Source organism: Opisthocomus hoazin, chromosome 2, assembly GCF_030867145.1.
Source record: "Opisthocomus hoazin isolate bOpiHoa1 chromosome 2, bOpiHoa1.hap1, whole genome shotgun sequence".
NCBI lineage: Eukaryota > Metazoa > Chordata > Aves > Opisthocomiformes > Opisthocomidae > Opisthocomus > Opisthocomus hoazin.
The window spans coordinates 132,287,138-132,357,242 of record NC_134415.1 but is presented as its reverse complement, the minus strand read 5'-3'; the positions used below and the strand labels follow the sequence as shown (position 1 = coordinate 132,357,242).

Genomic DNA, 70,105 nt, shown 5'->3' with positions numbered 1-70,105 from the left:
TGGGGGAGGTTCACGGACAGAGACCAGCATTGAGGGGGTGGTCCCCGCGTGGAGAGTGGTGCCGGGGGGGGGGGGGTCCTGGGCAGAGAGCGGTGCTGCTGGGGGGGTCTTCGGGGCGGAGAGCGGTGCTGGGAGGGGGTCCGCAGGGGGATGGTGGTGCTGGGGGGGGGGGTTGCCCCCAGGGGGAGAGCAGTGCTGAAGGGGGGGGGGGGTCTCCGGGGGGAAAGTGGTGACGCTGGGGGGGGGGGGGTGTGTCTCCGGGGGGGAGAGCGGCGCGCGGTGCGGGGCAGGGCGCATCCCCGGTGCGGGGCCGACCCCCGGGCAAGGCGCGGGGCGGGGGGGGCCCGGCGGGGGGGGGGCCCGGTCCCCAGCCCCCGGCCCCCGGCCCCGCAGACAAAGCCCGGAGCCGCCCCGCACAAAGGATGCTCCGAGCCGGGGCGGGGCCGCCCGGGAGCCCCCGCGAACAATGGGCCGGGACCCCCCGCCCGCCCCCCCCGCACCTGCCGCGCCGCACCCTGTCGCGACACGGCGCCGACGACCGAGCCGGGCCCGGGCGGGCGGGGCGGACCCCGTCGCCACACCCCCGCCGAGGCGAGCCCCCGCGCGCTGCCGCCACGGCATCGCCCTGTCGCGACAGGTGGCTCGCCGTAGGTGGGCGGGGGCCACACACGACCCCCCCGCCTGCCCCGCCGTACCCCGCGGAGCGACCCGGGCGGCAGCGGCGCGGCGCTCCCCCCTCCCTCGCCTGTCGCGAACAACCTCCCCCCCGCCGCCTGTCGCGATACACGCACCTGTCGCGATTGTCCCACCCGTCGCGATACAGCCGTGACAAGTCTGGCCGCGCCGGTGCGGGAACGTGCGGGAACAGCCCGCAACGGCCCGGCCCAGCCCGCCCAGCCCAGCCCCGGTACCTCCCGCTCCGCTCCGGCTGCGCCCGCCGCTCCCCAGCCGCGATCGCCTCTCACCCAAACCTGCGCCTCGGGGGCGGGGCCTTCCCGCCGCTTCGGCCAATCGCCGCCCGCCTTCCCTGCCGGGGGGCGGGGCCGGGCGCCCCCCAGCAGGGTGCGCTGCGCGCGGCCTGACTGACAGGGGAGGGGGCGGGGCCGGATCCCGGGACCCCCGCCCAGCGGCCGCCACCTGCCCCGCGCCGTTGCCGTGGCGACGGGAGCCGGCACAAAGGCGCGCGGGGGCGGCCCCGAGTGACCCCGGGCCCCCCCCGCACCCCCGGGGCCCCCCGACCCCCCCATGGACCCCCGGCTGCCCCCGACCCCCTCCCACGCCTCCACGGCACCCCCCGACCCCCCCCATGGTGCCCCTCATGCCCCCCCATCCCCCTCCCGCGGCCCCACGGCTCCCCCTGACCCCTCCGTAACCCCCCCATGGCCCCACGACACCACCTGACCCCCCCCATCGCCCCCCCGACCCCCCCATGGCCCCACGACACCCCCTGACCCCCCCCATCGCCCCCCCGACCCCCCCCATGGCCCCACGACACCCCCTGACCCCCCCCATCGCCCCCCCGACCCCCCCATGGCCCCACGACACCCCCTGACTCCCCCAGCCCCTCCCAACAGCCCATTTCCCCCCCAGGGTAACCCCCACGGCACCCAATGCCCCCCCCCCCTGCCAGCCCCCGGCACCCGCATCGCATCGCTGCCCCGTGGCCACCCGTGACGTCCCTGTAAGCCCCCCCAGCAGCGCCCAGTACAGCCCAGTAACACCCAGCAGCTCCCAGTACAGCCCAGTAACACCCAGCAGCTCCCAGCACAGCCCAGTAACACCAGCAGCGCCCAGTACAACCCCGTACAGCCCAGTAACACCCACCATAGCCCAGTACAGCCCAGTAACATCCAGCAACACCCAGCACAGCCCAGTAACACCCAGCAGCGCCCAGCAGCGCCCAGCACAGCCCAGTAACATCCAGCAGCGCCCAGTACAGCTCAGTGACATCCTGCACAGCCCAGTACAGCCCAGTAGCATCCAGCAGCTCCCAGCACAGCCCAGTAACGCCCAGCAGTGCCCGATACAGCCCAGTAATACCCAGCAACACCCAGCAGCTCCCAGCACAGCCCAGTAACATCCAGCAGTGCCCAGTACAGCTCAGTAACACCCAGCACAGCCCAGTACAGCCCAGTAACACCCAGCAGCTCCCAGCACAGCCCCGTAACACCCAGTAGCGCCCAGTACAGCTCAGTGACACCCAGCACAGCCCAGTACAGCCCAGTAACATCCAGCAGCTCCCAGCAACACCCAGCAGCAACCAGCACCTCCCAGCACAACCCAGTACAGCCCAGTAACACCCAGCAGCACCCAGCACAGCCCAGTAACACCCAGCAGCACCCAGCATAGCCCAGTAACACCCAGCAGCACCCAGCACAGCCCAGTAACACCCAGCAGCGCCCAGCATAGCCCAGTAACACCCAGCAGTGCCCAATACAGCCCCATACAGCCCAGTAACACCCACCATAGCCCAGTACAGCCCAGTAACATCCAGCAACACCCAGCACAGCCCAGCACAGCCCAGTAACATCCAGCAGTGCCCAGCACAGCCCAGTAACATCCAGCAGTGCCCAGTACAGCCCAGTAACACCCAGCAGCGCCCAGCAGCGCCCAGTACAGCCTAGTGACACCCAGCAGCGCCCAGCAACATCCAGCACAGCCCAGTAACACCCAGCACAGCCGTGTGGTGCCCAGTAACCCCCAGCACAGCCCAGTAACCCCCAGTAGCGTCCAGCGGTGCCAGCCCCAGGTCTGGTGCTGCGCCCTGGGACTGGGCCAGAGCAGCCCAGCGAGGGGTTATCGTTATTATTATTATTATTTTATTGCTATGACTGCTTTTATTGGGTCCTCGTCTCCTCCCCCGCCGCCCGTCCAGCCGCCCGCCTCTCACCCCCGCCGGTTTGACTTTCCCCGTCCCACGCGACGGGTGAGCGAGCGGGCCGCGTGGTGCTTCGCCGCCGGCCGGGGTCAAACCGCAGCGGCCCCCCCCCCCGTCCCAACCCCCTGCCGTGGGCAGGGACATCTCCACCCAGCTCAGGGTGCTCAGAGCCCCGTCCAACCCGGCCTGGAATGGGTCCAGGGATGGGGCATCTCCCACCTCGCTGGGCAACCTGGGCCTCACCACCCTCAGGGTGAAGAATTCCTTCCTTAGGTCTACCCTAAACCCACCCTCTTTCAGTTTGAAGCCATCACCCCTTGCCCCATCACCCCCTGCCCTTGTCCCAGCCCCTCTCCAGCTCTCTTGGAGGCCCCCATGAAGTTTTGGAAGACCTCTCTAAGCTCTCCCCACAGCCTTCTCCTGAGCAGCCCCAGCTCTCCCAGCCTCTCCTCCCAGCAGAGGGGTTCCAGCCCTCGGGTCATTGCTGGGGCCTCCTCTGGCCCCGCTCCCACAGCTCCAGCTCTGTCCTGTGCTGAGGGCTCCAGAGCTGGACGCAGGACTCCTGGGGGGTCTCAGCAGAGCGGGGCAGAGGGGCAGAATCTCCATCCCTGACCTCCCCAGCCCATCCAAGCTGAACAGGAGAGGTGACAAGGACTGGAGAAAGGCCAATGTCCCTCCAGGCTTCAAAAAGGGCAAGAAGGAGGACCCAGGGAACTACAGGCCGGTCAGCCTCACCTCCATCCCGGGAAAGGTGATGGAGCAGCTTATCCTGGAGGCCATCAACAAGCAAGTGGAGGAAAAGAAGGTTCTCAGGAGTAGTCAGCATGGATTCACTAAGGGGAAATCATGCCTGATCAATCTGATAGCGTTCTACGATGGCATGACTGGCTGGGTAGACGAAGGGAGAGCCGTGGATGTTGTCTACCTTGACTTCAGCAAGGCTTTGGACACTGTCACCCGTAACATCCTCCTAGGGAAGCTCAGGAAGGGTGGGCTGGATGAGTGGTCGGTGAGGTGGGTTGAGAACTGGCTGAAGGGCAGAGCTCAGAGGGTTGGCATCAGCGGCGCTGGGTCTGGTTGGAGGCCGGGAACTGGTGATGTCCCTCAGGGGTCAGTACTGGGCCCAGTCTTGTTTAACTTCTTCATCAATGACCTGGATGAAGAGTCAGAGCGTACCCTCAGCCAGTTTGCTGATGACACCAAACTGGGAGGAGTGGTGGGTACCCCGGCAGGCTGTGCTGCCATCCAGCGAGACCTGGACAGGCTGGAGAGCTGGGCAGAGAGGAACCTGATGAGGTTCAACCAGGGCAAGGGCAGGGTGCTGCCCCTGGGGAGGAACAACCCCAGGCACCAGGACAGGCTGGGGCTGAGCTGCTGGAGAGCAGCTCTGCGGAGAGGGACTGGGAGTGCTGGGGGACCACAGGGTGACCATGAGCCAGCAGTGTGCCCTGGCTGCCAAGAAGGCCAATGGCATCCTGGGGTGCGTGAGGAGGAGTGTGGGCAGCAGGGCGAGGGAGGTTCTCCTGCCCCTCTGCTCTGCCCTGGGGAGACCCCATCTGCAGTGCTGTGTCCAGTTCTGGGCTCCCCAGTTCAAGAGAGATGAGGAGCTACTGGAGAGAGTCCAGCAGAGGGCTGCGAGGATGAGGAGGGGACTGGAGCATCTCTGCTACGAGGAGAGGCTGAGGGAGCTGGGCTTGTTCAGCCTGGAGAAGAGAAGGCTGAGAGGGGACCTTCGAAATGCCTCTAAATATCTGCAGGGTGGGGGTCAGGAGGACGGGGCCAGACTCTTTGCAGTGGTGCCCAGCGACAGGACAAGGGGCAACGGGCACAAACTGAAGCCTGGGAAGCTCCAGCTGAACCCGAGGAAGAACTTCTTCCCTCTGAGGGTGCCGGAGCCCTGGCCCAGGCTGCCCAGAGGGGCTGTGGAGTCTCCTTCTCTGGAGATATTCCAGCCCCGCCTGGCCGCGGTGCTGTGCCCCCTGCTCTGGGTGACCCTGCTTGGGCAGGGGGTTGGGTGGGGGGTCCCCAGAGGTCCCTGCCCACCCCGCCACGCTGTGAGGCTGTGATTCTCGCCACCCACCCTGTGCTGCCCAGCTGGAGGGGAAACTGAGGCAGGAGCTGCGCAGGGCAGTTCCCTGACCCACAACACCGAGTCCCGCTTTGCTGGGGGCTCTGCAGGCCCCCCCCCCCCAGTGCTGCACAAGCAGAGTCCCCAGTGCCCTGTCCTGGGAGCTGGGCCCAGCCCACGGCACCAAGGACTGGGACCCCACCATCACCAGGACCCCACGGCCCACTGGGACCCCACTGGGACCCCACTACCCACTGGGACCCCACCATTGCCTGGATCCCACCACCCAGTGGGACCCCACCACCCATGGGGATCCCACCACCTGCACCATGACCCCAGTAGCCACTGGGTCCTCTCCATTGCCTGGACCTCACCACCCGCTGGGACCCCACCATCTCCAGGACCACACCACCTGCTGGGACCCCACTATCCACTGGGACCCCACCATCTCCAGGACCACACCACCCACTGGGACCCCACTATCCACTGGGACCCCACCATCTCCAGGACACCAGTGCCCACATTGACCCCACCATTGCCGGGACCACACTGCCTGCTGGGACCCCATTGCCCATGGGGAACCCACCATTACCAGGACCCCACCACCCACTGGGGTCCCACCAATTGCACCAGGACCCCAGTGCCCGCCAGGACCCCACCACCTGCACCAGGACCCCAGTACCCACTGGGACCTCACCATTGCCTGGACCCCACCACCTGCTGGGACCCCACCATCTCCAGGACCCCATCACCCGTGCTGGGACCCCACCACCCGTGCTGGGACCCCACCATCTCCAGGACCCCACCACCTGTGCTGGGACCCCACCACCTGCACCAGGACCCCCAGTACCCACTGGGACCTCACCATTGCCTGGACCCAAGCACCTGCTGGGATCCCACCACCCACTGAGACCCCATCATCGCTGGGACCCCCCAAACTGCCGGAACCCCACCAGGACCCCACCGTCTGCTGGGACCCCCCCACCCACCGGGACCCCCCCACCCACCGGGACCCCCCCGCCCGGGACGCCGCGCGGACACAGAGCACAGGACCGCGGGGAGGATTATTTTTTTTTTTTCTCTTTTTTTTTTTTCCTCTTTTTTTCTTCTTTTTTTTTTGCACAAAAAACAGGACATTTATTCAAGTGTTCTCCAGCACAAGTACATTAGAAAGGAGCTCGTCTGTATTATACTCTTCTGGGCACCAAAGGAAAAAAAAAATCCAGGAGGATGGGATGGAAGCGGGACGGACAGACTTTCTACATCTGCTGCACGCATTGACCTTTAATTAGTTCAGAACAGCTATGTCACGAGCAATACTTACACAGATACAACAGTGCCGGGCGAGCCCGCGGGCCAGGACCGTACGGTGAAATGCACAGTATTCAGCGGCAATAAATAGAGAAGCGACCCTAAAAAAAACAAACCGACAAAAAAAAAAAAAAACAAAAACCCAAAAAAAAAAAAAAATCCAGAAGGAACGAACCGAGAGAGAAGAGCGGAAAACCAAGGGGGGGGGGGCCGGGGGGCAGAGCGGCGGGGGCCGCGGCGGACGGCGGGCGAGGAGGGGGCCGGGCGGCCGTCCCTCGGCGCGGGCACGCGGCTCCCCGCGGGTAGGTAAGCGCCAGCTACTTCAATGTCTAGGCTAAAACACGTGAAATCTCTCGTTTAGTTTTCAAGTACAAAGTTAAAATGCCTTTTTCTTTTTTTTTTTTTTTTTTTTTTCCTTTTTTAATAATAATATATAAGAGTAAAATAATAGTGCTCTTTGAAACTCCACTACAAGAAAACAAAACAAACAGTCATTGTCCAGACAGCAGACTTAATTTAACAATATATATTTTTAATAAAACGTTTTAGCACCGTGTTTGTCCCCTACTCCCTCGCGGATCTTAAGGAATTCAGGCTGCTTTTTGTATTTTTTTTTTTTGTTTTTTTTTTTTTCCTGTTTCATCTCGGGCTGTGCAACAAAATTTGCCTGTTTGTTTTAAAAAAAGACGTGAGTCGGGTACGTTAAAAAACTGAACTCTTTCCCCGGGCGTCCCCACGGTCCCCAGCGGCCGCCGCGCGGCTGCCAACGCGCCCGCCGGCACCCCCGAGCCGAGCCCTTCCCGTCGTGCTGCGGCGGGAACCCGCTTCCCGCCGGCACCGGCACCGGCACCGGCGTCCCGGCAGCGGGCGCCCGGTGCGGGTGCAGGAGCCGCATGGGACGCACCAACGCCGCGCCGGCACCCGGCCCGTGGAAGGCGCCGCGGGGCCGAGGGTCCCGGGGAAGCGCTGCCGGGCTGTGCCGGGCCGGTGCGGCGTGGTGGGGCGCGCCGGGACCCCCGAGCCCCGCCGCGGGGCCGTGCCGGGCTCGCCGGCCGCGCAGGGCTTGCAAACGGAGCTGCGGGATCGCGCAGCACCAGCACCCAGGGCTGCGGGCCGTGCAGGGCCGGCACCCCGGCGCCGCGCAAGACGCGCCGACGGTGCTGCAGGGCCGCGCAGGAGTCGCATGCGACGCTGCGGGTACCGCGTAGCAGCGGCTCCCGGCCCTGCAGAGCCACGTGGTACCCGCAGAGATTGCTGCAGGGCTGCGCAGGACCTGCGAGCGGGGCTGCAGGGCTGTGCCAGACCCGCATGCAACGCTGCAGGGCCACGTAGCACCGACACCCAGCGCTGCAGCCATGCAGTACCTGCAGAGAGAGCTGCAGGGCTGCGCAGGATCTGTGAGCTGGGCTGCAGGGCTCTGCCAGACCCGCATGCGACGCTGCAGGGCTGTGCAGGATTCGCATGCGACGCTGCAGAGCCATGCGGTACCTGCAGAGAGAGCTGCAGGGCTGCACAGGGTTTGCATGCGACGCTGCAGAGCCATGCAGTAACCGCAGAGAGAGCTGCAGGGCTGCGCAGGACCTGCGAGCGGGGCTGCAGGGCTCTGCCAGACCCGCATGCAACGCTGCAGGGCCACGTAGCACCCGCACCCAGCGCTGCAGAGCCATGCGGTACCCGCAGAGAGAGCTGCAGGGCTCCGCAGGACCTGCACATGACGCTGCAGGGCTGCGCAGGATTCGCATGCAACGCTGCAGACCCATGCAGGACCTGCACACATAGCTGCAGGGCTGCACAGGGTTTGCATGCGACACTGCAGAGCCATGCAGTAACAGCAGAGATTGCTGCAGGGCTGCACAGGACCTGCGAGCAGGGCTGCAGGGCCGTGCCAGACCCGCATGCAACGCTGCAGGGCCACGTAGCACCCGCACCCAGCGCTGCAGAGCCATGCAGCACCCAGAGAGAGCTGCAGGGCTGCGCCGGACTCGCACACGACCCCGCAGGGCTGCGCAGGACCTGCGAGCGGGGCTGCAGGGCCGTGCCAGACCCGCATGCTACGCTGCGGGGCTGCGCAGGACTCGCATGCGACGCTGCAGAGCCATGCAGTACCCGCAGAGATTGCTGCAGGGCTGTGCAAGACCTGTGCACGACACCGCAGGGCCGCGCAGGATTCGCATGCGACGCTGCGGGGCCGCGCAGGATCCGGCCCCGGGGCCAAGCCGGAGCCCACAGCCACGGCTCGGCGCCCGGGGGGGGGCCGCGTCCCGCCTCGCCTCCTTTACCACCCGGCAAAGCTGGGCCCCGCGGTGCCCCCACCGCGGCCGCCCCGGCTCCCCGCACCGCAGAGGGGCCCCCGAGCCCCCCCGGTAGCACCAGGTCCCAGCACCTCTCAGCACCTCTCAGCACCTCTCAGCACCCCGGGGCCGCCGGCGCGGCTCGCTGCCAATTAGCCAGCACCCCGCAGCGAGCGGCCGGCGGCCCCCGCCCGCACGCGGACCCCCCGGCACCTTTCACAGTTAGAGAAGAGACGGCGACGGGGCCGGAGACCCCCCCGTGGGCCTCCCCCGTGCCGTAGCACCAGTCCCTACCACCGCCGGAGCCGCTCCGCTCCAGCACCGGGCACGGGACCCGGCCACCCCGGTGGGCGCCGGGGGACACGGGGCGATGCCCCCCCGCACCGAGCCGGACCCCCGGGCTCCCGCAGCTGCCAGACAAGTAGCACCATCCACCGCAACGCCTGCCCGCGTCCTGCCCCGCACGCACTGCGGCTCCCCTCGGCCAACGCCAACAACGCCAACAACGCCAACAACGCCAACAACGCCAACAACGCCGGCCCCTGCGGCCGCCTGCCCTCGACACCCCGCCGCTCCCACGGCATCCCCGCGCCCGCCGGGCACCTCGCCGGCACCCACCGCCCCCAAAGAGGGGGTACGGGGCCGCCCCCGGCACGCGGCGCCGCGCTCGGGCGGGGGGAGCGATGCCGTGAGGCGACGCCGCGGGCAGCGCCGCGGTCCCGTCGCGGCATCGCCCTCCTGCCCGGCCCCGCGGATGTAGCACCAGGGCGCGGGGGGACCCGCAGCCGGTCCCCGTCCCCGCTCCGTCCCGCGCTCGCTCCCCGCGCGGCGTCCGGCCAGAAGCCCCATTCGCAGCACCGGCCGCCACGTACGCAGAAGAGCACCAGTACGTTTGTGCGCGTGGCGGGCAGGGCGGGCGGCGCGGGCCGGGGGGAGGCTCTCCTTTTGGGACAGAAAAAAGGTTATTGCATGACTCGGGGTGGAGACGCTTCCCGCCCGGCCGCCGCCCCGTCTCGGCCAGGCCCGGCGCGTAAGGCAACGTGGAAGCTGATGTCTCGACTCACCCCGCTGTTTAAAAGCACCATTATGAAGTCAGGTTGTACAGTAGTAACAGTACCTTTTATATATATATATATCTATATCTCATATCTATCATATATATATAAACTGTAAACAAGAGGTAACAGCGGCTTCTAGGATTTGCTTTCTTCAAGGTTTCCCGTGTGTGTAGGCACCCAAAATACTGTAGAAAAGGTGTGTGGTGTGGTGTGGGTCTCGGCTTCCCTGCCACCCGCGAGCGGTGCTGGCTGGCGGAACGGCGCGCGGCGCGGTCACCGCGGAGCCGGCCGGGCGCCTCCCTGCCGCCGCGCGCTCGTCCCCGCGCGCCGGGACGGCGGGCTGGCCGCGCGGGCCGGAGCGGAGCGGAGCGGGGTCTCCTTCGCCCCCGCCGCCTCGCCCGGCTGCGGGGGTCCCGCGGCCGCGTTTCCCCTCCTCCGAGAGCGGAGCCGGCGACGGCCGCCTCTCGTCTCGGTCCCGCTGCTCCGAGAAGCGGAAACCGAGCCAACAGAAAAACCCAGCCGGAAAAGAGCGGAAAATTAAAAAGGTTACCCCAAATTAAAAAAAAAAATTAAAAATAATAATAATAAAAAAAAAAGGTTTTGGTTTTTTTTGTTTTGCTTTTTTTTCGTTTCGCCTTTGTTGGTTTTTTTTTTTTTTTGTTGTTGTCGTTTTCGTTGGTGGTTTTTTTTTTTCTGTGTGTGGTTTTTTTTTTTTGTTTTTTTTTTTTGTTTTGGTTTTTTTTTTTTTTTTAAATAGGCTAAAAGCTGAACATTGGAAATTCAGGAGAGGACACCGAACCCTTTCGCTCGGGGAGACGTCGTGTGCCGGGTTCCTGTCGGGCTGCGAAATCCCGTCTTCTCTGCCGGGTGCTGACTCTTCTCTCGTTCCGTCTTTTCTCTTGGCGTGGATGGTTTCGTTTCCGACTCGCTCCGCGTCACCAGTTCCCGCCTGTCCCTCTTACACGCAGGCAAAGTACTCCTTCAGGGGAGCGAAAGAGGTGGCGGATCACCGGCACGCTCCAGGACCTGCCGAGCAGTCTCTGCCGGGCCAGGCGGCTCATGTTGGACACGTCCGTGTAATGCACCGGGAAGCCGAAGACCCTGCGGGGCGGGGGGACACGGGGAGGGGGAACGAGCGGCGCGTCAGCGGGGTCACCGGGCCCCCCCACCCGGGACGCGGCGCTGCCGGGGCCCGACCGGTACCTCTCCATCTCCGTGCACCACAGGATGTCCTCCTTCTCGTTCATGAAGACGGGGAAGTGCTGGTCCTTGCCCTGCTTGATGGAGTTGGAGCGCGTGGTGATGGTCCGCACTTTGCTGAACTGCGGGAGGCACGGGGGCGCGTCACGCGCCGAATCCGAGGCGCCCACCCCGGGGTGCCACCGCCCTTCCCCACCCTGCGGGGACCCCTCCCCGGCAGCCCCAGGGGGTCTGGGAGCCCCGGGACCCCCGGCCAGGCTGACCTTCGCTATCCGGCCGTGCTCCAGGCACTCCTGCAGCTCCAGTTTGTCGTTGACCGTGGACGCCAGCGGCCTGCGGGACAGGGACAGGGTGGGCACGGGGCAGCGGCGACGCGTCCCCACGTCCCCAGCGCCGGCACACGGCTGCTCTCTGGTCTGTGGGGGGCACCAGGTTCTGGGGGGCTGCAGCAGGCGGTGGCGAGAAGCAGCTCAGCCCCGTGGGAGCCCGCCCGTGGCCACCAGCCACGTGCCACCACGGCCCCCACCCAGGAGGGGACACTGAGAGCGGCTCCGTGTCACCCACCGGCACAAGGCAGCAAGGACAGGACCGGCATCCTCCATGTGGGCCACCACGCCGGGTTTTTGGGGTGTGCCATCACCCAGCGCCACTCTGAGCCCCCCCGCTCTCGCCCAAGCACCGCGAGACCCCCAGAGCCCCGTCTGCGCCCGGGGAGGACCCGGGGCCCAGCTCCTTCGGCAGCCCCCGGCAGTGCCCACCCTCCCGACGCTGGGCCAGGGCTGCCGGCTGCTCCAGCCCCGCCGCGGGCAGTGGGGACAGGCAGGGAGACACCGTGGGCAGGGGGATGGGTGGGCAGCCATGGGGGGCAGGGGGATGGGCAGGGAGACACCGTGGGCAGGGGGACGAGGGGACAGGCAGGCAGGGGGATGGGCAGGGAGCCGCCGTGGGCAGGGGGATGGCGTGGGCAGCCGTGGGGGGCAGGGGGATGGGCAGGGAGCCGCCCTGGGCAGGCAGGCAGGGAGCCATGGTGGACAGGGGAACGGGTTGGGCAGGGAGCTGCCATGGGCAGGGGGGCAGGCAGGCAGGGGGACGGGCAGGGAGCTGCCATGGGCAGGGGGATGGGTGGGGCAGCCATGGTGGGCAGGGGGACAGGCAGGGAGTCGCCATGGGCAGGGGGACGAGGGGACAGGCAGGTAGGGGGATGGGGAGGGAGCTGCCATGGGCAGGGGGACGGAGTGGGCAGGGGGACAGGGGGATGGGGGGACGGACGGGCAGGCAGGGAGCTGCCATGGGCAGGGGGGCAGGCAGGCAGGGGGACGGGCAGGGAGCTGCCATGGGCAGAGGGACAGGCAGGCAGGGGGATAGGCGGGCAGGGGGATGGGGGGACGGGCAGGCAGGCAGGGAGCTGCGATGGGCAGGGGGACAGGCAGGCAGGGGGACGGGGGGACAGGGGGACAGGCAGGCAGGGGAATGGGGGGGACAGGGGGACAGGCAGGCAGGGGGACGGGGGGACAGGGGGACGGGGGGACAGGGGGAACGGGGGGACGGGGGGACAGGGGGACAGGCAGGCGGGGGGACGGGGGGACAGGCAGGGCGGGGGGATCGGGGGGACAGGCGCGGCGGCTGGGCTCCGGGGCGCTGTCACCGACCTGTTCATCCCGGGCAGGTTCCCCCCAGAAGTAGCGCGCCCGGTGCGCCGCAGACACTTCTTTGGCATCGATCATGACGGGGGTTGGACTGCGAGCAGGGCGAGAGGCAGCGGAGGGGGGAGGGTCAGCCCACGGGCGGGGACCCCCGGGCTCCCCACCGGGCCGCGCGCCCCCCCGGCCCTCACCTCCAGGAAGCGCGAGATGTCCCTCTTGTCGCTCACACCCCCATGGCCACCACGTTCTCGAAGAGCCAGAAGAAGGGGCCGGTCGTTCGCCCCTCCTTGGGCCGCGCTTCGTGGAGCAGCCGGTAGAACTCGAAGAAGAGCCGCCCGGTGCCCTCTGCGCCGGAGAGAGCCGGGGGGCCGGCGTCAGCGGCGCGGGCCGGCGGCGGGGGGCCAGCCCCGGCACAGCGGCGAGACACCTACCGTAGAGCCCCTTCCGGGCCGGGTTGACGATGGAGAGGTCGTTGCAGGGGCTGCCACCGATGACCAGGTCGAAGGGACCCCACTCCTGTATCTGCACGGGGGACAGCGGCGCTGAGCCGGGCGCTGCCGGCGGCCCGGACCGACGGCGACGCCGGACCGGGGACCGGAGCCGTGTTTGGGGGGGCCGGCGGGGAGGACGTACGTGTTTCTGGGTGACGTTTCGGACGTCGCCGACGTACATGATCTTGCCCTGGTGCCTCACCATGCCGACGGTGATGGAGTCCTCGCAGACCTCGGAGGCGATGTACCGGTCCACCTGGATGCCCAGGTCCTTCAGCACCAGCAGGCCTGCGGGGAGCGGGGCTGGGGTGGGCCACGTGGACGACGGCCCCCCGACCCGTCCCACCCCCCCACGCCATCCCCATCCCACCCCACGCCATCCCCGTCCCACCCCACGCCATCCCCGTCCCACCTCGTGCCATCCCCGTCCCACCTCGTGCCATCCCCGTCCCACCCCACCCCATCCCCATCCCACCCTGCGCCATCCCCGTCCCACCCCGTGCCATCCCCGTCCCACCCCACCCCCATCCCCTGCCCTGTGCCATCCCCATCCCACCCCACGCCATCCCCATCCCACCCCATGCCATCCCCATCCCACCCCACCCCATCCCCATCCCACCCCGCGCCATCCCTGTCCCCTGCCCCGTGCCAGCGCGGACCCCCACGGCCCCGGGCAGCGGAGATGGCGGGGGCTGCCCACCCCGCCGGGGGTCCCGCAGCCGGCACAGGTCCGTCCCCCCACCGCCGACACCCCGACGGGCGCCGGACCCCCCGCCCCGAGGCCGGGCAGCGGTGGGGTGCCGGCAGGCTGCGCCCCCCGCTCCCTTCCGCCCCCCGCAGCGGTCCCAGCTCTGCCCCAGGGAGGGTCCCCGTGGGGGGCTGCCGGGCCGGGGACCCCCACCCACCTGTGGCGATGCCGTCGAAGAGCGAGAGCACCCGGATGGGCTTCCTCTTCTCGGCCGGCACCGGCGGGTACACCTTCGGCGGGTCCTGAAAGCCAGGCGCGGGCGTCAGCCGGGGCAGGGGGGACGCGGGGCTGGCGGGGAGGGGGACGCGGGGGCACTCACAAACTCCTGGTCGTGGTTGTTGGCGAAGAACATCTGGAGGCGCGAGGGCCAGTCCTCGCGCCGCCAGCAGCAGCCCGTAGACGCCCTTATGGCCGCACATGTAGCAGTTCCAGGGGTCCTCCTTGATGGCCGCCTGCGCCGCGCCCGGCCCCACCAGCAGGTCCACGCACTCCACGCAGAAGCACCTGGCGGAGCCGGGACCTGGCGTTGGCCTCGGCCAGCCGCGGGGCCCGGCGGGACTCGGGGGGCACGGTGGGACCAGCAGCCCCGCGCCGGGAACCGCTGCGCTGCCCAGAGCCCTGCCAGCCCACGGCAAGAGCGGCAGCTGGGACCTGCGGCATCACCGAAACCTCCCTGACCTGCACCAGGATGGTGGCATCACCAAAACCTCCCCCAGATCCACGCCAAGACCACGGCATCACCAAAACCTCCCCGCCCTGCACCAGGACGGTGGCATCACCAAAACCTCCCCCAGATCCACGCCAAGACCACGGCATCACCAAAACCTCCCCCAGATCCACCCAAGACCACGGCATCACCAAAACCTCCCCCAGATCCACGCCAAGACCACAGCATCACCAAAACCTCCCCCAGATCCACGCCAAGACCACGGCATCACCAAAACCTCCCCCAGATCCACCCCAAGACCACGGCATCACCAAAACCTCCCCCAGATCCACGCCAAGACCACGGCATCACCAAAACCTCCCCGCCCTGCACCAGGACGGTGGCATCACCAAAACCTCCCCCAGATCCACACCAAGACCACGGCATCACCGAAACCTCCCCCAGATCCACGCCAAGACCACGGCATCACCAAAACCTCCCTGCCCTGCACCAGGATGGTGGCATCACCAAAACTTCCCCAGCCCCACACCGAGACGGTGGCATCACCAAAACATCCCAGCCCCAAACCAGGACCGGCATCACAGAATTCCCAGAACAGGACGGTGGCATCACCAAAATCTCTCCAGCCCTGTGCTGTGGCTGGGGCATCGCCAAAACCTCCCCCAGACCCACACTTGGACCATGCATCACCAAAACCTCTCCAGACCCACGGCATCACCAAAACCTCCCCAGACCCACGCCAGGACCATGGCATCACCAAAATTTCCCAGACCCACATGTGGACCACGGCATCACCAAAACCTCCCCAGCCCTGTGCCAGCACCACAGCATCACCAAAACGTCCCCCAGACCCATACTTGGACCACGGCATCACCAAAACTTCCCCAGATCCACACTTGGACCACGGCATCACCAAAACCTCTCCCAGACCCACGCCAGACCCATGGCATCACCAAAACGCCCCCAGACCCATGCCAGGACCACGGCATCACCAAAACCTCCCCAGACCCACACCTGGACCACGGCATCACCAAAACCTCTCCCAGACCCACGGCATCACCAAAACGCCCCCAGACCCACACCTGGACCACGGCATCACCAAAACCTCTCCCAGACCCACAGCATCACCAAAACGTCCCCCCAGACCCATACTTGGACCACGGCATCACCAAAACTTCCCCAGACCCACACTTGGACGACGGCATCACCAAAACCTCTCCCAGACCCACGGCATCACCAAAACCTCCCCAGACCCACACCAGGACCTCAGCACCACCAAAACCCCCCCAGACCCATGCCAGGACCATGGCATCACCAAACCCCCCCCCAGACCCACGCCAGGCACCACGGCATCACCAAAACCTCCCCCAGACCCAGGGCATCACCAAAACCTCCCCAGACCCACACCAGGACCTCAGCACCACCAAAACGTCCCCCAGACCCACACTTGGACCACGGCATCACCAAAACCTCCCCAGACCCACACCAGGACCACGGCATCACCAAAACCTCCCCAGACCCACACCAGGACCTCAGCATCACCAAAACCTCCCCAGACCCACACCAGGACCACGGCATCACCAAAACCTCCCCCAGAACCACACCAGGACCTCAGCACCACCAAAACCTCTCCCAGAACCACACCAGGACCTCAGCACCACCAAAACGTCCCCCAGACCCACAGTTGGACCATGGCATCACCAAAACCCCTCCCAGACCCACGCCAGGACCACGACATCACCAAAAACCTCCCCAGACCCATACTTGGACCACGGCATCACCAAAACCTCCCCCAGACCCAGGGCATCACCAAAACCTCTCCCAGAACCACACCAGGACCACGGCACCACCAAAACCTCTCCCAGACCCAGGGCATCACCAAAACCTCCCCAGACCCACGGCATCACCAAAACCTCTCCCAGACCCACACCAGGACCTCAGCACCACCAAAACCCCCCAGACCCACGCCAGGACCACGCCATCACCAGAACACCACGCCGGGACTGTGGCACCACCAAAACCTCCCCATCCCACACGGAGCCTGTGGCACCACGGCGCTGCCCCAGCCGCAGCCCGGGACCGCGGCGTCACCGCAGCCCACCCAGCGCCGCGCCGCGCCGCGGCGGCCGCGGACCTGCAGCAGTTGTTGTTGCCGCACATGAGCACCTCGCGGCCCGCCGCAGCAGATGGTGCAGTAGGACTGGTAGCCGTCGTCGTCGTACTGGTACGCGCACTCCAGGAAGCAGTTCTGGGGGAGAGCCGGGGCGTCAGCGCGGGGACGCCGGGATGCCACCGCGGGGACCTCCGGGACGGGGCGCGTGGGGGTCCCGGCCGTGCCGGCACCCGCGCCGTACCTTGCAGTTTTGGCACATTCCTCCGATGAACAGAGGGTGCTCCAGGGTGACGTTGAGGCTCCCGCAGGAGATGCAGATGTCTGGGGTGGGGGGAGAGGGGAGATGTCACCCCCCTGGCTCTGCCGCGCCCCAGCCCCTCGCAGCCCTGGGCAGTGGCCTGGGGGTCCCCGCCACCGGCCGGGGCAGCCCACCGGGACGGCACGGCTGCCGCCAGCCAGGCTGCGGGATGGGACAAGCCACCCCCTGCCCCCTCCGAGCCCCCCCCTGCCCCTCTGAGCTCTCCCCCTTGCCCCTCCGAGCCCACCCCTGGCCCCTCCGAGCCCACCCCCTGGCCCTCAGAGACCCCCACCCCTCCGAGCCCCCCCCCGCCCCTCCGAGCCACCCCCCTGCCCCTGAGCCCCCCCCCGCTCCTCTGAGACCCCCTCTGCCCCTCCGAGCCACCCCCCTGCCCCTGAGCCCCCCCCGCCCCTCTGAGACCCCCTCTGCCCCTCTGAGACCCCCCCTGTCCCTCCGAGCCCTCCCCTTGCCCCTCCAACCCCCCCGAGCCCCCCCCTTGCCCCTCCGAGCCACCCCCCTGCCCCTGAGCCCCCCCCCGCCCCTCTGAGACCCCCTCTGCCCCTCCGAGACCCCCCCTGTCCCTCCGAGCCCTCCCCTTGCCCCTCCAACCCCCCCGAGCCCCCCCCTTGCCCCTCCAAGCCCTCCCCTTGCCCCTCTGAGCCACCCCCCCCGCCCCTCCGAGCCCCTCTGAGCCCCCCGCCCCTCCGTGCCCCCCTCCGACCCTCCAAGCCCCCCGAGTCCCTCCGAGTCCCCCCTGCCCCTCTAAGCTCTCCCCTGCCCCGCCGAGCCCCCCGAGCCCCCCCCTGCCCCCCGCTCACCTTCGATGTTCCTGCATTTCTGCCGGACCTCATAAACGAGCCGCTCTGGGGGGAGAGAGGGGGGTCAGGGTGGGGGGTCCTGCCCCCGCCGGGCCCCCTCCGCGCAGCCCCCCGCAGCGGGGCGAAAGGAGGGGACCCCCGGGAGGGAGGGAAGGACCCCGAGGGAGAGGGGGGCCTGACCCCCAGCAGCCTTCGCCCCCCAGCCCCCCACGCTGCGCACGGCCCTCCCAGCACCGGGACTGAGCCCCCGGCCCAGCAAACCCCCGTGGGGCGGGCAGGGGGGGTGGGTGGGGGGCACCCCGACCCCCGGGCCGCACCTCGGGTGCGCTCATCGATGATCTCCTTGACCTTGGGCTTCTCCGTTGTGCTTTTCCTGGGTTTTTTGGCGGGCGGGGGCGGTGCGTAGGCGGCCGCTTCGGGCTCTACCCACATCTCCGTGTAAACTTCTTTGTAAGGGTTTCGCTCCTCTGCAAGGGGTTGGGGGGGTTCCCATCAGGGGGGGTCCCACAGCAGGGACCTGCCCCCCCCCAGCCCCCCCCAGCCCCCCCCAGCCCCCCCTCTGCCCAAGCCCCCCGCCACCCCGGCGACCCCGGAGCCGATGCTGGGGGTCCCGGGGGATGCTCGCCGGGGCCACCCTGCCGAGCAGCACCCCATGCCCCCCCCCCGCTCACCTTCGGGGGGCTCCAGGCCCTTGGGGCCGGAGGGCTGGAAGCCGCCCAGCGCCCACTCGATCATCTGCTTGTTCTGGATCTCCACCACCTTGGAGGTGTCCGTCTCGTCGTTCTCGGGGCACGCCGGGAAGATCTTCCCCGCTCTGCTGCTCGCCACCTGCCCGGGGAGCCGCGGGCCCGGCCGTCACCCCCCGCCCACCCAGGGGGTCCCCAGACTCAGCCCACCCAGGGGGTCCCCAGACTCAGCGCCCCCCACCCAGGGGGTCTCCATCCTCAGCCCCCCCCGGCTGCCAGGGGACCCACACAGGCAGACTCCCCCCCATCACCCCACCAGGAACCCCCCAGCACCCCCCAGCTCTGCCAAGGGACCCCCAGCGAGCCAGGACCCCCCCTGTACGACCCCCCAGGGACCCGAACCTGCCCTCAGCAGACCTCCAGACACCCCTGGCTGGGACAAGAGGCTCCCAGACACCCCCAAAACCTCCTGGGGGAGCCCCCTAGGACCCCCCCCCCACTTTTAAGAGACACGCCGTGCCCCCACGGACGCTGCAGGGTGCAGGAGGCGAGGCAGGGCCGGACCCGCTCGGGCTCCGGTGACCCCCCAGCCTCCCGGGGGTGGGGGGCTGGTGCTGCCCCGCAGCCGGTGCCCCCCCCCCCACAACCGGTGCCCCCCGCGCAGCCGGCGCCGCTCACCTGCAGCACCTCGTAGATGGCTTTGCGGTACATGGGCTGCTTGTTGTAGGTGGCCTGGTGGAAGGCGCTGGCGAAGGAGCTGAGCGGCAGCAGCTTCTCCACGCAGACCTGGGGATGGGGACGTGGCCATCAGCCCGGGGGACGCCTCGGGGGGGGCTGCCCGGACCCCCACCCCACGGGTGCCACTCACCACCGAGAACTTGCCGTCCCCGAACCACATCACCCAGCGGGTGCCCTCGGCCGCCCGGCTCCGGCCCGTCATCCACCAGGACACGATGCGCCCGGGCCACCACGAGAAGCCGCGCAGCTTGCCCCACACCAGCTCGCCGATGCCGAAACCCCGGCCGTCCTGCGCCGGGAGGAGACGGGGGGCAGTCAGAGGCCCGGTGGGGAGGGGGTGCCCGCTCCCCCCGGCCTGCCCCTGCCCTCACCTCGTACTCGGGCTCGTCGTCGGCCGACTTGGAGGTGTTCTTGTCGACGGCGTCGGCCACCACTGGCTCAGGTGTGGTGGCCACGTTGGGCGAGGCGGGGTCGGTGGGCTGCTGCGAGGCGGGGGGGCTGGCCTCCTCCTCCTTCTGCGGCTCGGCCCGCGGCGGCTCCTCCACCACGTTCATCACGGCGATCACCTTCGCCTTCTTCTCCGCCTGGGGGGGGGACGGGACATGACGGCGGTCAGGGCAGGGCTGCGGGGCAGCGCCCGCCTGGCACCCCGAGGCCTGGGCCCTGGGCCAGCCCGGCTGGGGGGGGGCCAAACCCTGGGCAGACCCCTGGGGGGGGTTGGGGGGGGTCCAGATGGCTCCTCCGGGCATGTGTGGACCCCTCACCCTGCCCCCCAGACCACTTGGGGGGGTCCCCTCGGCTCGGGGGGCAGCTCCAAAGCTTCTCGGGGGGGGCTGCCCCTGCTCCAGGGCTTGCTCCCTCAGGGGGGTGACCCCGGGGACACGGCCCCTGGCCCCCCAGGGATGCCTGGAGCCCTGCGCATCATCACCATCATCATCATCACCTCCCACCCTGGGGCTGGCCACCCCCTCCCCCATCCCTGCTGCACCAGGTCCCCCCTTCCTGGCTGTGCCCCCCCCATCCCCAGGAGACCCCCGGCAGCCGCCCCCCGGCCCCGGGGCCCAGCTCCGGGCCCCCCCCCAGGCCGCGTCACCCCCTGGGCCACCCCCCCAGCCCCGCGCCTGTCCCCGGGCCGGGTGTGCTGAACTGTGCGGGCCGGGCCGGGCCGGGCCGCGCCGCCGAGCTCCGCCGGGCAGGGACAGGCCTTGTCCCGCGGCCGAGCCGAGCCGGGGGCAGCCGGACCGGGCCGAGCCGAGCCGGGGGCAGCCGGACCGGGCCGAGCCGAGCCGGGCCGCTGAGCTCCGCCGGGCAGGGACCGGCCTTGTCCCGCGGCCGAGCCGTGCTGCGGGCAGCCGGACCGGGCCGAGCCGAGCCGGGGGCAGACGGACCGAGCCGAGCCGAGCCGGGCCGCCCTCCCCGCGCAGGCCACCTACCCATGCGGGCTGGGCGCCGCGGCGGGCCGGGCCGAGCCGAGCCGAACTGAGCCGAGCCGAGCCAGGCTGGGCCGAGCCGAGCCGCACCGGGCCACGCCGGACTGAACCGAGCCGGGCCGGGCCGGGCCGAGCCGAGCCGAGCCGAGCCGAGCCGAGCCGAGCCGCTGCGGGCCGGGCCCCGGGGCAGGGCCGCGGCTCTTTGTCTGGGCTCCCGGGTCACATGGTGCCTCCCGGCCCGGCTGGTTGGCTGCGGCGGGAGGGGCCGCGCGCCGCCGAGGGGACAGCCCGGCTCGGCGCCCCCCCCCCCTCCCCGCGCCTCGGCCCGGCTCGGCTCCCCTCGGCCGCTCGGCACTTCGGCTCCGCTCGGCTCCGCTCGGGTCGGCACCTCGGCTGCGCTCGGCACTTCGGCTCCGCTCGGCTCCACTCGGGTCCGCTCGGTCGGGTCGGCACCTCGGCTCCGTTCGGCTCCGCTCGGGTCCGCTCGGCACCTCGGCTCCGCTCGGCTCCACTCGGGTCCGCTCGGGTCGGGTCGGCACCTCGGCTCCGCTCGGCTCCACTCGGCACCTCTCGGCTCTGCTCGGGTCGGGTCGGCACCTCGGCTCCGCTCGGGTCGGGTCCGTTCGGCTCCGCTCGGCTCGGCTTCGGCCGCTCGGCTCCTCTCGGCTCCGCTCGGCTCCGCTCGGCTCCTCTCGGCCCGGCCCGGCCCGGTCTCCCACCGCGGCCCGGTCCCCCTCGGCCCGGCTCCGGTGTCCCCGCTCGGCCCGGCTCGGGGGCGGGGGTGTCCCGGGCCCGGCCCCGCCGTACTCACCGGCCCGGCTCAGCGATCCCGACCGGGCTGGGCCGGGCCGCGCCGCCTTTTGTCCCCGGGCCGCGGCCCCGGCCCCTTTGTGCTGGGAGGGGGGGGGGGGGGGGGGCAGGAATCCGCCGGGGGCTCCGGGCGGGGCTGCCCGCCCAGTTCAACCAGTGCCGCACCAGTCGGGGGCTGGCCGGCCGCTCCGGGCCGGCCCTGCTGCGCCAGTTCCGCCCAGTGCGAGCACTGGTTTGGGGGCAGCTGGCCCAGCGGCTCTGCCTGGGGGGGGCTCAGCACGGCCACGCGCACCGACACGGCACTGGTCTGGGACCTCATCTCCCAGTTCAGCCCAGCACATACCCTGACACGGCACTGGTCTGGGACCACATCGCCCAGTTCAGCCCATTTTACACTCCGACACGGCACTGGTCTGGGACCACGTCTCCCAGTTCAGCCCAGCACACACCCTGACACGGCACTGGTCTGGGGCCACATCTCCCAGTTCAGCCCAGCACACACCCTGACACGGCACTGGTCTGGGGCCACATCTCCCAGTTCAGCCCAGCACACACCCCAACACGGCACTGGTCTGGGGCCACGTCTCCCAGTTCAGGCTATCGGCACACAAACTGGTCTGGGACCACGTCTCCCAGTTCAGCCCAGCACACACCCTGACACGGCACTGGTCTGGGGCTGCATCTCCCAGTTCAACCCATGGGCACACACTTGTTTGGGGCCACATCTCCCAGTTCACCCCACTGGCACACATCGACACAGCACTGGTCTGGGACACATCTCCCAGTTCAGCCCATTGCACACACCAGCATAGCTCTGGTCTGGGGCCACATCTCCCAGTTCAGCCCAGCACACACACTGGTCTGGGGCCACATCTCCCAGTTCAGTCCAGCACACACCCCGACACGGCACTGGTCTGGGGCCACATCTCCCAGTTCAGCCCAGCACACACCCTGACACGGCACTGGTCTGGGACCACGTCTCCCAGTTCAGCCCAGCACACACACTGGTCTGGGGCCACATCTCCCAGTTCAGCCCATGGGCACCCACTGGTCTGGGGCCACATCTCCCAGTTCATCCCAGTACACATCGATACTGCACTGGGTCCCGGGCCCCTCGGGGCCCCCCAGGCTCTGCCGGCCGGGTGGGGGTGGGGGGTCCCGGGCCCCCCGGCGCTGGCTCCTGAGCCCGGGGCCCCCTTTGTGGTGCAGAGTGCGGGGACAAAGGGGCCCGATGGCCCCGGCGGGGGGGGGGAGGGGGGCGGCAGCGGTGGGGGAGGGGGGGAGGAAGTCTCCCATCCGCCGCTCGTTAACGGAGATCAGCCGGGCCCGCGGGCGAGGGGCGCGCCGAGACCCCCAGCCCTGCCCCCCCTCCGGCCCCTGCCCCCTCCTCACCCCGCCCCCACTCCCAGTCCCTGTCCTTGCCCCACCCCCAACCATCTCCATCCCACCCCCACCCCCACCCTCACCTCCACCCCCCCCATCTCCATCCCCATCTTCATCCACTGTCCCACCCCCATCCCCATCTCATCTTCACCTCATCTCCATCTCCATCCCCTGTTCCTGCCCCATCTCAATCTCACACCCATTCTCATCTTCATCTTCATCCCATCCCTGTCCCTGCCCCTGCCCCGTCCCATCTCCATCTCCAATCCCCTCCCCATCTCCATCTCCATCCCATCCCATCTCCATCCCATCCCATCTCCATCCCATCTCCATCCCATCCCACCTCCATCTCCATCCCATCTCCATCTCATCCCCATCTCCATCCCATCTCTATCTCCATCTCCATCCCATTTCCATCTCATCCCCATCTCCATCCCATCCCATCTCCATCTCCATCCCATCTCCATCTCATCCCCATCTCCATCCCATCCCACCTCCATCTCCATCCCATCTCCATCTCATCTCCATCCCATCCCCATGTCCATCTCCATCCCCATCTCCATCTCCATCCCATCTCATCCCATCTCCATCTCCATCTCCATCCCCATCTCCATCCCATCTCCATCCCATCCCACCTCCATCTCCATCCCATCTCCATCTCATCTCCATCCCATCCCCATCTCCATCTCCATCCCCTCCCCATCTCCATTCCCATCTCCATCTCTGTCTCCATCCCCATCTCCATCTCCATCCCCACCACATCTCCATCTCCATCCCCTCCACATCTCCATCCCCATCCCCATCCCATCCCCACCCCACCTGCCCCCCGCCCCTGCCCCACGCCGGGCACCGCGGCAGGGCTGCACGGCCGGCACCAGGGCCCAGCCGAGGCCGTCCCGGCACAGTCGGCAAACGCCGGTGCCGGACCTGCACCCCCCGCTGCGGCTGCAGCCCCCGGCGCGAGGAAGAGGAGGGACGGCCGGGGGGCCCTGGCACCCCCAGGGGTGCGAACCCCTTCGGGGCACGGCCGGCACCGCGGCCGGCACGGGGAGCTCGCCGGAGGGGCACAGGGCAAGGTGGCTGGGGGTGGCACGTCCCGACCCCGTCCCCGGGGACCCCCTGCCCTGGGGACCCCCGGCCCTGGGGACCCTGGGGCGGCCGATCCAGGCTCCAAACGCTCCGGGCTTTCTCCCACAACGGCACCGCGTCCTGGCGAGCCACCGGCCACAGCGTGGCCACGGCACCGCGTCCTGGCGAGCCACCGGCCACAGCGTGGCCATGGCACCGCGTCCTGGTGAGCCACCGGCCGCAGCGTGGCCACGGCACCGCGTCCTGGCGAGCCACCGGCCGCAGCGTGGCCATGGCACCGCGTCCTGGCGAGCCACCGGCCACAGCGTGGCCACGGCACCACGTCCTGGTGAGCCACCGGCCACAGTGTGGCCATGGCACCGCGTCCTGGCGAGCCACCGGCCACAGCGTGGCCACGGCACCGCGTCCTGGCGAGCCACCGGCCGCAGCGTGGCCATGGCACCGCGTCCTGGCGAGCCACCGGCCACAGTGTGGCCATGGCACCGCGTCCTGGTGAGCCACCGGCCACAGTGTGGCCATGGCACCGCGTCCTGGCGAGCCACCGGCCACAGCGTGGCCACGGCACCGCGTCCTGGCGAGCCACCGGCCACAGCATGGCCATGGCACCGCGTCCTGGCGAGCCACCGGCCACAGCGTGGCCACGGCACCGTGACCTGGCGAGCCACCGGCCACAGTGTGGCCATGGCACAGCGTCCTGGCGAGCCACCGGCCGCAGCGCGGCCACGGCACCGTGTCCTGGCGAGCCACCGGCCACAGCGTGGACACAGCACAGCGTCCTGGCGAGCCACCGGCCACAGCGTGGCCATGGCACCGTGTCCTGGTGAGCCACCGGCCACAGCATGGCCATGGCACTGCGTCCTGGCGAGCCACCAGCTGCAGCGTGGCCACGGCACCGCGTCCTGGTGAGCCACCGGCCACAGCGTGGCCATGGCACCGCGTCCTGGTGAGCCACCGGCCACAGCGTGGCCATGGCACCGCGTCCTGGTGAGCCACCGGCCACAGCATGGCCATGGCACTGCGTCCTGGCGAGCCACCGGCCACAGCGTGGCCATGGCACCGCGTCCTGGCGAGCCACCGGCCGCAGCGTGGCCACGGCACCGCGTCCTGGTGAGCCACCAGCTGCAGCGTGGCCACGGCACCGCGTCCTGGTGAGCCACCGGCCACAGCGTGGCCATGGCACCGCGTCCTGGTGAGCCACCGGCCACAGCGTGGCCATGGCACCGCGTCCTGGTGAGCCACCGGCCACAGCATGGCCATGGCACTGCGTCCTGGCGAGCCACCAGCTGCAGCGTGGCCACGGCACCGCGTCCTGGTGAGCCACCGGCCACAGCGTGGCCATGGCACCGCGTCCTGGTGAGCCACCGGCCACAGCGTGGCCATGGCACCGCGTCCTGGTGAGCCACCGGCCACAGCATGGCCATGGCACTGCGTCCTGGTGAGCCACCGGCTGCAGTGTGGCCACGGCACAGGAGCAAAACCGCGAGGTCCCCTGGCACAGCCACCCCGCCCGTGCTCTGCGCCATGGGGGGACACCGCGGTTGTGCCATGTGCCCCATGGGGACATCGTGGCCATGTCCTGTGGGGACACCACGGCCGTGCCCTGTGCCACATGGGGACCCTGTAGCCGTGCGAGCTGTGCCCTGTGCCCCACGGGGACGCCCCGGCCGTGCCCTGTGCCCTGTGGGGACCCTGTGGCCGTGCCAGCCATGCCCTGTGCCCCATGGGGCCATTATGGCTGTGTCCTACACCCTGTGGGGACATGGTGGCCATGCCAGCCATGCCCTGTGCCCTGTGGGGACATCGTAGCCATGTCCTGTGGGGACACCATGGCCGTGCCCTGTGCCACATGGGGACCCTGTGGCCGTGCCCTGTGCCCCCTGGGGACCTTGTGGCTGTGCCAGCCATGCCCTGTGCCCCGTGGGGACATTGTGGCCATGTCCCGTGGGGACACCATGGTTGTGCCCTGTGCCCCGTGGGGACCCTGTGGCTGTGCCAGCTGTGCCCTGTGCCACATGGGGACCCTGTGGGGACATTGTGGCCATGCCAGCCATGCCCTGTGCCCTGTGGGGACCCTGTGGCCGTGCCAGCCGTGCCCTGTGCCCTGTGGGGACATCGTAGCCATGTCCTGTGGGGACACCATGGCCGTGCCCTGTGCCACATGGGGACCCTGTGGCCGTGCCCTTTGCCCCGTGGGGACCTTGTGGCTGTGCCAGCCATGCCCTGTGCCCCGTGGGGACATTGTGGCCATGTCCCGTGGGGACACCATGGTTGTGCCCTGTGCCCCGTGGGGACCCTGTGGCTGTGCCAGCTGTGCCCTGTGCCACATGGGGACCCTGTGGCTGTGCCCTGTGCCACATGGGGACCCTGTGGCTGTGCCAGCTGTGCCCTGTGCCACATGGGGACCCTGTGGCCGTGCCCTGTGCCCCGTGGGGACCCTGTGGCCATGCCAGCCATGCCCTGTGCCCCGTAGGGACCCTATGGCCGTGCCCTGTGCCACATGGGGACCCTGTGGCTGTGCCCTGTGCCACATGGGGACCCTGTGGCCGTGCCAGCCATGCCCTGTGCCCTGTGGGGACATTATGGCCGTGCCCTACACCCTGTGGGGACATGGTGGCCATGCCAGCTGTGCCCTGTGCCCCGTGGAGACATTATGGCCATGCCCTGTGCCCTGTGGGGACCCTGTGGCCGTGCCAACCTCGCTGCGTCCCCGCACGGTGCCAGCGTGATGGCACTCGGCAGCGCAGGGGCCCTGGCACCGATGCCGAGAACGGGGTGAGGGGGGAGCGGCGGGGACGCCGGTGGGGACGGGACCCCCAGGACCCCCCCCGCACCCCGAGCGGCCATCGGCACCGCGGCTCCCGCCACCCCCCATCCCCCCCACCGCCGCCACCGGCTTCGCCGCCTTCGGCCGCGTCGCGGAGCTCTGCCTGCCGCCGTCACCGGGCTGGGGGACACGGCCGGTGTCACGCGGCGTCGCGGCGCCCGCCCCGCCCCGGTGCCACGCGGCGCTCACCTCCCGCTTCCAGCGCGCCAGCCACTCGTCCCGCTTCCGCTTGCTGATGTAGTAGGGGTCCCCGGCCTGGAAGGTGTGCCGCTGCACCGGCCGCTGCCGCAGGCTCGACTCCCAGCCCAGGCCGCCGCGCAGCCGCCCGCGCGCGCCCTGCGCCAGACAGCGCGCTGAGGGCGCGGGGAGCGGGGGGTGCGGGTGGGGGGCGCGGGTGGGGGGCGCGGGGAGCGGGCGGGGGGAGTGGGTGGGGGGCGCGGGTGGGGGGAGCGGGTGGGGGGCACAGGGTGGGGGGCGCGGGGAGTGGGGGGCACAGGGAGCAGGCGGGGGGCGCGGGTGGGGGGCGCGGGGAGCGGGCGGGGGGCGCAGGTGGGGGGCACAGGGTGGGGGGCGTGGGTGGGGGGCGCAGGGAGCGGGCGGGGGGCGCGGGCAGGGGGCGCGGGGAGCGGGGGGCGTGGGGAGCGGGGGGCGTGGGGAGCGGGCGGGGGGCGCAGGTGGGGGGCACAGGGTGGGGGGCGTGGGCGGGGGGCGCAGGTGGGGGGCGTGGGCGGGGGGCGTGGGGAGCAGGCGGGGGGCGGGGGGCACGGGGCAGGGGGAACAGGGGGGAGACGGGCACAGGGGCGCGGGCAGCGGTGAGCGCACACGTGTGCACACGGCACACACGCATGCGCACACATGTGCACACAGCACACACACACGTGCCCACATACCTGCACACATGTGGACACACAGGCACACACACGTGCGCACACACGTGCATACACATGCACACACGTGCACAGCACACGTGCACATATACCTGCACACACGTGGACACACATGCACACACACAGGCACACACACGTGCACAGCACACATGTGCACACATACCTGCATGCACGTGGACACACGTACACACACATACATGCACACACACACATGCACACACATGTGCACACACATGCAGACACATGCAGACACACACATACATGCACACACACGTGTATACAGGCACACACACTCACACACTCACACTCACACTCACACACACACACACACTCACACACTCATGCTCACACTCACACACACACACTCACACTCACACACACTCACACTCACACACACACTCACACACTCACACTCACACACACACTCACACTCACACACTCACACTCACACACTCACACACACACTCACACACTCACACACACACTCACACACTCACTCACACACACTCACACACTCACACACACTCACACTCACACTCACACACACACTCACACACACACACACTCACACTCACACACACACACTCACACTCACACACACTCACACACACACACTCACACACTCACACACACACTCACACACACACTCACACTCACACTCACACACACACTCACACACTCACACTCACACTCACACTCACACACACACACACACACTCACACTCACACACACACTCACACTCTCACACTCACACACACTCACACTCACACTCACACTCACACACACACTCACACACACACTCACACACACTCACATACTCACACACACACTCACACACACACACACACTCACACTCACACACACACTCACACTCTCACACTCACACACACTCACACTCACACACACACTCACACACACACACTCACTCACACACTCACACACACACTCACACACACACACACACACTCACACACACTCACACACTCACACTCACACTCACACTCACACACACACACTCACACACTCACACACACACTCACACACACACACACACACTCACACACACTCACACACTCACACTCACACTCACACTCACACACACGCTCACGGGGGGCGCGGGGGTCCCCGGTGCCGTGTGCCCGTGGCCGTGCCGCGGTGGGGACCCCAGCACGCGGCGGCGCGCGGCCCCGGCCGCACTTGCCTCCATTTTCAGGCTGTCGAAGCTGCCCTCCTCCTTCTCCTCTTTGCCTGCGCACAGAAGGGAGAGCGGCCGTCAGCGGGGGGGCGGGGGGCTCCGCGCTACCGGGCAGGACCCCCGGGACCCCGCCGCGCGGCCGCGACCCCGGCCGGGACCCCCCAGCCCGGGGAAGCGTCCCCATCGTCCTGCGCCGCGCTGCCGGGACGCGAGCCGGCTGCCGCCACGTCCTGGCTGGGGGTCCGGGGAGCGGGGGTCCAGGGGTTGGGGGTCCGGGGAGCGGGGGTCCAGGGGTTGGGGGTCCGGGGGTTGGGGGTCCGGGGATCGGGGGTCGAGGGATTGTGGACCCAGAGGTTGTGGGTCCAGGGGTCGGGGGTCCGGGGCTCGGGGGTCCAGGGGTTGGGGCTCCAGGGGATGGGGGTCTGGGGGTCGGGGGTCCAGGGGTTGGGGGTCCGGGGAGCAGGGGTCCAGGGGTTGTGGGTCCAGGGGTCGGGGGTCCGGGGGTTGGGGGTCCGGGGAGCGGGGCTCCAGGGTTCAGGGGTCCAGGGGTGGTGGGTCCAGGGGTTGTGGGTCCAGGGGTCGGGGTCCGGGGGTTGGGGGTCCAGGGAGCGGGGGTCCAGGGGTCGGGGGTCCAGGGATTGTGGACCCAGAGGTTGTGGGTCCAGGGGTCGGGGGTCCGGGGGTTGGGGGTCTGGGGAGCGGGGGTCCAGGGGTCGGGGGTCCAGGGGTTGTGGGTCCAGGGGTTATGGGTCCAGTGGTTGGGGGTCTGGGGAGCGGGGGTCCAGGGATTGTGGGTCCAGAGGTTGTGGGTCCAGGGGTCAGGGGTCTGGGGGTCAGGGGTCCAGGGCTCGGGGGTCCGGGGGTCGGGGATTTGGGGCTTGGGAGTCCGGGGAGCCGGGGTCCAGGGACTGTGGGTCCAGGGGTTGTGGGTCCAGTGGTTGGGGGTCCGGGGGTCCAGGGGTCAGGGGTTGGGGGTCTGGGGGTCGGGGCTCCAGGGGTTGTGGGTCCAGTGGTTGGGGGTCCAGGGGTCGGGGGTCTGGGGGTTGGGGGTCCGGGGGTCGGGGATTTGGGGCTTGGGAGTCCGGGGAGCCGGGGTCCAGGGACTGTGGCTCCAGGGGTTGTGGGTCCAGGGGTTGGGGGTCCAGGGGTCGGGGGTCCAGGGCTCGGGGGTCCAGGGGTCAAGGGGCTGGGGCTCGGGGGTCCGGGGCTCGGGGGGCCGTGGGTTGGGGGTCCGGGGACGGGGGGGCCGCGGCGGGCAGGGGCAGCGCGCGGAGCCCCGCCGGCTTCCCGCGCTCTCGGCGTCTCGCTCGCCGCAGGCACGCGCCGCTGCCGGGAAGGCGGCTAAAAACGACCCCGGCCGCCGGGACCCCCGCTGCCCCCCGGGGTCCGCGGCCACAGCCCCCCCCGGACGCCCACCCAGCCCTGCGCGACGCCCACGTGGGGTCCCTTGGGGGGACCGACCCCCCCGCGGCAGCCGGACCCCGGCCCAGAAGCAGACACGGGGGGGCACTGGGGGACACTGGGGGTCACTGGGAGTCACTGGGGGACACTGGGGGTCACTGGGGGACACTGGGAGTCACTGGGGGACACTGGGGGTCACTGGGGGACACTTGGGGTCACTGGGGGTCACTGGGGGTCACTGGGGGTCACTGGGGGACACTGGGGGTCACTGGGAGTCACTGGGGGACACTGGGGGACACTTGGGGTCACTGGGGGTCACTGGGGGACACTGGGGGTCACTGGGAGTCACTGGGGGTCACTGGGGGTCACTGGGGGACACTTGGGGTCACTGGGGGACACTGGGGGTCACTGGGAGTCACTGGGGGTCACTTGGGGTCACTGGGGGACACTGGGGGTCACTGGGAGTCACTGGGGGACACTGGGGGTCACTGGGGGTCACTGGGGGACACTGGGGGTCACTAGGGGTCACTGGGAGTCACTGGGGGACACTGGGGGTCACTGGGGGTCACTGGGGGACACTGGGGGTCACTGGGAGACACTGGGAGTCACTGGGGGTCACTGGGGGTCACTGGGAGTCACTGGGGGACACTGGGGGTCACTAGGGGTCACTGGGAGTCACTGGGGGACACTGGGGGTCACTGGGGGACACTGGGAGTCACTGGGGGTCACTGGGGGACACTGGGGGACACTGGGGGTCACTGGGGGACACTGGGAGTCACTGGGGGACACTGGGGGTCACTGGGGGTCACTGGGGGACACTGGGGGTCACTGGGAGACACTGGGAGTCACTGGGGGTCACTGGGGGTCACTGGGAGTCACTGGGGGACACTGGGGGACACTGGGGGTCACTGGGAGTCACTGGGGGACACTGGGGGTCACTGGGGGACACTTGGGGTCACTGGGGGTCACTGGGGGACACTGGGGGTCACTGGGGGTCACTGGGGGTCACTGGGGGACACTGGGGGACACTTGGGGTCACTGGGGGTCACTGGGGGACACTGGGGGTCACTGGGAGTCACTGGGGGTCACTGGGGGACACTTGGGGTCACTGGGGGACACTGGGGGTCACTGGGAGTCACTGGGGGACACTGGGGGTCACTGGGGGTCACTGGGAGTCACTGGGGGACACTGGGTGTCACTGGGGGTCACTGGGGGACACTGGGGGTCACTGGGAGACACTGGGAGTCACTGGGGGTCACTGGGGGTCACTGGGAGTCACTGGGGGACACTGGGGGTCACTAGGGGTCACTGGGAGTCACTGGGGGACACTGGGGGTCACTGGGGGACACTGGGAGTCACTGGGGGTCACTGGGGGACACTGGGGGACACTGGGGGACACTGGGGGTCACTGGGGGACACTGGGGGTCACTGGGAGTCACTGGGGGACACTGGGGGTCACTGGGGGACACTTGGGGTCACTGGGGGTCACTGGGGGACACTGGGGGTCACTGGGGGTCACTGGGGGTCACTGGGGGACACTGGGGGTCACTGGGAGTCACTGGGGGACACTGGGGGACACTTGGGGTCACTGGGGGTCACTGGGGGACACTGGGGGTCACTGGGAGTCACTGGGGGTCACTGGGGGTCACTGGGGGACACTTGGGGTCACTGGGGGACACTGGGGGTCACTGGGAGTCGCTGGGGGACACTTGGGGTCACTGGGGGACACTGGGGGTCACTGGGAGTCACTGGGGGACACTGGGGGACACTGGGGGTCACTGGGGGACACTGGGGGTCACTAGGGGTCACTGGGAGTCACTGGGGGACACTGGGGGTCACTGGGGGTCACTGGGGGACACTGGGGGTCACTGGGAGACACTGGGAGTCACTGGGGGTCACTGGGGGTCACTGGGAGTCACTGGGGGACACTGGGGGTCACTAGGGGTCACTGGGAGTCACTGGGGGACACTGGGGGTCACTGGGGGACACTGGGAGTCACTGGGGGTCACTGGGGGACACTGGGGGACACTGGGGGTCACTGGGGGACACTGGGAGTCACTGGGGGACACTGGGGGTCACTGGGGGTCACTGGGGGACACTGGGGGTCACTGGGAGACACTGGGAGTCACTGGGGGTCACTGGGGGTCACTGGGAGTCACTGGGGGACACTGGGGGTCACTAGGGGTCACTGGGAGTCACTGGGGGACACTGGGGGTCACTGGGGGACACTGGGAGTCACTGGGGGTCACTGGGGGACACTGGGGGACACTGGGGGTCACTAGGGTTCACTGGGAGTCACTGGGGGACACTGGGGGACACTTGGGGTCACTGGGGGACACTGGGGGTCACTGGGAGTCACTGGGGGACACTGGGGGACACTGGGGGACACTTGAGGTCACTGGGGGACACTGGGGGTCACTGGGAGTCACTGGGGGACACTGGGGGACACTGGGGGTCACTGGGAGTCACTGGGGGACACTGGGGGTCACTGGGGGACACTGGGGGACACTTGGGGTCACTGGGGGACACTGGGGGTCACTGGGAGTCACTGGGGGACACTTGGGGTCACTGGGGGACACTGGGGGACACTGGGGGACACTTGGGGTCACTGGGGGTCACTGGGGGACACTGGGGGACACTAGGGGTCACGGGGGACACTGGGGGTCACTGGGGGACACTGGGGGACACTGGGGGTCACTGGGAGTCACTGGGGGACACTGGGGGTCACTGGGGGACACTGGGGGACACTTGGGGTCACTGGGGGACACTGGGGGTCACTGGGAGTCACTGGGGGACACTGGGGGTCACTGGGGGACACTTGGGGTCACTGGGGGACACTGGGGGTCACTGGGAGTCACTGGGGGACACTGGGGGACACTGGGAGACAGGAGCTTTCTGGCTCCCTGCCCGGCCACCCTGTGCTCCCGGCCCCCGCTCGGGTGGGGAAACTGAGGCACGGGAGAGGCGACCTGACCTGTCCTGACCTGCTGGTCCCCCCCCCGCCACTGGGTCCCGCACCCCTGGCACCGGGACGGGCCAAACTGGGGGGGGCACCGACCCAGCTGGGGACACGCAGCCGGTGTCCCCGCACCCCTCTGCCCGCCGCGTGCCGCGCCGTCCCCGCCCCCGCGCCTTCCTGCGACGGCTGCCGGCCGCCCCGCGCCCCCCGCTCGCGCCCGGGCGTCCCCCCGCACCCGGCACGGCCGCGCTGCCCGGGCGGGGGTCTCGGCAGCGGGGGCACGGCCGTGCCCCCGCTGCCGAGACCCCCGCCCGGGCAGCGAATCACGCTCGGCGCGGCGGCAAGCGGTGCGTGGCCGGCGTGCGAGGAGGAGGAGGAGGAGGAGGAAGCAGCGACGCGGGGCGCTGCGGGAGCCTCTGCCCGGCGGGACGAGCCGTGGCACCGGGCAGCGCACGAGGATGCGGCCGCAGCCGAGCCCGACGCCGGAAGGTGACGATGCCACCGCCAACCTTGTGGCACCCGCGCTCGTGGCACCTGCGCCCGTGGCACCCACGCTTGTGGCACCCGCGCCCGTGGCACCTGCGCTTGTGGCACTCGCACTCGTGGCACCCACGCTCGTGGCACCCGCACTCGTGGCACCCGCGCTTGTGGCACCCACGCTCGTGGCACCCGTGCTCGTGGCACCCGCGCTCGTGGCACCCACGCTCAATGGCACCCGCGCTCGTGGCACCCACGCTCAATGGCACCCGTGCTTGAGGCACCCACGCTCGTGGCACCCACGCTCGTGGCACCCGCGCTCAATGGCACCCATGCTCGTGGCACCCACGCTCGTGGCACCCACGCTCAATGGCACCTGCGCTTGTGGCACCCACGCTCGTGGCACCCACGCTCGTGGCACCCGCGCTCAATGGCACCCATGCTCGTGGCACCCACGCTCGTGGCACCCGTGCTTGTGGCACCTGCACCCATGGCACCCGCGCTCGTGGCACCCGCGCTCAATGGCACCCACGCTCGTGGCACCCGTTCCTGTGGCACCTGCACCCATGGCACCCGCGCTCGTGGCACTCGCGCTTGTGGCATCCGCGCTCGTGGCATCCGCGCTCAATGGCACCCACGCTCGTGGCACCCACGCTCGTGGCACCCAGGCTCGTGGCACCCACGCTCAATGGTACCCACGCTCGTGGCACTCACGCTTGTGGCACCTGCGCCCGTGGCACCCGCGCTTGTGGCAGCCGCACTCGTGGCACCTGCACTCGTGGCACCCACACTCGTGGCACCCACGCTCGTGGCACCCACGCTTGTGGCACCCACACTCAATGGCACCCCCGCTCGTGGCACCCACGCTCGTGGCACCCGCGCTCGTGGCACCCACACTCAATGGCACCCATGCTTGTGGCACCCGCGCTTGTGGCACCCGTGCTTGTGGCACCCCCGCTCCTGGCACCCGCGCCCGTGGCACCCACGCCCGTGGCACCCACGCTCGTGGCACCCACGTTTGTGGCACCCACGCCCGTGGCACCGTGCTTGTGGCACCCATGCTCGTGGCACCCGCGCTCGTGGCACCCGTGCTTGTGGCACCCACGCTCATGGCACCCGCGCCCATGGCACCCGCGCCCGTGGCACCCACGCCCGTCGCACCCACGCACGTGGCACCCGCGCTCGTGGCACCCGCGCCCGTGGCACCCACGCCCGTCGCACCCGCGCTCGTGGCACCCACGCACGTGGCACCCGCTCCCGTGGCACCCGTGCTCGTGGCACCCACGCCCGTGGCACCCATGCTCGTGGCCCCGTGCCCGCGTCCCTGCTGCCGCCGGACGCAGAGCCCCGGGGCTGCCCGCGCCCCATGGCCCGCGGGTCCCCGCACCGGGCCACGCCGCGCTCAGCACCGCCGCGCTCAGCGTGGCACCGGGCCGTGCCCAGCGCCGCAGCCCCCGCCACCGTCTGCACCGCGCGGCGGCGGCCGCTGCTCCGCGGCCTCGGGACTGCGGCAGCGTCCGCAGCGCTGCCTCCTGCCCAGCCCTGCCTCCTGCATCCCAGCACATCCCAGTCCCTCCCAGTTCCATCCCAGTTCTGCCTCCTGCATCCCAGTCCATCCCAGTCTCTCCCAGCTCCATCCCAGCCCTGCCTCTCCCCTCTCCAGTCCATCCCAGTCTCTCCCAGTTCCAGCCCAGCTCTGCCTCCTCCATCCCAGCCCATCCCAGTCTCTCCCAGTTCCAGCCCAGCTCTGCCTCCTCCATCTCCAGCCCATCCCAGTCTCTCCCAGCTCCATCCCAGTTCTGCCTCCTGCATCCCAGTCCATCCCAGTCCCTCCCAGTTCCATCCCAGCCCTGCCTCCTGCATCCCAGCACATCCCAGTCTCTCCCAGTTCCATCCCAGCTCTGCCTCTTCCATCCCAGCCCATCCCAGTCTCTCCCAGTTCCATCCCAGCTCTGCCTCCTGCATCCCAGCCCATCCCAGTCTCTCCCAGTTCCATCCCAGCTCTGCCTCCTCCATCTCCAGCCCATCCCAGTCTCTCCCAGTTCCATCCCAGTTCTGCCTCATCCATCTCCAGCCCATCCCAGTCTCTCCCAGCTCCATCCCAGTTCTGCCTCTCCCCTCTCCAGCCCATCCCAGTCTCTCCCAGCTCCATCCCAGCTCTGCCTCCCCCCTCTCCAGCCCATCCCAGTCCCTCCCAGCTCCAGCCCAGCCCGTCCTTGCCCGTCTCCGGTCCCAGCCCGCCATGGCCGGCTGTGGGGTCTCCCTGCTGCACCCCGAGCGCCGGAGCCCACTGCCCACCCCGGCCCCACGCCCTCTCCCCTCCGCAGAGCCCCAGCGCTGCGGCCCCCGGCTCCATCCCGGTCCCGGCTGCCCCGTCCCACCGCCCGGCACCGCCCGGCCAAGCGGGGTGCTGGCAGCGGGGCCCACGGCGGTGGGTGCCGGGGGGCAGCCGGAGCCGCTGCTGGGGTCCCCATGCTCCAGCCGGGCCCCCCGGAGCCACTGCCCAGGGCCACGACCAGAGCCTGCAGGGACGGAGACCCCCGTGCCTGTGCCACCTCGCGCTGAGCAGTGGGGCCGGGGTCCCCAGGGACCCCCCAGCCCGGTCTGTGCCCGTGGCCCCGGTCCCGGCACGGGCACCCCGGTCCTGGCCGGGCTCCCCCCCTGCCTCCCTCCCCGCGATGGCTTCCACCCCGGAGCCGTCCCTGCAGCATCCCGGGGGCCCTCGCTGGGCTCCCCCCAGTCTGCCCATGTCCCCCCGTACTGGGAACCCCGCTCGGCTGGGGGTCCACTGGGACCCCCGGGGCCTTCGTCGCCGAGCTGCTTCCCAGCGCGGCGCTGAGCCCCGTGCCGGTGCCTGGGGCTGACCCCAGCGCGGTGCTGAGCCTGTGCCGGTGCCTGGGGCTGACCCCAGTGTGGTGCTGAGCCTGTGCCGGTGCCTGGGACCGACACCAGCGCGGTGCTGAGCCCGTGATGGTCCCTGAGGCTGACCCCAGTGTGATTCTGAGCCCCGTGCCGGTGCCTGGGGCTGACCCCAGCACGGTGCTGAGCCTGTGATGGTGCCTGGGACTGACAACAGTGCAGTGCCGAGCCCGTGCCGGTGCCTGGGACCAACCCCAGCGCGGTGCTGAGCCCGTGCCGGTGCCTGGGACCAACCCCAGCGCGGCGCTGAGCCCGTGATGGTCCCTGAGGCTGACCCCAGTGTGATTCTGAGCCCATGTCGGTGCCTGGGGCTGACCCCAGCGCGGTGCTGAGCTCGTGCTGGTGCCTGGGACTGACAACAGTGCGGTCCTGAACCTGTGCCGGTGCCTGGGACCAACCCCAGCGTGGCGCTGAGCCCGTGCCAGTGCCTGGGACCAACCCCCATTTGGTGCTGAGCCCGTGCCGGTGCCTGGCGCGCTCCCTGCAACACCCAGAGCAGCCCTGGCACCATGACGGGCACCTCCTCGGCCCCGGCGCCGCGCGGCCCCAGCACCGCGGCACACGCAGCGCTGCCACGCAAAGCGGCCCCAGCACCGCACCACGCGACGCCTCCCGCGCCACGCGGCACACGCAGCGCTGCCACGCCACGTGGCCCCAGCACTGCACCACGCGGCCCCAGCACCGGCGCCACACGGCACACACAGCGCTGCCACGCGGCACACGCAGCGCTGCCACACGAAGTGGCCCCAGCACCGCGCCACGCGGCACACGCAGCACTGCCACACGAAGTGGCCCCAGCACCGCGCCACGCGGCACATGCAGCGCTGCCACGCAAAGCGGCCCCAGCACCGGTGCCACGCGACGCCTCCCGCACCACGCGGCACACGCAGCGCTGCCACGCCACGTGGCCCCAGCACTGCACCACGTGGCCCCAGCACCGGCGCCACGCGGCACACACAGCGCTGCCACGCGGCACACGCAGCGCTGCCACGCGAAGCGGCCCCAGGACCGGTGCCACGCGGCACACGCAGCGCTGCCACGCGAAGCGGCACCAGCACCGCGCCACGCGATGCCTCCTGCACCACGCGGCACACGCAGCGCTGCCACGCCACGCGGCCCCAGCCCCGCGCCACGCGCCACGCTCCGGGCCAGGCGGGGGTGCGGGCAGGGCACCCCTGTACCACGCGGCACCCGCGCCGGCACCACGAGGACCGCGCTCCCCTCCCGCCCACCCAATCCCGCCGCGGCGCGGCGGCCGAGCGGGCGAGGGCAGCCCCCCACCCCGCACCCCGCGGGGGCTCGGCCCTTCCTCCTCCTCGTCCTCCGGCAGCGCTCCCCGGCCCGGGCGGCACGGCGGGCAGCGCCGGGGGGTCCCGCGGGGCGCAGCGGGTGCCGGCGGGCCCCCCGCGGCGGGCGGCCCCTCAAGGCCAAGGTCTTACTTTTCTCAGCGGCTTCCAGGAGTTTCCTCCTCCCGCGTTTCTTCTGGGGGTCGGAAGGGGCCAGCTCACCCTCATCGGCCGCCGCGTCCAGGCGCTCCTTGGGGGTGCAGCGGCCGTTCTCCAGCGCCCGGCGCGTCTCGCCGTCCGGCAGGCTCTCCGTCTCGTCGTCGCCGGGGCTCGCGCCGCCGCCGCGCTCCGCGCCCTTCCACTGGGCGCCGTCGCCCTCCAGGTCCCCGTTGGGCAGCGGCTCGGCGGGGCTGGCCTCGGGGCAGGCCGGGGGGCACTGGGGCACGGCCGCGCTGTCTTTGGGGGTGTCACTGCTCTCCACCTGCCGGGAAGGAGAGGGAAAGGAGCTGCCATGGGTGCTGGTGGGGCCACGCCACCCCAGCTCGTGCCCACCACCACCCCTCACCAACCGGCCCCCCGCCCTGCGCCCACCTCCCCACCACGCACGGCACCGCGCTAAGGGCGTCTCCGGGACCATGTCCCAGAGACGCGGCTCCACGACGACGCGGGGACCACCTGGGGACGAAAGCCCACCACGCCGGAAGACCGAGTTCCACCTCCTGCACCTCAGGCACCCCGGGCTGCTGCTGCCTGCCGGGGCTGGTGGGGGGAACCAGGGTGGGACGGGGCTACAGTGGCACCCTCAGGACATGGAGACGTGGCCATGGCACCCTCAGGACATGGAGACGCTGTCCTGACACCACGAGGACCACCACACAACGCCACGGCGCCTGCGGGACCAGGATGCATGGACCTGGCGTCATCAGGATGAGGACATGGTGCTGTGACACCCTCAGGACATGGAGACGCTGTCCTGACACCACGAGGACCACCACACAAGGCCATGGCGCCTGTGGGACCAGGATGCATGGACCTGGCGTCATCAGGATGAGGACATGGTGCTGTGACACCCTCAGGACATGGAGACGCTGTCCTGACACCACGAGGACCACCACACAAGGCCATGGTGCCTGCGGGACCAGGATGCATGGACCTGGCGTCATCAGGATGAGGACATGGTGCTGTGACACCCTCAGGACATGGAGACGCTGTCCTGACACCACGAGGACCACCACACAAGGCCATGGCGCCTGTGGGACCAGGATGCATGGACCTGGTGTCATCAGGATGAGGACATGGTGCTGTGACACCCTCAGGACATGGAGACGCTGTCCTGACACCACAAGGACCACCACACAAGGCCATGGTGCCTGCAGAACCAGGATGCATGGACCTGGCGTCATCAGGATGAGGACATGGTGCTGTGACACCCTCAGGATGAGGACACGCTGCCATGGCACCGCCAGGACCGGGACACAATGCCATGGGATGCCAGGACACAACGCCATGGCACCCTGAGGAACACGCCATGTTGTCACGACATCCTCAGGAGCAAAACACATCGCCACGGACACCTCACGGCCAGGACAGAAGAGCATGGCACCATCACGGCCCGAGACGTGCTGCCATGACACCCTCAAGACCATGACATGTTGCTGTGACTCCCTCAGGACCAGGACACATGGCCATGACACCGTCAGGACACGGACATGGTGCCATGAGGCCTTCAGGACCACGACGCACGGCTATGGCACCTTCAGCACTAGGACACGCTGCCATGGCACTCTCAGGACCAGGAGACACCGCCACAGCATCTTCAGGACCAGGACACGCTGCAGTGACGCCCTCAGGACATGGACACATGGCCATGACACGTTCAGGACCAAAAGGCAATGCCACTGCACTCTCAGGACAAGGAGACATGGATGTGGCATCATCAGTACCAGGACACACTGTCAGGACACCCTCAGGAGAAGGACACGCAGCCATGACACCCTCAGGACCAGGAAAAACGGCCAAAGAACCCTCAGGTCCAGGACACGGTGCCATGAAACCCCCAGGACCAGGCCACACAGACACGACACTCCCAGGACCAGGCCACACTGTCATGAAACCCTCAGGACCAGGACGCGGTGGCATGACACCCTCTGGGCCAGAAGAACATGGTGCCATGGTACCCCCGGGACTGCTGCCACGGCACCCTCAGGAGCTGCTCATGGAATCACAGAACCATGGAATCATTGAGGTTGGAGAAGACCTCTGAGATCATCAAGCCCAACCATCAACCCAACACCCCCACGCCTGCTAAACCATGTCCCCAAGTGCCACATCCACACGGTGTTTGAACCTCTCCAGGGATGGGGACTCCCCCACTGCCCTGGGCAGCCTGGGCCAAGGCCCGACCACTCTTCCAGTGAAGAACTTTTTCCTGATCTCCGACCTGAACCTCCCCTGACGCAGCTTGAGGCCATAAAGTCCTCATGTCGCAGGACACCCCCAGGACACGGTGTACGGACACCCTCAGGACAGGGACACACAGCCGTGAATCACCAACGTTGGAAGGGACCTCATGGATCATCTGGTCCAACCCTTCCCGGCGAAGCACGGTCTAGTCAAGATGGCCCCGCACCCTGTCCAGCGGACTCGCAAAGGTGCCCAGCGCCGGGGAATCCACCGCTTCCCTGCGGAGATGACTCCAGTGGCTGACTGTTCTCGCCGTCACCTATCCTCCTCGCGTGTCCCGTTGGCATCTCCCCATGAGTAACCTGCACCCATCACCCATCGCCTCGTCCCGGTGACTCCCTGTGGAAACGGAGTCTCCACCTTCCTTGTAGCCACCCTTGAAACACGGGAACATGGCGACCAGGTCTTCCCAAGCCCTCTTTTCTCCAGGCTGAAGAAGCCCCTTTCTCCTGGCCCTTCCCCACATGGCAGGTGTCCCAGTCCTTGGACCATCTTTGTGGCCCTGCCCTGGACCCTCTCCAGCCTCTTGTGCAGAGCAGGGACCACAACTGAGCGCCCGAGTCCAGCCGTGGCCTGGCCAGCGCTGAGCAGTGGGATGACACCTTCTTCACCTCTGCTGGAGACGCCCGCGTCGGCGCAGCCCGGTGCTCACCCCGACTGAGCCTGGTGCCCACCAGGACCTGCAGGTCCCTTTCCACAGAGCTGCTCCCCAGCCGGGCACGCCCTCAGGACTAGGACGTGGTGCCCCAAAACCCTCAGGATCAGGAGAAACTGCCACAGCACCCTCAGGACCTGGACATGGTGTCACGGCACCCGCAGGGCCAGGACACACAGCCAGGGCACCTTCAGAACGAGGACACAATGGCAGGGCACCCTCACGATGAGGACACACAGCCATGGCACCTTCTGGAGGAGGACACACAGCCATGGCACCTTATGGAGGAGGACACACAGCCATGGCACCCTTGTGGTGAGGACACACAGCCATGGCACCCTCAGGATGAGGACACAGACACGGCACCCTCATGATGAGGACATGCAGGTCCAGGAGAAGGGGTCAAGACACCCTCAGGACAAAGACACATTGCAATGACACCCCCAGGACTCAACGCCACGGCACCCTCAGTACCGTGACACAGCATCGTGAGACACTCCGGAGCAGGACACACCACCACAGCACCTTCAGGCCCATGACACACCTCCATGGCGCCCTCAGGAGCAGGACACATGGACATGACACCCTCAGGACCTGGACAATCTGCCAAGGCACTCTCAGGACCAGGACACACTTCCATGGCAGCCTCAGGACGAGGACACGGAGCCACGGCATCCTCAGGACCTGGACACGCTACTGTGACATCCTCAGATCAGGAAAAGCTGCCATGGCACCCGCAGAACCTGGACACATGGACACCACAGAACCATAGCATCATGGAATGGTTTGGGTGGGAAGGATGTGACACCACGAGGACCTGGATACACTGCCATGACGCCGTCAGGACCAGGACACGGTGACATGGCATCCTCAGGAGCAGGACAGAACATCATGGACCCCTCAGGACCAGGACACACCACCACAGTGCCCTCAGGATCAGGACACATGGACATGACACCCTCAGGATGAGGACACACAGCCATGGCACCCTTGTGACGAGGATACACAGCCATGACACCTTCAGGATGAGGACACACTGCCATGACACCTTCAGGATGAGGACACACTGCCATGACATCTGCAAAGAACCGACACGGGGCCATGGCCTCCTCAGAAGCCGGACAGACAGCCACAACGTCCTCTGGACCAAGCTACACAACCGCGATGCCCTCCGGACCAGGACACATCGTCACGTCACCCTCAGGAGCAGGACACAGCCCCCTGAAACCCTGGGGAGCTGGACACGCTGTCATGACACCCTCAGGACAAGGAGACACAGCCCCAACGTTCTCAGGATGAGGACAACAAAGCCACGGCACCCTCAAGACCAGGCCACGCTGCCACAGCACCCTCCTGATCCGGGCACAACACAATGACACCCTCAGGACGATGACACGTGGCGATGACACCCTGAGGAGCAGTGTATCCTGCTGTGGCACCCTCAGGAGAAGGACGCAGTGCCACAACACCTTCATGGTCAGGACAAACGGCCCTGAAACCGTCAGGGCCAGGACAGGCAGACGTGAGACGCTGAGGACCGGGAAATGTTGCTGTGGCACCTCCAGGACCAGGACACAGTGCCATGATGTCCTCAGGACCAGGACACACGGACGTGACACCCTCGTGACCAGGACACGCTGCTGTGTCACCCTGAGGACCAGGATACAGCGCCACAGCACCCTCAGGAGCAGGACAAAATGCCACGGCAACTTCAGGACCACCACACTCGACCATGGCAGTCTCAGGACAAGGACACGCTTCCAGGCCACCCTCAGGAGCAGGTCACCTTCCAGTAACACCCTCCAGACCATGGCACAATGACAGCCTCAGGACCTGGACAGAGGGACGGTACCCACAGGACCAGGACAGAAGCAGGTGACACCAGGAGGACCTGAACACACTGTCACGACACCTTCAGGACCAGGACATGGTGTGATGACACCCTAAGGAACAGGACGCGCTGCCGTTTGGTCCTCTGGACCAGGACACAACGCCGTGACACCCTCAGGGAAAGGACACACATCCACGGCGTCCTCAGGACCGAGACCCAAGTGTATGACACCAGGAGGACCTGGAGACACTGCCACGACACCCTCAGGACCAGGACATAAAGCCGTGACACCCTTGGGAAACAGAAGACACATCCACGGCATCCTCAGGACCGAGACCCAAGTGTATGACACCAGGAGGACCTGGAGACACTGTCACGACACCCTCAGGACCAGGACACAAAGCCGTGACACCCTTGGGAAACAGAAGACACATCCACGGCGTCCTCAGGACCAAGACACAAGGATGTGACACCATGAGGACCTGGACACGATGCTGGGGCACCTTCACGACCACGACACAATACCACGACACCCTGAGGACCAAGACGAAATGGAGGTGACACCATGAGGACCAGGACACAGAGCCATGACAGTCACAGGACCAGACCAGAAGGCCACGGCGCCCTCAGGACCAGGACACAACGCCTGGCAGCTTCAGGTCCAAGACAAGTGGTCCAGGCACCCTCAGGACCAAGCCACACCTCCCCGGCACACTCCGGACCAGGGCTCGCTGCCACCACACCCCGAGGAGCAGGTCACGTTGCAGCGAACACCCTGGGACCAAGGCACAAGTGACAATGACACCAGGGGACCTGGATACACTGCCGCGACACCTCCACGACCTGGACAAACGGCCGTGAAACCTGCAGGACCAGGACGCAACGCCATGACGCCCTCAGCACCAGGACACAACACCGTGTCACCCGCAGGACCAAGACAAACGGAGGTGACACCGTGAGGACCCAGATGCAATGCCATGGCACCCTGAGGACCAAGACACAAGGACCTGACACCACGGGGACCTGGATACAATGCCACAGCAACTTCAGGACCTGCACAAATGACCGTGAAACCTTGAGGACCAGGACACAAGACCATGATGCTCTCAGGACCAGGACACAACGCCATGTGACATTGAGGACAAACAACCATGAAACCCTAAGGACCAGGACACAACGCCATGATACCATCAGGACCAGGACGCAATGCCATGTCACCTCCAGGACAAACGGCCATGAAACCCTGAGGACCAGGGATACAACACCACGATGCCCTCAGGACCAGGACAAAACGCCATGTCACCTTCAGAACAAACAACCATGAAACCCCCAGGACCAGGACACAACGCCATGTCACCTCCAGGACAAGTGGCCACCAGACCCCCAGGACCAGGACACAAGACCACGATGCCGTCAGGACCAGGACACAACGCCATGTCACCTCCAGGACAAGTGGCCACCAGACCCACAGGACCAGGACACAAGACCACGATGCCCTCAGGACCAGGACACAATGCCATGTCACCTCCAGGACAAGTGGCCACCAGACCCACAGGACCAGGACACAACGCCATGATGCCCTCAGGACCAGGACACAACGCCATGTCACCTCTAGGACAAGTGGCCACCAGACCCCCAAGACCAGGACACAAGACCACGATGCCCTCAGGACCAGGACACAACGCCATGTCACCTCCAGGACAAGTGGCCACCAGACCCCCAAGACCAGCACACAAGACCACGATGCCCTCAGGACCAGGACACAACGCCATGTCACCTCCAGGACAAGTGGCCACCAGACCCCCAAGACCAGGACACAAGACCACGATGCCCTCAGGACCAGGACGCAATGCCATGTCACCTTCAGGACAAGTGGCCATGAGACCCCCAAGACCAGGACACAAGACCACGATGCCCTCAGGACCAGGACACAATGCCATGTCACCTTCAGGACAAGTGGCCATGAGACCCCCAAGACCAGGACACAAGACCACGATGCCCTCAGGACCAGGACGCAATGCCATGTCACCTCCAGGACAAGTGGCCACCAGACCCCCAGGACCAGGACACAAGACCACGATGCCCTCAGGACCAGGACACAACGCCATGTCACCTCCAGGACAAGTGGCCACCAGACCCCCAGGACCAGGACACAAGACCACGATGCCCTCAGGACCAGGACGCAATGCCATGTCACCTCTAGGACAAGTGGCCACCAGACCCCCAGGACCAGGACACAACGCCATGATGCCCTCAGGACCAGGACACAACGCCATGTCACCTCCAGGACAAGTGGCCACCAGACCCCCAGGACCAGGACACAAGACCACGATGCCCTCAGGACCAGGACGCAATGCCATGTCACCTCCAGGACAAGTGGCCACCAGACCCCCAGGACCAGGACACAACGCCATGATGCCCTCAGGACCAGGACTCAACGCCATGTCACCTCCAGGACAAGTGGCCATGAGACCCCCAAGACCAGGACACAAAACCACGATGCCCTCAGGACCAGGACGCAACGCCATGTCACCTCCAGGACAAGTGGCCACCAGACCCCCAGGACCAGGACACAACGCCACGATGCCCTCAGGACCAGGACACAACGCCATGTCACCTCCAGGACAAGTGGCCACCAGACCCCCAGGACCAGGACACAAGACCACGATGCCCTCAGGACCAGGACGCAATGCCATGTCACCTCCAGGACAAGTGGCCACCAGACCCCCAGGACCAGGACACAACGCCATGATGCCCTCAGGACCAGGACTCAACGCCATGTCACCTCCAGGACAAGTGGCCATGAGACCCCCAAGACCAGGACACAAAACCACGATGCCCTCAGGACCAGGACGCAACGCCATGTCACCTCCAGGACAAGTGGCCACCAGACCCCCAGGACCAGGATACAACACCACAGCACCCACAGGAGCATGACACGTGGCCACGACACCGTCAGGACCAGGGGGCTGTCACGCGGCTGCCCCAGTCCCCAGCGCGGAGGGGACACTGGAGCTGCTGGTCCTGCCCCGTTGGCCGGTGCTGGGACCCCCCCCCCCCGCCGGCCTGTCCCCATCGGCAGCGGGAACGTGGGACGGCCGGTGCACACGCGTGTGCAAGAGAGGCGGAGCCGGGCCCCGCGGTGGCTGTGCACGCGTGTGTGACAGGCAGAGCCGGGGACGGGAAGGGACGCGGCGCGTGACAGCCGTGCGCGGGGACAACGTGACGCGTGCTCGCACGCCTGGGTGTGCGCCGCAGGCAGAGCCGGGGACACGTGTGTGTGCGTGTGCGTGTGTGTGCGTGTGTACAGGTGACAGGCAGAGCCAGGCCCCGTGACAGCCCCGTGTGCAGACACGTGTGCGAGCGTGACACACGCAAACGTGGCCCGTGGTGAGCGTGAGGGTGGGGCAGAGCGTGACAGGCACAGCCGGAGCCCGCGGCGTGCACACGCGTGTGTCAGCTGGAGCCCGCAGCGCGCACACGCGTGTGTCAGCTGGAGCCCGCGGCGTGCACACGCGTGTGTCAGCCGGGCAACGCCAACACTGCAGGCAGGGAGTGGGTGTGCCACCCGGGGGTGTGTGACAGGGGAGTGTGCGTGTGACACGTGTGTAACATGTGTGTGTGTGACACGCATGTGTGTGTGACAGGTGGGGTTGTGTGACAGGGGAGTGTGTGTGTGACACGTGTGTGTGCAACAGGTGTGAGTGTGTGACAGGCAGGGTGTGTGTGATGTGTGTGTGTGACACGTGTGTGTGACATGTGGGGGGTGTGACACGTGTGTGTGCGACAGGCAGGGGTGTGTGACATGTGTGTGTGCCAGGTGGGGGTGTGTGACATACGTGTGTGACACGTGTGTGTGTGACAGATGTGAGTGTGACAGGGGAGTGTGTGTGACGTGTGTGTGCAACAGGCGGGGGGGTGTGACACATGTGTGTGCCAGGCAAGGACGTGTGACAGGAGAGTGTGTGTGTGTGACACGTGTGTGTGACAGGCGTGGGTGTGTGATGTGTGCGTGTGCAACAGGTGTGAGCATGTGACACGTGTGTGTGACACGTGTATTTGACACATGTGTGACAGGTGCGATGTGTGTGTGTGGGGTGTGTGTGTGACATGTGTGTGACACGTGTGTGTGTGACACGTGTGTGTGATGTGTGTGACGTGTGTGTGTGACACGTGTGTGTGATGTGTGTGACGTGTGTGTGTGACACGTGTGTGACACGCATGACAGGTGTGTGTGACACGTGTGTGTGTGCCAGCTGGGGTGTGAGACACGTGTGTGTGTGCCACATGGGGGTGACACGCATGTATGTGATGTGTGTGTGCCAGGCATGTGTGCACCAGGTGGGGGTGTGACACGCGTGTGCATGACGTGTGCTTGTGTGACACGTGTGTGTGATGTGTGTGACGTGTATGTGTGCCAGGCGGGGGGGTGTGACACGCGTGCATGACACGTGTTTGTGTGACGTGTGTGTGACGTGTATGTGTGTGACAGGTGGGGGAGTGCTAGGGGGGTGTGTGTGTGTGACACGTGTACGACATGCGTGTGTGTGCCAGGCGGGAGTGTGTGACACGTGTGTGTGTGCCACAGGCGGGGGTGTGCGATGTGTGTGTGACACATGCGTGACATGCGTGTGTGCCAGGTGTGTGTGTGACACTTGTGCGTGTGACTGGTGCGTGTGTGACACGCGTGTGTGTGCCAGGCCGGGGTGTGTGACACGTGTGTGTGTGTGACGTGTGTGTGCCACAGGCGGGGGTGTGTGACACGTGTGTGTGCCACATGCATGACAGGTGTGTGTGACACACCAGGTGGCGGTGAGACACACGTGTGTGTGATGTTTGCATGTGACATATGTATGAAGTGTGTGACACACATGTGGGACGTGTGTGACACACATGTGGGACGTGTGTGTGACACATGTGTGCATGACATTTGCGTGTGACGCGTGTGTGTGATGTTTGTGTGTGACACATGATGTGTGTGACGTGTGCCTGTGACACGTGTGTGTGATGTTTGCGTGTGACATGTGTGTGACATGTGTGACATGTGCATGTGACACGTGTGTGTGACACGTGTGCATGTGACAAGTGTGTGTGACACGTGTGTGCGCCAGGTGGGGGTGACACACACGTGTGACGTGTGCGTGTGACACGTGACGTGTGACGTGTGCGTGTGACACGTGACGTGTGTGTGCCACGTGTGTGTGACGTGTGTGACACGTGTGCGTGTGACACGCGTGTGTGTGACGTGTGCGTGTGCCACGTGTGTGACGTGTGCGCGCGCCAGGCGGGGGTGCCCCAGCCCCGCGTCCCCGGCCCCGCCTCTGCGCGCGCCGGCCCCGCGCGTGCCACAGGCGGAGCCGCCCCCGCCCCCGCCTCGCGCCCCGCCCCCCCCCCCCCCCCCCCGCGGGAGCGCGCGCGCGGCGGTTCCCGTGACGCAGCAGTGGGCGGGGCTGCGCGGGGCCGCGTCACGGCGGGAGCGCGCGGGCTCGCGCCACTGGGGGGGGCGGGGGGGGGGGATCCCTGGGGGGCCCGGCTGCAGCCTGGGGGGGGGAGCGAGGGGGGGTCCGGCCGCCCCCCGCCCCCGGCACCCACAGCCACGGCGGGAGGGCTCAGTGTGGTGGTGGGGGGCTGAGCAGGGTGGTGGGGGGCTCAGTGTGGTGGTGGGGGGCTCGGTGTGGTGGTGGGGGGCTCAGCAGGGTGGTGGGGGGCTCGATGCGGTGGTGGGGGGCTCGGTGTGGTGGTGGGGGTCTCAGCAGGGTGGTGGGGGGCTGAGCAGGGTGGTGGGGGGCTCAGTGTGGTGGTGGGGGGCTCAGCAGGGTGGCGGGGGGCTCAGTGTGGTGGTGGGGGGCTCAGCAGGGTGGTGGGGGGCTCGGTGTGGTGGTGGGGGGCTCAGCAGGGTGGTGGGGGGCTGAGCAGGGTGGTGAGGGGCTGAGCAGGGTGGTGGGGGGCTCAGTGTGGTGGTGGGGGGCTCAGCAGGGTGGTGGGGGCTCAGTGTGGTGGTGGGGGGCTCAGCAGGGTGGTGGGGGGCTCGGTGTGGTGGTGGGGGGCTCAGCAGGGTGGTGGGGGGCTGAGCAGGGTGGTGGGGGGCTCAGTGTGGTGGTGGGGGGCTGAGCCGGGTGGTGAGGGGCTCAGCAGGGTGGTGGGGGGCTCAGCAGGGTGGTGGGGGGCTCAGCAGGGTGGTGGGGGGCTCAGTGTTGTGGTGGGGGGCTCAGCAGGGTGGTGGGGGGCTCAGCAGGGTGGCAGGGGGCTCAGCAGGATGGTGGGGGGCTCGGTGTGGTGGTGGGGGGCTCAGCAGGGTGGTGGGGGGCTCGATGCGGTGGTGGGGGGCTCGGTGTGGTGGTGGGGGGCTCAGCAGGGTGGTGGGGGGCTGAGCAGGGTGGTGGGGGGCTCAGCAGGGTGGTGGGGGGCTCAGCGTGGTGGTGGGGGGCTCAGCAGGGTGGCGGGGGGCTCGGTGTGGTGGTGGGGGGCTCAGCAGGGTGGTGGGGGGCTCAGCAGGGTGGCAGGGGGCTCAGCAGGATGGTGGGGGGCTCAGTGTGGTGGTGGGGGGCTCAGCAGGGTGGCGGGGGGCTCAGCGTGGTGGTGGGGGGCTCAGCAGGGTGGCGGGGGGCTCGGTGTGGTGGTGGGGGGCTCAGCAGGGTGGTGGGGGGCTCAGCAGGGTGGCAGGGGGCTCAGCAGGATGGTGGGGGGCTCAGTGTGGTGGTGGGGGGCTCAGCAGGGTGGTGGGGGGCTCAGCAGGGTGGTGGGGGGCTGAGCAGGGTGGCAGGGGGCTCAGCGTGGTGGTGGGGGGCTCAGCAGGGTGGCGGGGGGCTCGGTGTGGTGGTGGGGGGCTCAGCAGGGTGGTGGGGGGCTCAGCAGGGTGGCAGGGGGCTCAGCAGGATGGTGGGGGGCTCAGTGTGGTGGTGGGGGGCTCAGCAGGGTGGCGGGGGGCTCAGCGTGGTGGTGGGGGGCTCAGCAGGGTGGCGGGGGGCTCGGTGTGGTGGTGGGGGGCTCAGCAGGGTGGTGGGGGGCTCAGCAGGGTGGCAGGGGGCTCAGCAGGGTGGCGGGGGGCTCAGTGTGGTGGTGGGGGGCTCAGCAGGGTGGTGGGGGGCTCAGCAGGGTGGCAGGGGGCTCAGCAGGATGGTGGGGGGCTCAGTGTGGTGGTGGGGGGCTCAGCAGGGTGGTGGGGGGCTCAGTGTGGTGGGGGGGGCTGAGCAGGGTGGCGGGGGGCTCAGGGTGGTGGTGGGGGGCTGAGCCGGGTGGTGAGGGGCTCAGCAGGGTGGTGGGGGCTCAGTGTGGTGGTGGGGGGCTCAGCAGGGTGGTGGGGGGCTGAGCAGGGTGGTGGGGGGCTCAGTGTGGTGGTGGGGGGCTCAGCAGGGTGGTGGGGGGCTCAGCAGGGTGGCGGGGGGCTCGGTGTGGTGGTGGGGGGTTCAGCAGGGTGGCGGGGGGCTCGGTGTGGTGGGGGGGGCTGAGCAGGGTGGCGGGGGGCTCAGCGTGGTGGTGGGGGGCTCGGTGTGGTGGTGGGGGGCTCAGCAGGGTGGTGGGGGGCTCAATGCGGCAGTGGGGGGCTCAGCAGGGTGGTGGGGGGCTCAGGGTGGCGGTGGGGGTCTCGGTGTGGTGGCAGGGGTCTCAGCAGGGTGGTGGGGGGCTCAGCAGGGTGGCAGGGAGCTCAGCAGGGCGGTGGGGGTCTCAGTGTGGTGGTGGGGGGCTCAGTGTGGTGGTGGGGGGCTCGGTGTGGTGGGGGGGGCTCAGCAGGGTGGTGGGGGTCTCAGCGTGGTGGTGGGGGGCTCGGTGTGGTGGGGGGGGCTCAGCAGGGTGGTGGGGGTCTCAGCGTGGCGGTGGGGGTCTCAGGGTGGCACTGGGGGTCTCAGGGTGGCACTGGGGGGCTCAGCACCGCGACAGGGCCTGGGGGTCCCCCTGCGGCGCGCTGGGCGGGGGGCACGCGGCACGCTGACCCCGCGACGGCGCCGCGTCCCCTCGCGCGAGGGCCCGCAGGCACGCGCAGGGGAAGGGGACGCCGGACCCCCGCCGCGGCCGTGCCCCTCCCTGGCCGCCCCGGCGCCCGTCCTGGTCCCGGCGGAGGGTCCGGCGGCGGCTCGGCCTTGCTGCCCACCCACCCGCGTCCTCGGCGCCGGCCGGCCCGGGGAACACGCGCGGCCTTTCTGCGGCCGCCCCCCCTCCGCGGGGCCCCCGCCAAGGCCGCGGCGCGGGACGGCGGGAAACGGGCACCGCCTCGTGCCGGGCCCGGCTCCGGAGCACCGGCGGCAGCGCCGGACCCACCCGAGCCGTGGGCCGGGGCTCTGCCCTGGGAGCCGCGGCACGGTTCGGCACGGCACGGCATGGCACAGCATGGTGTGGCACAGCGCATCACGGCACGGCACGGCACAGCATGGGATGGCACAGTGTGGCACATCACGGCACGGCACGGCACGGCATGGCACATCACGGCATGGCACGGCACATCATGGGATGGCACGGCACGGGATGGCACGGCACGGGATGGCACAGCATGGCACAGCATGGCACGGCATGGCACATCACGGCATGGCACGGCACATCATGGGATGGCACATCACGGCACGGCATGGCACAGCATGGGATGGCACAGCATGGGATGGCACAGCATGGCACAGCATGGCATGGCACAGCACAGGATGGCACAGCACGGGATGGCACAGCATGGGATGGCACGGCGTGGCACATCACGGCACAGCATGGCACATCATGGGATGGCACGGCATGGCACGGCACATCACGGCACAGCATGGTGTGGCACGTCATGGGACGGCACGGCATGGTTCAGCACGGCCCAGCGCTGCACGGCACGGCACATCATGGGATGGCACAGCATGGGATGGCACGGCACAGGATGGCACGGCATGGGATGGCACAGCATGGCACATCACGGCATGGCACGGCACATCATGGGATGGCACAGCGCATCACAGCACAGCACGGTGTGGCACATCATGTCATGGGACGGCACGGCATGGTTCAGCACAGCCCAGCGCCGCATGGCACGGCACGGCACGGGATGGCACAGCATGGGATGGCACGGCGTGGCACAGCGCATCACGGCACGGCGTGGTTCAGCACAGCCCAGCACGGCATGGCATGGCACATCATGGGATGGCACAGTGTGGCACATCACGGCACGGCACAGCATGGTTCAGCACAGCCCAGTGCCGCATGGCACGGCACAGCATGGCATGGCGTGGCACATCACATCACGGCACGGTGTGGCACAGCACGTCACGGGACGGCACGTCACGGCATGGCACATCACATCATGGGACAGCACGGCGTGGTTCAGCACAGCCCAGCGCCGCATGGCACGGCACGGCACGGGATGGCACAGCACGTCACGGGACGGCACGGCACGGCATGGCATGGCACATCACATCATGGGACAGCATGGTGTGGCACAGCACATCATGGCACGCCATGGCACGGCACGGCACGGGATGGCACAGCACGTCACGGGACAGCACGGTGTGGCACAGCACAGGGTGGCACAGCATGGCACGGCATGGCACAGGACAGCATGGTGTGGCATGGCACAGCACATCACAGCACGGCGTGGCACAACACAGCATGGCACGGCATGGTGTGGCACGGCGTGGCTTGGCACAGCTTGGCACAGCTTGGCACAGCTTGGCACGGCTCGGTGCGGCACGGCGCAGCTCTCCGATACGCTGGTACCCTCGGCCCCGCTCCCTGCCCGCGCTGCCAGACCGCTGCCGGCTCCTGCCAGGGCCCGTCCGTGCCCAGCGCCGCGGCCGTTCCTCAGCACCGCAGCCCCCGGCGCTGGCACCTCCTCCTCCGGCCTCCGCGCCGGCTCCCGCGCCCCGCTGAGCCCCGACGGGGGTCCCCGCGCCCACGGCCGCGCTGGCAGGGGAAGGCAGCACCGCCACGGGTCCTCGGCACCGAGCCCCCCGCGCCGGCGAGCCCCGTCCCCACGCAGCCACGGCGCGGGCTGAGCTGGGCGCTCAGCACCCTCCTGCGACCCCTCTGCCCGCTGCGTCCCCGTCGGCGGGGTCCCGGGGACCCTCGGCGAGCCAGCCCGCTCGCCCAGCGCCCCGTGCCACGCCGGCGCGGTGCCCCCGGCCGGGACCCGCTGCTGCGGGCGCCGTCACCGCGGGGCTCGCCAGCGCCGCCCGCCTGGCAGCGGGACCCCCGCCCGCGACGGGGCCGGCCACGCGGCAGGTGCGGCACGCGGGAGCACGCCGCAAGCGCACGCGGGACGGGCGCCCGCCGCCCGGCTCTTCTCCGGGAGGTGCCCGGCGTCGTGGCACCGCCGCCGTCCGTCCGTGTGCCGGACCCGCCGTGCCGGTGGGGGCTGCCGGGGCGGCCAGAGACCCCCCGGCTCCGCGGCTGCCCCCGCTGCGGGCGCCGCTCCCCGCTTGTCCCCGTGCCAGCATTGTTCCTCCACCGCGGCGGCTCCCCGGCCCCGGCTCGGCCCTCCCGCCCCGCCGCAGTCACGGCCAGCGCCGCCAGCCCGGCTGCCCACTCCCCTGCCAGCTCCCGGCCCCGCGGCCCGCCGCGCCCCACGGCACCCCATGGCACCCCACGGCACCCCACAGCGCTCCATGGCACCTCATGGCACCCCACCACACTCCATGGCACCCCACGGCACCCCACCACACTCCATGGCACCCCATGGCACCCCACAGCGCTCCATGGCACCTCATGGCACCCCACCGCACCCCACGGCACCCCATGGCACCTCATGGCACCCCACCACACTGCATGACACCCCACGGCACTCCATGGCACTCCATGGCACCCCATGGCACCCCATGGCATCCCATGGCACCCCACAGCGCTCCATGGCACCCCACGGCACCCCACCACACTCCATGGCACCCCATGGCACCCCACAGCGCTCCATGGCACCTCATGGCACCCCACGGCACCCCACGGCACCCCATGGCACCTCATGGCACCCCACCACACTGCATGGCACCCCACAGCACTCCATGGCATACCACAGCACCCCACGGCACCCCATGGCACTCCATGGCACCCCACAGCACTCCATGGCACCTCACGGCACCTCATGGCACCCCACGGCACTCCACCACACCTCATGGCACCCCATGGCACCCCACAGCGCTCCATGGCACCCCACGGCACCGCAGGCGATGCCACCCCGGCTCCCCCGGCCCCGCCGCCGCGTCGACGCAGGGGTCGGGACAGGCAGCGCGGCCCCGGCCCCGTCCCGGCGCAGGATTGACCCCTTCTGCCGCCGGAAAACCTTTGCCAAAACCTTTTGCAACCGTCCTGCGGCGACGCCGGCCGGGCCCTGCCTGCACCCAGCCCCGGGGTGACCACGGGCACCTTCCCGCCGCGGCGCCGGCGCCAAGAGGGACCCGGTGGCACCGGCAGCCGGCGGCGTGACATCCGGCCAGCCGGCGGGGAGGAAGCCACTGCGGCTCCCCAGCCGGCACCGCGACGCGTCCCGGCTCGGGAGGGCCAAGCCACCGCCAGCCCCCCCAGCGCCGGCCGCTGCCCAAAGCCCCGAGCACCCCCCGCCACGCCGCAGCACCCCGCGGCGGGCACGGCAGCCGGCGAGCCCCGCGCACAAATCGCCGGCATCACCGGCGCGGCAGGAGCCGGGGAGGCAGCCGGGGGCTCAGCCCCGCGCACCCGCACCCGCCTTGTCACCGCGGCCGCTGGCGTCGGGCCGGGAGCCGGGGGCTCCGCTCGCCGAGCCCCCCCGGCGCAGCGCCGCAGGACGGCTTCGCGGCGGGGGGCACCGGGAGCAAACGCACGCCGGGGCCTCGAGCGACGCCGCGCCGAGCAGAGCCGGGGAGCGCGAGCGAGCGGGCGCGTGCCCCGGCACGCCGGGAGCCGTCGCCTGCTGCCAGCGCGGTGCGTGTGCCACGCGGCGGGGCAGGACGGCCCCGCGGGGGGACGCCACGCCGCGCCCCGCGCCGGCGCCCGCGGGCTCACCTGGGCATGCTTGCGCTTCCGCCCGGGCCGCCCGGCTTTCCTCATGGGCGTCCCCGGCTCCTGCTTCTCCTCCTTGCTCTGGTTCTCCTCGGGCTCCTCTTCCCCCTGCGAGCCGGAGACAGAGAGCACGGTTACGCCGCCGGCACCGGGGCCGCGCGGCTCGGGGTCCTGGGCGCGGCGCTGGCGTCGCCGGCACCGTGGGTCGCGCGTGGCCGCGTGCCCGGCCGGCGAGGCGGGACCCCGGGCCGCCGTCGGAAGGAGAACCGCGGCTGCGGCCACGGCGCGGGCTGCGGCACGAGCTGCCGCGGTGCCGGGCGCCGTCGCCACGTGAGCACCGAGCCCCGGCGGGGTCCAGACCCGCTCCCCCGACGCGCTGGAGCCCGGTCCGCGTGGGTCGGGGGGCTCCGGCACCGCGCGGAAAGGGCTGCATGCACCCCGCGGCGCGTGAACCTGCACCCCGCGCCGCAGCCGCCGCCCCGGCACCCCGGCGTGGCGGGGGTCCCCGCTCCCCGCGCCGGAGCCCACGCCTGGCACCGCGTCGCGGCGGGCGGGGACGCACGTGGGGGTCGCGGGCTGCGCGGGGCCCCCGGCGTGTCCGCGGCGGGGCCGGCTTCACCTGAGCCGCAGCAGCGCGCGGCGGCAGCGGCCGAGGCAGGAAGGGGCCGCAGAGGGGGAGCGGGGAAGGAGGAGAGGCCGGCGGGGGGCTGCGAGGGAGAGGCCGCGGAGGGGCCGGGGCTGGCAGCCAGACAGCGCGGCAGCCGGCGGCACCCGCGCAGCCCCGCGCCCGCCGCGACGTCGCCCCAGGGTCCCCGGGCTCCGGACGTGCCGTGCCCCATGGCCGTGGTCGCCCCATGGCCGCCCACCCACGCCCCACGCCGCGCGTCTCCCCCCGCCGCGGGCCGCGCGCGCGGGATCGTGCGGAAGCCGCACGCTGGTTCGTGCCCGGCCGCCATCACAGCTCGCCGGCACCGCGCTCGCCCCAGCCGCGTCGCCGCGTGCCGCTGGCCCTGCGTGTGGCGGCCCCCGGCCCCCCGCGCCCACCCTGCCCGGTCCTGGCACCCGCAGGCACCGAGGCACCGCGGCAGCCGGGGGCTCAGAGAGGCTGGGACGGGTCCAAGGACGGCGTCAGGAGCACGGTTCCAGCTCCGTCCCGGTGCAGGAGCCGAACAGGGTCCCCGGGGGGGTTCCTGGGTGGCACAGACTCAGCCTCACAGCATGGCGGGGTGGGCAGGGACCTCTGGGGACCCCCCACCCAACCCCCTGCCCAAGCAGGGTCACCCAGAGCAGGGGGCACAGCACCGCGGCCAGGCGGGGCTGGAATATCTCCAGAGAAGGAGACTCCACAGCCTCCCTGGGCAGCCTGGGCCAGGGCTCCGTCACCCTCAGAGGGAAGAAGTTCTTCCTCGGCTTCAGCTGGAGCTTCCCAGGCTTCAGTTTGTGCCCATTGCCCCTTGTCCTGTCGCTGGGCACCACTGCAAAGAGTCTGGCCCCGTCCTCCTGACCCCCACCCTGCAGATATTTAGAGGCATTTCGAAGGTCCCCTCGCAGCCTTCTCTTCTTCAGGCTGAACAAGCCCAGCTCCCTCAGCCTCTCCTCGTAGCAGAGATGCTCCAGTCCCCTCCTCATCCTCGCAGCCCTGCGCTGGACTCTCTCCAGTAGCTCCTCATCTTTCTGGAACTGGGGAGCCCAGCACTGGACACAGCACTGCAGATGGGGCCTCCCCAGGGCAGAGCAGAGGGGGAGGAGAACCTCCCTCGCCCTGCTGCCCACACTCCTCCTCATGCACCCCAGGATCCCCTTGGCCTTCTTGGCACCCAGGGCACGCTGCTGGCTCATGGTCACCCTGTCGTCCCCCAGCACTCCCAGTCCCTCTCTGCAGAGCTGCTCTCCAGCAGCTCAGCCCCAGCCTGTCCTGGTGCCTGGGGTTGTTCCTCCCCAGGGGCAGGACCCTGCCCTTGCCCTTGTTGAACCTCATCAGGTTCCTCTCTGCCCAGCTCTCCAGCCTGTCCAGGTCTCGCTGGATGGCAGCACAGCCTGCCAGGGTATCCACCACTCCTCCCAGTTTGGTGTCATCAGCAAACTTGCTGAGGGTACGCTCTGACTCTTCATCCAGGTCATTGATGAAGAAGTTAAACAAGACTGGACCCAGTACTGACCCCTGAGGGACACCACCAGTTCCCGGCCTCCAACCAGACTCAGCGCCGCTGATGCCAACCCTCTGAGCTCTGCCATTCAGCCAGTTCTCAACCCACCTCACCGACCACTCATCCAGCCCACACTTCCTGAGCTTCCCTAGGAGGATGTCATGGGAGACTGTGTCGAAAGCCTTGCTGAAGTCAAGATAGACAACATCCACGGCTCTCCCCTCATCTACCCAGCCAGTCATGTCATCGTAGAAAGCTATCAGATGGGGCAGGCATGATTTCCCCTTGGTGAATCCATGCTGACTACTCCTGATAACCTTCTTTTCCTCCACTTGCTTGATGATGACCTCCAGGATAAGCTGCTCCATCACCTTTCCTGGCATGGAGGTGAGGCTGACCGGCCTGTAGTTCCCTGGGTCCTCCTTCTTGCCCTTTTTGAAGATTGGAGTGACATTGGCCTTTCTCCAGTCCTCGGGCACCTCTCCTGTCCTCCAGGACCTCTCAAAGATGATGGAGAGTGGCTCAGCAATGACATCCGCCAGCTCCCTCAGCACTCGTGGGTGCATTCCATCGGGGCCCATGGATTTGTGGACATCCAGATCACTTAAGCGATCCCTCACACAGTCCTCCTCGACCAAGGGAAAGTCGTCCTCTCTGTAGGCTTCTTCTCTTACCTCCGGGGCCTGGGATTCCTGAGGGCCAGTCTTAGCACTGAAGACTGAAGCACAGAAGGCATTCAGTAGCTCTGCCTTCTCCGCATCCCCCGTCACCAGGACACCCGCCTCGTTCAGCAGCGGCCCCACGTTGTCCCTAGCCTTCCTTTTGCTGCTGATGGAGTTGAAGAAGCCCTTCTTGTTGTTTTTGACATCCCTTGCCAGCTTCAATTCCAGGTGGGCCTTGGCCTTCCTCGTCGCATCCCTGCACGCTCTGACCACGTTCCTGTACGCTTCCCCAGTGTCCCACCCCACTTTCCACATTCCATGGACCTTTCTCATCCATTTGAGTTCCACTAGAAGCTCCTTGCTTATCCACGCTGGTCTCCTGCCTCCTTTGCTCAGTTTCTTACAGATGAGGCTGCCTGGATCCTGAGCATGGAGGAAGTGATGCTTGAGTAGTAACCAGCTCTCTTGGACCCCCCAACCACCTGGAGCCCTGACCCATGGGACTCCTCGAAGTAGGTCCTTGCAGAGGCCAAAGTCAGCTCTCCTGAAGTCCACGGATGCGATCTTACTTATCGCCCCGCTTCCTCCACGCAGGAACCTGAACTCCACCATCTCATGGTCACCCCCCAACCTCCACATCCTCACCCTGCCCTGCTCTATTTGTCAGGACAAGGTCCAGCAGCCCACCCCTCCTCCTCGGCTCCTCCACCAAAGTTCTCATCCACGCTCTGCAGGAACCTCCCGCACTGCATGGTCTTCCCAGCAGATAGCGGGGGGTGAAGCCCCCCGTGAGACCCAGTGCCTGTGAGCGGGAGGCTGCTTTCAGCCGGCTGCAGAAGGCCTCCTCGACCTCCTCTTCCTCACCAGGTGGTTGGCCTACACTAAACACCCACAACGGCGTCACCAGTATGAGCCTGTCCCTTAATAATAATAATAATAATAATAATAATAATAATAATAATAATAATAATTTGCACCCATCAGCTCTCAACCCGCTCCTCACCCGCCCCTGGACAGAGCTGGGCACGTCCCACCGCGCCCAGCTGGGCCCCCTCGCCGAAGTCACCCGCAACCACCCACGCCGGTGACCCGGCCGCGCCGGCTGTCCCACCACGGCCCCGCGACCGCCCTGCGACCACGGCCCCACGACCGCACCGCGACCATGGCCCTGCGACCGCCCTGCGACCACGGCCCCGCGACCGCACCGCGACCACGGCCCCGCGACCGCGCACGCGTCTCCGGCTCTGCCCGCGGCCTCGCCGCGCTGCGTGCCGGCCCGCTGCGCCGCACGGTGCCCGCGCAGCCCCCGGCACGGCCGCGGGGCCCCCCCCGTGCCGAACCGCGCGGCCCCCAGCGCCGTGGCCCCGCGCTCCCTCTCCGAGGGGTCCCCCCAGACTCGGGGGTCCCCGCTGCGGAGGCTCGAGGCGAGCCCCCACGCGCTGCGCCGGGATGGGGGGGTCCGGCGGGCACCCCGCGAGCGGCGGTGAGGGGGTCCCGCTGGCGCGGTGATGCGGGTGCCGCGGCCCCTCGCCGCCCGCAGCTGCGTCACGGCCCCGCGTCTCACCGGGCTGGCGGGGCTGCGTGGCCGCGTCCCCGCCGCGCTCCTGCGCCGCTGCCAAGCAACGACCCGGGGGGAAACCGCGGCCGAGGAGCGGAGACGCCGCGTGACGCAGCGCGGGCTGCGCGGCTGCCGCGCCGCTCCCGGCTGCAGCGGGGGGAACCGGGCTGGGGGGCAGGGGGAGGCGGGTGCAGAGACCCCCCCCTCCTCGCACCGCCTCGCCGGGTCGGCGGCGAGGGCAGCGGGCGCGGGCGCGACCCGCGGTGCCGCGGGCGTGGAGCGACGGCCTCGTGCTCCCGGCGCCGCACGCGCGTCCCTTCGGCGGAGGTGACCTCCGCGGGGGACGCGACACCGCGTCCCGCCGGGGTCACGCCAGGACAGCGCGCGGCCGGCCACGCGTGCGACGCGCTCGCCGCCAGCTCGCCGGCACCGTGGCGACCGTCACCGGCGGGGCCCTGCTCTCCGCGGCGAGCCGGGCGGCACCGCGGGCGCCGCTTTCTCCCCCGGCTCTTCGCCGCAGCCCCCCCTGCGCCGCAGCCCCGAGCCCCCCTCCCCGAACCGGCTCCCGCACGCCTGCGCCGAGACGCGCGGTGGGCTGCCGGCGACGCACGCGGGGCGGGGGGCACCGCTCGACGCCCAGGACACGCGCCCTGCACCCACCCCGCTGCCGCGCGGCGCACGGGACCCCGCGCCTGTTTTTCCCCGCGCGCTCGCCGGCCAGGAGCGAGCCGGACCCCCGCCCCGGAGCGCGGCGAGCGACGGGGCGGCCGCGGCGGCAGCGGGACCCCCGCCCTACCTTGTGCGTGTCGAGCGCCTCGCGGTCCGGCGCGGGGCTGCCGGCGTCGAGGGTCCCGCTGGACGGCATGGTGGGCGGCGAGCGCGGGCGCCTGCGACCGTCGCCTCTTCAGCACCGAAGCGGACCCCGCCGCCGCGCGCCGGCTCTCTGCGCCGAGGAGGGGGTCCGGCGGCCGTCGCCCGCCGCCCGCCTGGATCCTCCTGCCCCTGCGGAGAGCGGAGAGGGTGGGGGTGAGGGGGGCAACCGGCCTCGCCGCCCCCCACCCCGGCAGTGATTAACGCGCCGCAGCCTTGGCTGCGCCGGGCTGGGCCGTGGGCGCCGGCATCGCCCCGGCATGCGCCGGCTGCGGGGTGCGGGGTGCATGCGTGGGGTGTGGGGTGCAGGGTGCATGGTGTGGGGTGCAGGGTGCATGGCGTGGGGTGTGGGGTGCTTGGTGTGGGGTGTGGGGTGCATGGCTTGGGGTGCAGGGAGCACGGTGTGGGGTGTGGGGCGCATGGTGTGGGGTGCACGGTGCCAGCTGCAGCAGTGCAGGGTGCATGGTGTGGGGTGTGGGGTGCAGGGTGCATGGTGTGGGGTGCAGGGTGCATGGTGTGGGGTGCGGGGTGCAGGGTGCATGGCGTGGGGTGCAGGGTGCAAGGTGTGGGGTGCAGGGTGCATGGCGTGGGGTGTGGGGTGCTTGGTGTGGGGTGTGGGGTGCTTGGTGTGGGGTGCGGGGTGCATGGCATGGGGTGCAGGGTGCATGGTGTGGGGTGTGGGGTGCATGGCGTGGGGTGTGGGGTGCACGGCATGGGGTGCACGGTGCCAGCTGCAGCAGTGCAGGGTGCATGGTGTGGGGCGTGGGGTGCTTGGTGTGGGGTGTGGGGTGCAGGGTGCATGGTGTGGGGTGCAGGGTGCATGGTGTGGGGTGCGGGGTGCAGGGTGCAGGGTGCATGGCGCAGGGTGCACGGTCCTGGCTGCAGCAGCATGAAGCACATGGCAAGGGGTGTGGGGCGCATGGCGTGGGGTGCAGGATGCATGGTGTGGGGTGTGGGGTGCTTGGTGTGGGGTGTGGGGTGCAGGATGCATGGTGTGGGGTGTGGGGTGCACGGCGCTGGCTGCAGCAGTGCGGGGTGCATGGCATGGGGTGCAGGGCTCATGGCGGGGGTGCGGGGTGCGGGGCACATGGTGTGGGGTGCATGGTGCCAGCTGCAGCAGCGCAGGGTGCATGGCAGGGGTGCAGGGTGCATGGTGTGGGGTGCGGGGCGCATGGCGGGGGTGCAGGGCGCATGGTGGGGGTGCAGGGCGCATGGTGTGGGGTGCGGGGCGCATGGTGTGGGTGCAGGGCACACGGTGTGGGGTGCAGGGTGCATGGTGTGGGTGCAGGGCGCATGGTGGGGGTGCAGGGTGCATGGTGGGGGTGCGGGGCGCATGGTGTGGGTGCAGGGTGCATGGTGGGGGTGCAGGGTGCATGGTGTGGGTGCAGGGCGCATGGCGTGGGTGCAGGGTGCATGGTGGGGGGTGCAGGGCACACGGTGTGGGGTGCAGGGTGCATGGTGTGGGTGCAGGGTGCATGGTGGGGGGTGCAGGGTGCATGGTGTGGGGTGCACAGCGCTGGCTGCAGCACCACGGGCTGCAGGGCGCACGCTGGGGTCACGGCACAGGGTGCCCAGCGCGCGTTGCGGGGTGCAGGGTGCATTCTGTGGGGCGCAGAGCGCAGGTTGCGGGGCGCATTCTGAGGGGTGCAGGACGCAGGATGCAGGGCGCTGGGGGCATTCCGCAGGGTGCGGGGTGCGGGGTGCCATCTGCGGGGTGCAGGGTGCAGGTTGTGGGGTGCAGGGCGTGGGATGCCAGGTGTGGGGCGCAGGTTGTGGGGTGCCGGGTGCGGGGTGCAGGGTGTGGGGTGCAGGGTGCGGGGGGCCCCCCACACCTGTTGCCATGGCAAGGGGTGCCGGATGCGGGGTGCAGGGTGTGGGGTGCAGGGTGCGGGGTGCGGGGTGCGGGGGTCCCCCCGCACCTGTTGCTATGGTGAGGGGAGCTGGGTGCAGGTTGCGGGGTGCAGGGTGCGGGGGGCTGGTTGTGGGGTGGAGGTGCAGGGGTCCCCCCGCACCTGTTGCCACGGCGAGGGGCGCCGGGTGCCGGCTGTGGGGTGCGGGGTGCAGGGTGCGGGGTGCAGGGTGTGGGGTGCGGGGTGCAGGGTGCGGGGTGCAGGGGTCCCCCCGCACCTGTTGCCATGGCGAGGGGCGCCGGGTGCTGGCTGTGGGGTGCAGGTTGCGGGGTGCAGGGTGCGGGGTGCAGGGGGGGTGCGGGGGTCCCCCCGCACCTGTTGATATGTCGAGGGGCGCCGGGTGCGGGGTGCAGGCTGTGAGGTGCAGGCTGCGGGGTGCAGGTTGCGGGGGGCCCCCCGCACCTGTTGCCATGGCGAGGGGCACCAGATGCAGGGTGCAGGGTGCGGGGTGCCGGCTGCAGGGTGCAGGGTGCGGGGTGCAGGTTGCGGGGTGCAGGGTGCAGGGGGGGTGCGGGGATCCCCCCGCACCTGTTGCCATGGCGAGGGGCGCCGGGTGCAGGTTGCGGGGTGCAGGGTGCGGGGTGCCGGGTGCGGGGTGCAGGGTGCAGGGCGGGTGCGGGGTTCCCCCCGCACCTGTTGCCATGGCGAGGGGCGCCGGGTGCCGGCTGTGGGGTGCAGGTTGCGGGGTGCAGGTTACGGGGTGCAGGGGGGGTGCGGGGGTCCCCCCGCACCTGTTGCCATGGCGAGGGGCGCCGGCGGCCGTGGCCGCTCTGCCTCCGGCTCGGGCGCTGCGGCTCCTTCTAGAGCTTTCCAGCCGCAGCCCGGCCCCGGCCGCGGGCGGGGGGCTGCCGGGGGGGGGGGGGCAGGGCCGGCCGGGCCCGCCCCGGGGGGCTGCGGGGGGGCCCGGGACCCCCGCGCTCGGGGTGCGGGGCCGGGGGCTGGGGGGGAGGCGGGGGGAGATCGGCCCCCCCGGCACGGCCCCCGCGCGGGAAGGGGGGGCGGGGGGAGGCGGGGGGGTGTGGGGGGTGGGGGTGCAAGGGGGGGGGCGGGCTGGGTGGGTGGGGGTGCAGGGGGGGGTGAGGGGGGTGGGTGCAGGCTTGGGGTGGGGGGGCGGGGTGGGGGGGTGGGATGGGGGGGTGGGATGGGGGTACAGGGTGCGGGCTGGGGTGCTGGGTGCAGGATGGGACCAGGGGGTGCAGGATAGGACCTGGGGGTGCAGGACGGGGGTGCAGGATGGGGGTGCAGGATGGGACCAGGGGGTGCAGGCTGGGGTTGGGGGTGCAGGCTGGGGGTGCAGTACGGGGGTGCAGGATGCAGGCTGGGGGTGCTGGGTGCAGGATGGGACCCGGGGGTGCAGGACGGGGTTGGGGGTGCAGGATGGGGGTGCAGGATGCAGGCTGGGGGTGCTGGGTGCAGGCTAGGACCTGGGGGTGCAGGCTGGAGTTGGGGTGCAGGATAGGACCTGGGGGTGCAGGATGGGACCGGGGGGTGCAGGGTGGGGGTGCAGGATGGGACCAGGGGGTGCAGGATGGAGTTGGGGTGCAGGCTGGGGGTGCTGGGTGCATGCTGGGACTGGGGAGTGCAGCCTGGATTTGGGGGTGCAGGATGGAGTTAGGGTGCAGGATAGGACCTGGGGGTGCAGGGTGGAGTTGGGGTGCAGGATGGGGGTGCAGGATGCAGGCTGGGGGTGCTGAGTGCAGGATGTGACCGGGGGGTGCAGGCTGGAGTTGGGGGTGCAGGGTGGAGTTGGAGTGCAGGATGGAGTTGGGGTGCAGGATAGGACCTGGGGGTGCAGGGTGGAGTTGGGGTGCAGGATGGGGTGCAGGATGGAGGCTGGGGGTGCAGGATGGGACCGGGGGGTGCTGGGTGCAGGCTGGGACCGGGGGCTGCAGGCTGCCCCCCCCCCAGCCGGGAGGGGTTTCCCCGTCCCCCTCCTTCGCCAGCTCGGGGATCCCCGGGGGGGGGGGGGGGGGCACCGTCCCCGCCAGCCCCCCTTCGCCCCGGCCCCCGCCGGCCCCCTGAGCACCCCGAGCCCCCCAAGCACCCCGAGCCCCCCGATCCCCCTGAGCACCCCGAGCCCCCCGAGCCCTCTGAGCCCCCCAAGCACCCCGAGCCCCCCGGGGCCGCCCCGGCTGCACCCCCAAACTCCGCCCGTGCCGGCGTCCCCGCAGCCCTCGCAGGCGCCGCGCAGGGGGGGGTCCCGCCAGCGCCCCGCACCCCGTCCCCACCCCCCCCCACCCCGGGCCAGCGCAGGGGGGGCTTCGGGGCGCTTCCCGCCACCACGGTCCCGCGACGCGCTAAAAATAGCGCGGCAAACCCGACGCCCAACAAAGATGGGGCGCAACCGGCGGCACCGCGCGGCGGCCGCACCGCGACGCCGACGGCTCCGCTGGCGGGACCTTACCGGGCCGGGATGGGATGCGGGGGGCTGCGACGGGCCGGGATGGGGGGGCTGCAACGCGGTTGCCCCCCGCGCTAGGCCGCGGCGCGCGTGGTCCGGCAGCACCGCGGCATCTCCCGGCCGGCGCGGCGGTTCGGCGGCGATGGAGCCCGGGGCCGCGGCCGTCGCGCGCCGAGGAGGCTCTCGCCGCGTCGGCTCCGCGGCTCCGGATTTATCGGGCGGCGCTGACCCGGCGGCCGCGGGCGAGCGGGGGAACCGGCAGCCGCAGCCCGCGCCGTCACGCTCGCCGCGCGGCAGAGGCGTTGCGAAGTGGGTTACCTGCGACGGGGGGATGAGGCACGCGGCGCTGGCGGGGAAAAAGCGGGGGGAGGGAGGGAAAAAAAAATAGGGGAAAAAAGAAAAATAAGAAAAAGAAGAAAAAGAAGAAAAAAAAGGAAAAAAGGAAAAAAAGAAAAAAAGAAAAAGAAGAAAAAAGAAAAAAGAAAAAAAGAAAAAAGAAAAAAAAGAAAAAAGAAAAAAAAGAAAAAAAGAAAAAAGAAAAAAGAAAAAAAGCAAAAAAAGAAAAAAAGAAAAAAGAAAAAAAAAAGAAAAAAGAAAAAAAGAAAAAAGAAAAAAGAAAAAAGAAAAAAAGAAAAAAAGAAAAAAAATTAAAAAAAGAAAAAAAAGAAAAAAAGCAAAACCCGCCTTTTTCTTCTACAAAAATCTGTATTTGGGGGCCTCGCGCCGCAGCCGGGAGCCCGCCGAAACGCAAACGGCCATCTTAGGTGACGCCGAGCGGGGTCCCCGACACCTTCGCCGCAGTCCCCCCCCCCCCCCGCACCCCCCCCCGGGGCCGTGTCCTAACGCGACCCCGCGCGCAGCATCGCGCTTGGCCGGGGTCCCCGTCCCCGCGCCGTCCCGCGCCGTCCCGCGCCCGCTGCCGGGTGGTTCTCGCTGCTGTCGCCTTGAGTCACGGCCACCCCCGGCCGCCGCGCTCCTCCTCCTCCTCCTCCTCCTCCTCACGGCTCGGGATTGACTCAGCGGGGACGGGCGCCGTGAGTCACCCCCCGCGCACCCCCGAGCCCCCCACCCCTGACTCACGGCGGGGCGCAGCCCCCCACCCGCACCGTCCCCGCGGCGTGGGGGGCTGCTGGCAGGGGCAAGCGGGGACACGGGGGGTGTCCGTCACCCCCTGCCCCCCCAGACCCCGAAATTCAGCCTCCGGCGGACGGGCAGCGCGGTGACCCGGCCACGCGTGCCAGGGGTCCCGGCGGGACCGGGCGTCGGGGTGCGCCCGCGGCAGGGGCCCTCCGCGCCCCGAAAGGGACCCGGCACCCAGCGGGGACCCCGGGATGGGGGGCACCACCGAACCGGCCCCGCACTGCGCCCCGGGGAGCCGGGCACTGCACCGCGCTGCACCGTGGGGAGCCGGGCACTGCACCGCGCTGCACCGTGGGGAGCCGGGCACTGCACCGCACCGCACCGCACTGCACCGCGCTGCGCCCCGGGGAGCCGGGCACTGCACCGCGCTGCACCGTGGGGAGCCGGGCACTGCACCGCACTGCACCCAGAGGAGCCGGGCACTGCACCGCACCGCACTGCACTGCACCCCAGGGAGCCAGGCATGGCACTGCGCTGCGCCCCGAGGAGCCAGGCACTGCACCGCACTGCACCGACCTGCACCCTGGGGAGCTGGGCACTGCACCGCACTGCACCGCACTGTACCACGGGGAGCCGGGCACTGCACCACACTGCATCCTCAGGAGCCAGGCACTGCACTGCACCCTGCACCCTGGGGAGCCGGGCACTGCACCGCACCGAGTGATGCATGGCCCTGCACTGCACCCTGGGGAGCCGGACACTGCACTGCACTGTGCACTGAGGAGCAATGCAAGGCCCTGTGCTGCACCCTGCACCCTTGGGAGCTGGGCACTGCACTGCACTGCACCCTGCACCCTGGAGAGCCAGGCACTGCACCCCACAGAGCCATGCACTGCACCACACTGCACCCCAGGGAGCAATGCATGGCCCTGTGCTGCACCCCAGGGAGCGATGCACTGCACTGCACTGCACCCTGCACCCCGGGGAGCCAGGCACTGCACCCCACGAAGCGATGCATGGCCCTGCACTGCACCCTGGGGAGCCAGGCACTGCACCCCACGAGGCGATGCATGGCCCTGCACTGCACCCCGGGGAGCAACGCATGGCCCTCTGCACCTGGGGAGCGATGCACTGCACTGCACTGCACCCTGCACCCTGGGGAGCCAGGCACTGCACCCTGCAGCCCCGGGAGCCCTGCACTGCATGGCGCTGCACCCCGGGGACCGACGCATGGTGCTGTGCTGCACCCCACGGAGAGGGGCACTGCACTGCACTGCACGCCGGGGAGCCAGGCACTGCACTGCACCCCACTGCACCCTGGGGATCAACGCATGGCCCTGCACTGCACCCCAGGGAGCCAGGCACTGCACCCCACTGCACCCTGGGGATCAACGCATGGCCCTGCACTGCACCCCTGGGAGCCAGGCACTGCACCCCACTGCACCCTGCACCCTGGGGATCAACACACAGCCCTGCACTGCACCCCTGGGAGCCAGGCACTGCACCGCACTGCACCCTGCACCCCGGGGAGCCATTCACTGCACCCCAGGGAGCGATGCACTGCACCCCACTGCACCCTGCACCCCAGGGAGCCATGCACTGCACCCCACTGCACCCCGGGGAGCGACGCATGGCCCTGTGCTGCACCCCAGGGAGCGATGCACTGCACCCCACTGCACCCTGCACCCCGGGGAGCCAGGCACTGCACCCCACTGCACCCCGGGGAGCGATGCATGGCCCTGTGCTGCACCCTGGGGAGCCAGGCACTGCACCCCACTGCACCCTGCACCCGCGCAGCGCCGGCTCCGGCACAGCGGGACCACGAGCAGGGGCTGGGGTCAGGCGGGGCCGCCCGCGCGACGCGACGGCCACGCGCGTGGGAGACCCCAGCGGGACGGTGCGACCCCGGCGGGGGTCACCGAGGAGCTGCCGCCGCCGCGCTCGGCTTCCCGGGGAAAACAAAACCGCCGAGAGATGACGCGGTTACGGCGAGCGCGGCGGCGGCGGCGGCAGGCAGAGCCCCGGGGAGCGGAGCCGGGGCCATTCAAACCAGCAACAGGTACGGGCTTTGAACTGGGAAGGGCGGTGAACCGCGGGAACGGGCCCAACCGGCGGCGGCACGCTGCCGCGCGTGCCAGGCCCCGCGGCGGGGAAGCGGGACGGCGGCGCGAGCTCCGACGGCGGCGAGGATCCCGGCGAAGGGCGAGCGGGGTCCCGGGGCAAACGGCGCAGCAGGCGGCACCGCGGCAACACGCCCCGACACGTGCGCGCCTGGCACACGCGTGTCCCCGGGGCACGCGCTAACGCGGGCGCGTGCCGGCGGTCACCCCGCTCGCCCGGCGCAGCGGAAGGCGTCGGGCAGCGACGCGGCGACACGCGGGACGTGAAACACCCGCGGCTCCCGGGCGCGGACGTCGGCGGCGGCAGCCGGGGCGAGGTCCCGGCGTGGCGGGCGCGGTCGGCGGCATCGCGCCCGTTCCTCGAGAGGCCGGCGGGCGCCGCGTGCCGCGTGCCGCGGCTCCCGCGAGGAAGTTTCGAGCTGAGTCAGCACGCGGGGCCGCGGCGGCGGGGGACGGGGGACGCGCGTTCCTCGCCGGTTGCGCGGGTTTCGGCGGCGGGGAGGGTCGGGGGGGGGTCGGCGGGGGTCTCGCCGTGCGGGACGGCGAGCGGCGGCCGTCGACGCGGCCGGGCGCGGGGACGCGGCCCAACTCCCGCCGCCGGACGCCGATCCCGCGGTGACACCGCCGACGTCACACAAAGGGAAAAGAAACGAAGAAAAGAGGAACTGAGGCCAAGAGGGAAAATTTCATCGCCCCCCCCCCACCCCCCCCCCGGGGGTTTCGCCCCGGCGAACGCCCCCGACGCGGGGCTTGGGGTGGGGGGGGGGGGAAGGAAAATGGGGGGGAAAATGGGGGGGAAGGGGGGAAATAGGCGGGGGGTTGGGGTGCCCCGCGCCGCCCCCTCCCTCCCCGCAAAAAAAAGGGGGTGGGGGGGGATTTTTATTTATTTTTGGGGTCTAAAAATGAAACTTTCCGCCGTGCCTGCCGGGTAGCTCTGCTGGTGCCCCCCCCCCCCCCCCACCCGCACGCAGCCCGCAGCCCCGGGGGTCTCTGCGGGGGCCGTCGCTGAGCGGGGGGGGGTAGTGCGGGGTTGGAGGGGGGGGGGCGGTCCGTCCGGTGACACCCCCCGGGCGGCCCCGCAGACCGGAGCGGGGACGGCCCCCCCCACTCCCCCACCCCCCCCCACTGCCCTTCAGCCGCCCCGCGCTCAAGGACACGGCCGGGGGGGGGGAACCGGGCCGAGCCGACCCCCCCTCACCCCCCCCCCGGTTACCGAGCGGGGCTGGGGGGGCGGCGGGGCCCGGCTCGGCGGGTGGCGGCCCGGCCGCTGCCATGTTTTCCTGCTCGGCTCTGCGGCCCCCCCCCCCCCCCCTCCCCGGGTCCCCCCAGGCCCCGCCGCAGCCCCTGCGGGGCTGCGGCGGGGCCTGGGGGGACCCGGGGAGGGGGGGCACAAGGACCGCGCGTCGCTGCGGGCCGAACCGAGCCGAGCCGGGAAGGGGGGGGGGGGGGGGTTGCCCCGTCGCGGGGGTCAGCGGGGCCCGCCCGCGTCCGAACCGCCTCGGGGTCCGTTACCTGGGGCCGGTGCCGGGCCCGGCGCTGGGCGGGCGAGCCGTGCCGAGCCGATCCGAGCCGTGCCGAGCCCGTGCCGAGCCGCGCTGCCCGGCCTGGCCTCTCCTCTCCTCCCGCAGCGCCGCCGCCTCCACTGCAGCACCCAGCCCGGGGAGACGCGCGGGTCCTAGCGCCCGCCGCCCGCCGCCGCGATGGGGTGGGAGCCGGGCCGGGCGCTGTGGGGAGGGATGCGCGGTGCCAAGGCTGGGATGGACCGGGGAGAGACAACGCAGGCCGTGCAGTGCCGAGCCAGGCCAGGCCGCGGGGAGAGAAGCCTGTCTGGGCCAAGCAGAGCCAAACCAAGCCATATCACCATGAGCCAACCCACCCTGGGCCAAGCCAAGCCGAACCGAGCTGTGCCATGGTGAGCCAAGCCACTCCTTGCCAAGCCAAGCCGTGCCGTGGTGAGCCAAGCAGGTCTGGGCCAAGCCAAGCCAAACCGAGCCATGCCATGGTGAGCCAACCAGCCCTGGGCCAAGCCGAGCCGAACCGAGCCGCACCATGGTGAGCCAAGCCACTCCTTGCCAAGCCAAGCCGTGCCATGGTGAGCCAAGCAGGTCTGGGCCAAGCCGAGCCAAACCGAGCCATAACAACATGAGCCAAGCCGGTCTGGGCCAAGCCAAGCCAAGCCAAGCCAAGCCAAACCATGTCGTACCATGGTGAGCCAACCTGCCCTGGGCCAAGCCGAGCCGAACTGAGCCATGCCATGGTGAGCCAAGCCACTCCTTGCCAAGCCAAGCCAAGCCATGCCGTGGTGAGCCAAGCAGGTCTGGGCCAAGCCAAGCCAAACCGAGCCATGCCATGGTGAGCCAACCTGCTCTGGTCCAAGCCGAGCCAAACTGAGCCATGCCATGGTGAGCCAAGCCACTCCTTGCCAAGCCAAGCCAAGCCGTGCCGTGGTGAGCCAAGCAGGTCTGGGCCAAGCCAAGCCAAACCGAGCCGTGCCATGGTGAGCCAACCTGCTCTGGGCCAAGCCGAGCCAAACTGAGCCATGCCATGGTGAGCCAAGCCACTCCTTGCCAAGCCAAGCCAAGCCATGCCGTGGTGAGCCAAGCAGGTCTGGGCCAAGCCGAGCCGAACCGAGCCATAACAACATGAGCCAAGCAGGTCTGGGCCAAGCCAAGCCAAGCCAAACCAGGCCAAGCCGTGTCGTACCATGGTGAGCCAACCTGCTCTGGGCCAAGCCAAGCCAAACTGAGCCATGCCATGGTGAGCCAAGCCGGCCTGGGCCAAGCCGAGCCAAACCAAGCTGTGCCATGGTGA

At 69.3% G+C, this 70,105-nt stretch overlaps 1 protein-coding gene across 1 annotated transcript; it reads right to left on the bottom strand.

Moving 5' to 3' along the window:
• Positions 1–10,317: 10,317 nt before the first annotated feature.
• DNMT3A (DNA methyltransferase 3 alpha) lies at positions 10,318–68,924 on the bottom strand. Its single transcript, XM_075415148.1, is given in 28 exon segments — positions 10,318–10,600; positions 10,602–10,707; positions 10,810–10,928; positions 11,070–11,139; positions 12,456–12,478; positions 12,480–12,541; positions 12,640–12,679; positions 12,682–12,794; positions 12,881–12,971; positions 13,083–13,228; positions 13,846–13,930; positions 14,008–14,070; positions 14,072–14,192; positions 16,490–16,530; positions 16,532–16,603; positions 16,710–16,789; positions 17,585–17,629; positions 17,902–18,051; positions 18,256–18,412; positions 18,949–19,056; positions 19,139–19,297; positions 19,380–19,592; positions 26,734–26,880; positions 28,634–28,680; positions 37,823–38,150; positions 54,550–54,654; positions 59,710–59,915; positions 68,807–68,924. Coding segments are annotated over 27 exon segments (2,796 nt in total). The 5' UTR covers positions 59,779–59,915; positions 68,807–68,924; the 3' UTR covers positions 10,318–10,564.
• Between the last annotated feature and the right edge of the window lie 1,181 nt (positions 68,925–70,105).